This window comes from Neltuma alba, unplaced genomic scaffold (genome assembly GCF_004799145.2).
Source record: "Neltuma alba isolate B1F8T4 unplaced genomic scaffold, ASM479914v2 tig00000201_pilon, whole genome shotgun sequence".
Lineage (NCBI taxonomy): Eukaryota > Viridiplantae > Streptophyta > Magnoliopsida > Fabales > Fabaceae > Neltuma > Neltuma alba.
The window spans coordinates 357507-429595 of NW_021631957.1; the positions used below are offsets into that span (position 1 = coordinate 357507).

The 72089-nt window shown below is 33.3% G+C and overlaps 2 protein-coding genes across 6 annotated transcripts; one reads left to right on the plus strand and one right to left on the minus strand.

Moving 5' to 3' along the window:
- The first annotated feature begins 21618 nt into the window (after window positions 1-21618).
- Window positions 21619-24559, plus strand: LOC114757167 (GDSL esterase/lipase At1g71691-like). The gene is made up of 5 exons (XM_028946194.1): window positions 21619-21892; window positions 23335-23456; window positions 23574-23813; window positions 23890-24139; window positions 24235-24559. The coding sequence occupies exons 1-5, from the start codon at window positions 21619-21621 to the stop codon at window positions 24453-24455; spliced, it is 1107 nt and encodes a 368-aa protein (XP_028802027.1). The 3' UTR covers window positions 24456-24559.
- A 14140-nt stretch (window positions 24560-38699) lies between these two features.
- On the minus strand, window positions 38700-45262 carry LOC114757475 (splicing factor U2af large subunit B). 5 transcript variants are annotated; one of them, XM_028946574.1, is made up of 13 exons: window positions 45005-45262; window positions 43617-43921; window positions 43303-43428; window positions 42606-42676; window positions 41910-41980; window positions 41768-41821; window positions 41621-41680; window positions 40982-41042; window positions 40745-40857; window positions 40125-40571; window positions 39894-40029; window positions 39590-39657; window positions 38700-39058 (listed from the first exon to the last, which is right to left on the minus strand). In XM_028946574.1, the coding sequence occupies exons 1-13, from the start codon at window positions 45131-45133 to the stop codon at window positions 38921-38923; spliced, it is 1779 nt and encodes a 592-aa protein (XP_028802407.1). In that variant the 5' UTR covers window positions 45134-45262; the 3' UTR covers window positions 38700-38920. The 5 variants fall into 5 exon arrangements, with proteins under 5 accessions (XP_028802407.1, XP_028802584.1, XP_028802633.1 ...); XM_028946631.1 differs by having other exon boundaries at window positions 38921-39058; window positions 41768-41815; XM_028946691.1 differs by lacking the exons at window positions 38700-39058; window positions 39590-39657 and adding an exon at window positions 39664-39803.
- Between the last annotated feature and the right edge of the window lie 26827 nt (window positions 45263-72089).

Below are 72089 nucleotides of genomic sequence, written 5' to 3' on the forward strand. Positions count from 1 at the left end.
CTTAATAATCAAGTGGGATAAGCAAGATTAAGTGGTGTATGGATTGATTTTTGGAAGAAAGCCAAGTTAGGGTTTTGGTTCTTCATTTTCGTTTTGCACTGTTCATGCAGAAGCAATTTGAGTTTGCTTGATTTGATGATTCCAATGGCTTTAAAACATGTTTTTGTGTAGGGATTTAATGTTGGAAGATGTTTAAAATCATTGGAATCAAAAATTGAATTTTTAGAAGCATATAGCCCCCTATTCGGCCAAGTGAGGATCATGGGGAAGGAGTTTGAATTTTAAAAATCTGATTGCACCATTGGATTCCTCATGAAAAATTGTGTAGGACTGGGTCATGAGAAATTTGATCCTAAAGGAGGAATCATTTTGTTGGAAAATCAAAGAAAAAGGAGGGAATTGTTAAGTTAATGTTAAAGTGTTAGAATTAAGTTGTTTTGTGATTAATATGGCCTATGTTTATGCTTGGTTTAATAGGCATTAAGAGGAGGAATTAAGGAGAAGCATTGCTCCTTGGAGGAATTAAGTGGACAAGCTTTGCAAAGGTAGCTTTGAATTATAATTTGATTGTTTATCTTGCTTGTTTGTTGTGATTTGTTGTTGCTTGGATTTGGAGGAACTTTGTGGTGATCTTGACTGTTTGATTGACATTGGTTATGCTTTGGCCAAATGCTTTGTGGTATGTCAATGTGGATGATATGATGTTCCTCTCCTTGCCTAGTATTTGGCATGAATTCCTATGAGTTGGGAATGGTTTGGATTGTATGAACATGTCACAATTGAACTTGCATTGATTTACATGATAATTATAATTCATATGCTACTGGGATTTCTTTGAAATCTCATTCCTCCTATGTCATTCTATGCACTAATTAGGAAATGGACCAAGCATGGATCAAGGCAAGGAATTGGTATTGGAATAGTGGAGCAATATGTAATTAATGTTGTTATGTTATGTTGTGTAAGGTATCATTGAACTTTATGTAATGATGGTATCTAGTTATGGATGATGTTATGATGTGTATTATACTTTATTCTCATGCCCTAATGTTAGAGTTATGCATGGTACATTATGGAATGGATGTGGAAAAAGAGAAAGGGGTAATTAGGGGATAGAAATTCCCTAAAAAATGCCAAACTTGTGGCACATAAAATAATGAGCAATTGTGAGAATATGGGCATGAAATTTGGCAGTCTAATAGATCTCATTTTTAGCTTTAAATCAAGTGGTAATTCATCAAATTTGAAGTTGTGTGCTAAGAGTTATGCCCTTCTAAAGTTAGGCAAAAATACTGAAAATTCGAAAATTTACCAAATGAACAATATATTTTGACGAATTTCCTAGAATTATTTTGGATGGAATTAGGCCTAATGATTATGTTTTTCCTCTACAGAAATCTTAGCCAGCTTCGTGTGAAAATTGGAACCACTTCGTTTCGATTTTTCTAGATTTAGTTATGAATTTTCAAAGTTGGCCCATTTTTGGATGAACAGTGTACGGACAGGATGAACAGTAGAATTCTGGACTTTAAATTTTTCATCCGGAAATGCTGCGAAACACGTTATATTGGTTCCAATTGATATATAATGGGTTATAAAGAGAGGTGTGACATCCTTTTTGGTATCAGAGCAAAGGTTCTGGCTCTGTTTTTGTGCACTGTGTTTATTGTTATGTGTTGTGCACAATAATTGAATATTGTTGACTAATTGTTATTGTTAATTATGAAGTGTGATTATTGATTGAGCCTATATATGTATTGTTAGGCTATGGCACCTTGCTAGTCGACTAGAGGAGAAACCCATGGTCTTGTCTTGTACTCTATAGATTTTAGCCGATTTACATTACTTGATCAGTGAGCTTGTTGTTTTGAGTTACCAATTACATGGATGAGTACTAGCCTATGGATTCATTTAGAGAAAATTAGGTATGAGGAAATAAGGCATAATTAAAAATTGAAATGTCATATTTTGATATATGTTTAACCATATGACAAATGTGAATATTATGATTTGTGTAACTATTCCACTTAACACCTCACAAGTGGTTACTTGTATGCTTGATGAGTAGGATTGTTGGTTATTGAGGCTTTTGTCTCATCTTGTGGTTTAACAATTTCAAGCACCAAATCTAGGGCTAATCCATCAAAGAAGGCGCAGGAGACTTAGCCACCAAACTAATCTTATATAGCATCTTTTTGTTATGTGATGGATATTTGTATATTGCCACATATGGCTCATTTTGCATACACTAATTTATTTGAGATTAGTTGTATTTAGATGCAAATCTTTGATAAACTATTGATGGATTGCATGTTGGTAGAAGGCCAGAGACTTCTAGTGTTTGCATGTGCTGTGAATTGTTTATCCAAACTAATTTTTGGAAGTATTTGAATATTGTTGGCTTGAAAAGTTATGAAAGAATTTTATTAAGGAAACATTTTATTACATGCTTGTGCTTGAATGTAACATTTTAGGCTTTAAAATGCTCAAAGTCCAGTTAAAAGTTTAATTAAAGGCCAATTCCTCATTACGAATAATAAAATTTTATAAAATAATATTTTTTTCTATGAAATTATTAGGGAAGTAAATAACCTTAAATTTAAACCACTAATAACCTTGTAATCCAATAGGTTTTTTTAATAAGTCTTACGATAAGCCAAGCCTCTACATAAGCTAGACTTAGGTTGAAAAGTAAGCCTATAACATGTGGCAAGCTAAGCTCAAACCAACTTTTTACAAGATAGGCCTGGCCTGCTAAGGATGAAGCTTGATCTAGCCTGATTTGTTTCAACCCTTACCTAGAACCTTAGTAAATACCTTATATATCCTATGATCTTAGTATTAGACTATACACGCATGGTTGCTGAATTAAGCTTCGATTCTCAAACGAAGAGTAAGATTTTATTTCTACATTGGCCAACTTTCTTAATCACAGCAATAGAAATTAACCAAGACCACTCCCTATTTCTTTGATTAATCATGTTAATGAAGGAAGTAACAGTCTGTGATTTTTGCTATTAATTTTAACTAATGTTGAAAGATGCAACTGATATTGTCACATCCTATTAATCTTAAATCTAGAAATGGAAAATATAAAATAAACTAAGGGTCAAGCAGTGTAGTAGATAGATAAACGGAACAACTTTTGAATTGAAACCTAAGCAGGGACCAGACTGGCATTTTCAAAATATCTAGTTAAGATAGAACAGACTAGGAAATTATATTCAAAATTCCAAAACATTTCTAAAAGTTCATGAAAAATGGAATAAAAGGTCCGTGACAATATTTGAAGCCTAAAAGACGAAAATGGCATGAAAATAATTTATTTTGGAATTTTATGTAATTTCATAGAATTTTGGCTAATTAAGAAAAAAAATTGGTCAAATTGAATTATTTAAAATACATAGAGGTCTCAATAATTGATGGAAAAATGAGAAAATTACTTGAGAGGCTATTATGAATTTTAACATTGTTCTCAGCTTCTGCAGATACAAAGGTTAGCTTTAAAATATTTAAAACCAAGTGATATTAGTAAAAGGCTGATTTCAGAAAAATTTAATTAAAAGAATTATAGGGTAAAATAAAATCTAAAATGATTAGGAAAACTTCTCTTCATTAAAAGAAAGCTATTGGCATAAAAAAAATAAGTGTTTAGAAATAGTAGATTTAACATGATTTAAGAAAAATTCAACCAATATTGTAAGATTACACAGTGTAATAATCATAAGCTTGGTGGGACAAAATTTTCTCCCATTTTTCTAGTTGGATTGGCACCAAAAGAGGAGGGGGAGGGCCTAAGTGGAATAATATAATTTGTTAAACCTTAGGCTTGGGAGAATTTAGTTATGAATAAAAAAATGGTGATTTTTCTCACATGTATGCTAGGTGGCTCTTGAGATGTCCTATGAGGTGGCAACTTTATTTAATGAGAGGGACACCTAATGAGGATTATGTGGCAAGATCATAAGGGAAGTGAATGCAACATGGTGCCAAGTGTCTAGGGTTAAAAATGAATAGTAATCAAGGTTACTACATGGTAAAAAATTGAGTTAATTTCATATATACTCCTTCCTCTCTTAGCCAAATTTTTGGCCATCTTAGAGCAAGGAAGAGCTAAACACTTTGGTCAAGAGAGAAAGAAGAAGGAGGAGAAGAAGAACATGCTAAACCTAGGTAGAACCAAGCCCTAAATCAAGGTAAGAGCTTGGTTTTCCTTCTAGTCTATGATACTCTATAGGTTGATGGCTTTAAACATAATTTTTGATGGAGTTTGATGGCTGGAAACCATAGGTATAGATGCTGCCCAAATTGGTTATGAATGATTCAAAGTTTATATATGTATTAGAGGGTAGAAAATGGTTGATTGATGGTATTTAAACCTTGTTGTTTGAAAGATTTCAACTTGTGAAACCTAGGGCTATATTTCAGTCATATCCAATTCTCCATGTTAGGATTTGATTTTTGTTATTTTAATACTTCCAATGAGTTTAGAAGTTGAATTTGTGTAGGGTTATGTGAAGAACATTTGTTTGGATGCATTAAAATTGAAGATGGAATTTTGGACCCCTAAAAGATGCCTCTCGGCCAAAAGGAAAAATAAGGGGGGGAGTTGAATTTTGACAAATCTAAGTTTATAAATGGGTTCTGCATGAAAAATCATGTAGGAAAAGTATGTGAAAATTATGTTAAGAAGATGATACTAAAACCCTAAAATAAATGTTAAAAGGTTAGGTTTTTAGATTAAAATGTTTGATTGAATTATTTAAGCTGACTTGAAATGCCATTGTTATTTGCTTGATAGGCATTGTTATTGATCAAGAAAGGGCTTAAGAAAAAGGACAAGAAATCAAGAAATCATGTGTATCAAGAGGTAGCATAGAACCTACAATTTTAATATTAACTTACATGATTTGTTGCTATGTGTTGTTCCTTGTTTATATCCCATAATGTGTTAGAGCTAGATATGTGATGATATGCTTAACTCCTTGCATTTTATGCCTTGGCTATATGCATTTTTTGTTATAATGTTCCTTTTCTATGACATGAATGTTGATTGTTATCATGATAATAACATGTGACATATAGCTTGACATGCTTTGCTTGTTTAACATTTCAATTTTGGTTCTTTGCTGCTAAGATTTTCATAAAAATGCTTAAATCAACACTATTTAGGGGCTACAAGTGCACAAGGAAAAAGGCAAGAAAATGGCTTTAGCATGAAGAGTGATTATTATGTGCCATGTATGAACTTATGATCAAGGTGTTGCAATGATGTAATAACTATATCTTTTGGTGACTTGATGGCCACTCCATGATGTGTAATATGAACAAAGAATGATTCATAGGGTGTGCAGTATGGTAAAAGCATGTTATGGGTTGATATGATATAATTACATGAGAATGACACTAAAAAGGAATAGAAAAGACCTAAAGTGAGCTTATTTTGGAGCCTATGTGATTTCTGGCAAATGGAGGATTTTGACCAAGAAACTTAGTAGTTTAATAGATGTCATTTTTAGCTTTAAAATTAGTAGTGATTCATCAAAAATTAGAATTTTTTACAAAAAGTTATGCCTATCCAAAATTAGGTATAAATTCTGAAAAATTAGAAAATTGACCATATGAACAGTATATCTTTGTGTGAAAGCTAGATGCACATGTGATGGATTCACAACAAAAAATTTTTTTCCTTAAATATCTTTCAAAAATCTTCAAATAAAACTTAGAGCTACCTAATTTTTATTTTTATCTATTTAGTTATGATTTTTCAAAGTTAAGCCAGTTTTAGGGTTATAATGAATAGTAATCCGAGAATTAATTATTATTAAACTTGAATTTTTCCAACTTAAGGACTTAATGAGTGGTTTTAATTGCTTCTATTTGATATGGAAAAGGGGTATAAGCTAAGGTATTACGGATGGCTCACTTGCCATTGAATCATTTGAATGACTTAGATAGGAAGACTATCATTTCCCAAGGCAAATTTCTTGTTTATGAAATGCCATACATAGTACAAAGTCCAACACACATACGAAGACAGATGCAAATCACCATCCCATACCATATTACTCGCCTAAAGCTCCACTGAATCCATAACTTTGGTATCAATTTGGATCCTAATACCAAGCCAAATAGCTCTAGCCCAAGGACAATGAAAAAAATAAATGTATATAGCTTTCCTACTATGCATCGGAAACCAAATATTTTACATTTAGATTTAAATTATGAGTGTAACATCCCAAATTTTAGGTTTAGAAGTCCAAGAAAAGTCTAAGATTAGGTAATTTTGCAAAAGTCCCAAAAATTCCCTAGAATAATAGAAGTATTCTCAAGGGCTAAATTGCAATATGAAAAATTTCTAGGACCAAGGGGGTACATCAAGTATGAGAAATGAGATGATTATGGGCCAAAAAATCATCTTAGAGACCTCAATGACATGATTCTTGTGGTTAAACCCTAGTAGGGACCAAACAATAATTTTGAAAAATTTTAGACCGAAAATGGTAATGATGAAAAATATGCCAAAATTCCAGAAAAATTTCATAAAATAGGAAATGAGGTATTAAAGTCTATTTGAGGTTAAAAATAATAGAAATACTCCTAGAGTGAATTTTGAGGAATTTCTAGTATTTTGTCTAATTATGAGTTATTTATACAAATTTAATTATTTGAAATATGAGGAGGCCTCAAATAATCGGATAAAAATGGCAATTAATTAATTGAGGAATTATGTGAGTTTATAAAATTGGTTCTAACTCCAAAAGATAAGAAGGTTAGCTTTAAAAGAATTTGAAGCCTAATTATACTAATGAAGGGCACTACCGAAAAAATTTTCAAACAAGTACCCACAAAAGGAGTTTTGACTTAAGAAAAATTAGACAATTTTTCTACGATTAAAGAGAGTTTATGAAGCAAATAGAGAAATTTTTAGAATAAGGAAACAACCAAAAACATTTGCTGGGATTAAGGTATTACTTTGTGGCCAAGGAAGACAAATCCCATTTAACTTCCTCTATTTTTCATTAATGGCTCAATTAATACACCATTATTACACCATATGGAGGTTATTATGAGGAGAGGAGATATAATAGAATAAGACAAAGTTGAAGTGACAATTATTCTAGTATTTTAGGTAATTGAAGTGAGAAAATAAATCCGACAAAGTTGAAGTGACAATTATTCTAGTATAAAAAATTGTAATTTTGGATTGAAAATATGAATATTTTGTGATTTCTTACTTTTAGCTTGAAATTAATATTTTCTATTTCTTTGAAGTCAATTCTCATAATTTTAGAAAGTTGATTTTTAGAAAGCTTTTCAATTCTTTGCCTTATTTTTTGTGCATATATTATCTTTAATTCTGATATAGATTATAGGGAAAACTATATTGAAAGTACCTATACTTTTTTTCAATTTTCAATTTGGTACCTATGTGTTTTTTGTTCTTAACTAAATCTTTATTTTTCCTCTATTAACATCATTAATCCTTATGTAGAGACTAAAAATATCAATAGAACAAAGTTATAAGAGCTAATGTTGCTAAAAAGATAAAATTAAATGTTTAATTAAAGGGAAAAAAACACATAGGTACCAAATTAAAAATTGAAAGAAAGTATAGGTACCTTCAATATGGTTTTCCCTAGATTATATTATATTTGGGTATAATCTGTATTAATAGATCACTTAATTTCTGATAGATCAAGGAAGAGCAAAAAAGAAAATCCAATAGTGGAAAATTATTTCTTAAAATTCAAGCACAACGACTAAGTTCAAGTGGGTTAATTAATTACTAATAGATTTTAATTTTGGATTAAAAAAAATTCCTCTTCCCCTGTTAAAATAAACCTAGCCGCAGAACGAGAAGATCTCATGCTCTCTTTTGCGGTGAACACTGCCCCGCTATCCTTCCTGCTCCTCGCGCCGCCGCCTCATCCTTTCTTACCAACACCAATTCATATCCATTGCTTCCGTCACACGCCCAAGATTCAGAGAGCAATTCCATCCAGTCATCGTATACTTGTGCGTGTCACTCATCCCCCAGCCCTACGTCATCTCTCATCATCTGATCATTTATTGATTTATCATATAATCATCACAGCCGTGAGTCTCTCAAAGCTTGGGAGAAGGGCAACTTAGAAGAAGCATAAAGGAGGATAGAGTTTTACCACTGGCCATTTGGCCTAGTGGTATGGGTGTGTGTGGGGTGTGTGCGTGCGGGTTCGATCCCACCCCTTGTAACTAAAAAAAAAGAGGGGAGAATAGAGTTTTAGGTTAGCACTTGAAGACCATAAAAAAAAGTGATATTTTATTTATCTATTTAATTCAAAGACTTGAAATTATTTAGTTTTAAATAATTTTGAATTATATTTTTATGAAACAATTTAGTTTTAGATTATTATTTTTATTCTCAGATTGGACTGATATTTAAATTATATTTATGCTGAGATACTTTCTAGAATTTATGTTTATTAACCTTTGCATTGTTAATTAAATTTACAATTGAATTCTCATTATTGATTTAATTATCAATGTGGTTTGAATTGCAAATTTGGGTTTTTTTGCCTTTTAATTGTTTAATTGAGTTCATAAATTGTCTAACTATTTAATTAGACAATTTTAAAACATAATTTTCAGAATTAATTTGAATATATTGTTATCAATTTTAATGGTTAATTTATATACTATTATAAGTTCTCTAATGGTTTAAGTGCTTTTAAATTTCAGGGTTTCTTTTATTTCAAGTAAATAATTAAATTGATTAATCTCACTCTCTTGTCACTTTCTTTTGATCTAATTAATTGATTTGGGCTATGAAAATTAACTCTTTGCAAATCCTAAATTGTTTTTTCTACCGTACCTGAAGAAAAACCTCTCACTTGTATTTTATTAACTTCCTTTACTCTTTAGTTAATTGTCTTTATTTGTCATTTTAATTTTTCCTTCTAAAACTCCCCCAAAATTGCATTTACATTCATTTAGTTTAATTTAATTTTCATATAGATTTTAGGATATTTGCATATTGTATTTGGATATAGTATTTTGCATTTTAGTTTAGGTCCATTTTATTGAATTTTTCATTTCTTAAATTCTTACTTAAAGAAACTCATAATTTGCTCCTTCAAAATAATGACCTAAGTTGATTGTTGTAACATCTTAATTTTATTCCAAGGATTTAAATATTTGAAAAAAAAGGGTTCCAAACTTTTATTTTCTCCATTTTAAATAGAGTCTTTAACTTCAGTTCATCTTGAGTGTTTTCTTTTTATTGTCCCCTCGTCTTTTTCTTCTCTTCTCTCTCAACGCATTCATTCATTTGCAGCGTCGCTCTCTCTCTCACTTCTTTTGTCATCATTATATATCACTTTGATAAGTAAAACTACTCCTAATTACAAAACTTTCTTCACGAAAATTGTTTCACTCAGTTACATCTGTCTAATTATAGTAAATTTGTGGTACTTAGAGAAAATTTTTGGATTGAGAATTTGGGATAAGTGTTGAGTTTTGATGAGTGTTAACCACAGTATTGTAGATCTATTATAGTAGATCATTTCTATCAATTTAGATTTGTCCATTTGTTAGTTTTAGTATTTAAAAATTAATTTTTAATTGAAAAATATGTTATTTATAAGATCTATCATATTTGTACCGATCAAAATTCAGTTAAATAATTTATGTAGGTTGTTTGACATATTATTGATATTTTAATCTGTTTAGTTTTATTTATTGGATGACTGGACATTTTAAAATAATTATTTTAGCTAAAATTTTATTATTTGAGAAGAAAAAGAAATTTAATAGTTATACCATTAAAATTTTGATTAGATTATTTATTTATAAATATTTGAGGTACTACTAAATTTTTGATAGTTTGGTTTTGAGATTTAAACTTGAAATGAGATTTTTTAGAATTTAAAATATAATAATTTCATATTTGAAAATTTTAAAAAATTCTTTTTATTAAAGTAAATAATCCGAAGGATGTAAATGAATAATTTGGTTTGTTAGAAAATTTATAAGTTAGTTTTAAAATACTTAAATTTGGGTTATGAGGGTTGTGAGAATTTAGAATAAAAATTAAATTAAATTAGAAATTTAACTAATATATATAAGCTTAATTAATTAGCTTAAATACTAAGTGTGTAGATTAATTATTGAATTATTAGTTTGAGCACTGGGTTGACTTTGTGATAATAACCACTTTTTACTTGCTATATATGCTTGTATGATGTTTGTAAGTGATTTTGAATTATATGAGATTCTTGAAATGCCATTGGGATATGATTTGAGCAACTAAATGTACTATTGTTGAAATTGCCTTGAGATACTTTATGTTATTGAAAAATAATTATGAAATTATAAATTTATAAAGTTGTCATGTGGAACATGAATTTATTAAGAAATGGTTTTGAGGATTGATGTTGATTATTGAAATTTAAAAATCTCAATTTTGGTAAATGTGAAAGTTATTATGTCATTAGTAAATGATTATTTTATAAATCTTATAAGTATAAATACGAAAGGGGATGGTAAATGTTGATTCTTTGGCCCTTTTATGTGTTGTAGGGCATATGACACCCCGATAGTGGACTAAGGGGGAATCCATGGTCCAGTCTTGTGCTCTGTGGATTTTCGCATATTCACATCACTTGATCAGTGAGCTTATTATGTTGAGTTACTAGTCACATGGGTCAATACTAGCCTATGGGTTCAGTCAGAGGAAATAAGGTGTAAGGAAATAAGGTGGAATTGAGAGTGAGATATTGTATTTTGATACACTCACACACACAACCATGTGACAATTGTAAATGTTATGATTTTTATAACTGCTCCACTTGATACCTCCCAAGCACTTATTTGCATGCCTGATAAATAGGATTGTTGGTTATTGAAGCTTTTGTCTCACCTCCTAGTTTAACATTTTCAGGTAATAGCTTTAGGGTTGGTTTGTCAGGAAAGGCGACAGAGGCTTAGCTATCAAGTTTATTTTGTATAGTCTCCTTTTTGTCACGTGATGAGTACTTGTATGTTGTCACATAGAACTCTTTTTACATACTCTAATTTATCTAAGTCTGATTGGCTTAGTTACTTTTGTTGCTAGATTGCATGCTGGTAGAAGGCCAGTGGTCTCCAGGGGTTTGCTTGTGTTTATGTGTTGTGGATCCACAATGACTTTCAAAAATAGTTAATTACTGTTGGTTTGAAAGAACTTTATTCAAAAAATACTATGTTAAGGGCTTAGAGTTAAATGTGATGTTCTAGACTTTATAAAGCCTAAGACCCAATTATTGTGAAATATTATTAATTATGGTTTTCATATAATTTGTTTAGTAAAACTCTCATAATTATGATAGACATATCTAATGATTAGTTCAAGTCTTTTCTATCATGTTTAATATTTCTAGCAAATCAAATTTCTTTTTATAACTATAGTAGCCTTTTCAAAAATTATACTAAGATTATTTTCTACCATGATTAGTATTATTAAATTTTAAGTTTAAAAATGTTAGTAACAGGTTGGACGTAACTATTGTTACAATCCTAAACTAAACATTATTTAGGACCTAGTTTAATTGAATGCTTTAGTGACAGAGGCATTATCACCTTGTAATTTCTATCAACTCTAAGGGTAAAGTTGTGGAACTCAAGCTACTTTCCAATGGAATTAAGAGACAAGTGTTGAACAATGATCTCCTGAAAATTGGAGATTGCATATTTAATTCTACTTATAATTTCAGACTATTGGTGCCTATTTCCACTACAAAAAATATGACTTTCAGTGAAGACTTTTGACAGTGACTTTTAAAGTCGTTGCTGAAAATCAGACTTTTTGTCTGAAAGTTAGACTTTCTATAGTGCCTTTTTTTTTCGCCACAAAAAATTTTGAGGTTTTGCGGTATCTTTTTGTGTTACCACTAAAGATTTCCACTTTCAACAATGACAGTAGATATCATCACCCAAACTTACTAGTTTTAGTGGCGACAAAACAAAGTCGCCGTTGAAAGGCACTTTCAGCAGCAACAACTTGTCACTATTGAAAGAGACTTTTAGCGATGACTTTGTTTTGTCGCAACTGAAAGTCTTTTATTTTTTTCCAAAAAATAATTATGTTTTTGTTCATAAAAATTTTATTCATCAATGTAATATATTATTAATAAATAAAGCATTTTCACACATTGGTGTGTTTAGAGCGAGAGAGTTTGAGAAATAAAGTGATGTTGGTGCATTATTTTTGTTACAGAGATTATGTAAAATGAGTGAGAGTGAGAGAGGGAGCATGAGAGGGGGTGTGCATAGGAAATATATCATATTTATTCTACAATTTCTGATAAATTAATAGTTATTAAATAAAAATAAGAAAAGCTGAAAATATACGTAAAAATAATATATGATGTGTTATAAATTTTTTTTCACTTTGTTGAAAGTATCATTCAATGACGTCACCACTATAAGTGGAATTCAATGACGACATATAGGGTCACCGCTGAAGGCACCCTTTGTGGCAACAAATGTCGCAACTAAAAATACACTTTTAATGGTGACTTATTTTGTCACCGCCTATTAGTATCAACGACAGTTGCCATAGCAGCAACTTGGTGGTGACAAAAAGTCACTGTTGAAAACCTTTAGAGGTGACTTTTGTCGCCATCGACAGTCAAAATTTTTTGCAGTGTTCTATAATTAAAAAAAAAGCTTGTTCTTGTAAGATATGAAACATACTCAAGTGTTTGTTTTGGCAAATAGAGTTTATTTATGTCAAATGATATAAATCAGATTAAAAAAAACCTTAATTATATAAACGGCTAAATACCTATGTTAATAATTAATTAAATGATATATTGATGATAAGATTACATGGATATTACGTTAATTAAAAATAAAAGTTAGAAAAAGATCTTGTCGGGTGGGGAAAAATTCATATTATTTTCAAAATACATTGTGAGAGACATTAGAATGTAGGATAATGGAAGGAAATTTAGTGTTTTCAAATTTATATTTTGATATTTAATTCTCCTAATTTATTACCTCCAGTCTTTTTTTTTTTTTTAGGTGAAATATTACCTCCAGTCTTTAATATAATAGCTAGATAACTAATTCATGAATATTAAAAAAATTAGTTAAGTTAATTATTTATTATAAATATGTGCAGTCTTTTCTAAATTACCCTTATTAATCATATGCATTAGAACCATTTTTTGATAGAAATTCTTTAACATGTGCAATCATTATAGGGACTATTTTGGAGAAAAATAGATAAATCACTGCTACAATGAAGACATTTTACTTCTGCTTTAGATGACTTTTTACTTCTATTTTAGGAGGAAAATGAAAAGAAAGGACATAAAAAGTACTTTCTTTTTACGTCTATTGGTAACAGAAGTAAAAAAATCAATCATTTACTTCTGTTTTTTCCAAAACAGACATAAATATATATAACAGAAGCAAAAAAAAAGTGACGTTTTACTTCTATTTTACAAAACAGAAGTAAATAGTGTGACTTTGTACTTCTGTTTTATCATAACAGAAGTAAAAAGTTTTCCTATTTATTATTGTTTTCTTAAAACAAACGTGAATGTGCTCTTTTTTCTTAAAAAAAAATCACTTCCTGAATACCACTTGCCATACTACTAACATACCAAAAGAACAACTGTAACAGCTACTTTCCAACAAGTTGAAATAGTCTAACATTTAAACTAGTCAATATTTTCAGCAAACATATATGAAGATCATAATTTCATCAATACATTAACACATTAACTAACTAGTCAAAAGAACAAATTGCAAAAGTCAAAATTGATAACCTATTATCTCTTAACATAAACTTTATCAATCCCTAGACCACCATTCTTGAAACAGTTGCTGTGCCAAAAGGTCTCGGATAAAATCAATATCATCAATGGTGTATGAATAGTCATTATCAAAAATCTATAAATTGACAAATGAACAAATTTAAACATATGAAGAAAAAAAAAGTAACAATTCAATTTAAAAATCCAACAACTACTACAAAACCAAAATTATATTTACTTACCTCTTCAAATTTCTCAGTACATCCACTCTCAATAATCTCAAACATGTAACAGATAATGTAGTATCCGCACTCTGTTAACCCTTGTTGCTTATGGCACTACATATCATAAGGAAATGGTATAATGCAAATGCATATATGAAATAAGTGTCATCAATGAAAAGACTTCAGTTCAAACTACTTACATTGGGACATATCCAAGTTGTTAGGCCATTTTTGCCTATACATTTCCCACTCATTATATAATAAGTCTTTAAAGCCCTAAAAGCAAATTAAAAGCATAAGTTAAACAATTTATAGGGAAAACCAAATTATTGATCCACTTTAAAGTACTTGCGAGTTGAAGACGCCCTTCATCTCACTGCTTGGACCACAACCCAAAGAATCAAACTAGTAAATGATGTTGTCGATGGGGCAAGAAACACACAAACTCTAATGACAACTGCAACATAGAGTAGGATTTATACATTTTTGGATATCACAATAATCCTTAGCAATTTGAATATGTGTAAATAAATATAATTAAACTACTTGCCCTCCAATAATTGGTGCTAGATAACAAGGTAATTTGGTGTCTCCAATTGTATTGTCCACATATCTCATTCTCTTATCTAGTGGCTTTCCTCTAGACAGTTGCAGGGCATAAAAATCCATACGAGTGTCTTTTCTTCATTGATGACATGCATTTGTTATGGAACAAGCTATCATTGAATTGAAATAAGATAATAATTAGTAACTATGTGCAAAGTAAAAAATTAGAAGTTTAAGTCAAAAATGAAAAAATAAACTTACATGCTTGCTAATTGAACCCATACTATGTCCAACTCCTTCATAAATAGGAACTTCCTGATATCTTTGTAGTCAAGTCCAAAGGAATATGATTTTTCTTCACCCACAATCCCCATAGGTATCTTTTTGTTGACCTTGTTAATTGTTTTATAGTCCTCATATAATTGTGCCAAGCACGGATATCTACCAACAGCTCTAATGAAGCATAAAATAAAGATAAGTATTATAAGTATTATGTTAAAGAAAATTCACATATTATAATGAGACATTTTCTTACCATCGCAAGTATTATCTCCTCACCACCAAGATGTCTAAGCCAAAGAATGAAAGTTCCTATTGCCTGGCCTAATTTTACAACTTCAGCAGTCAGGAATGGCACATTCGCACTTGCCTTTCCCTCTCGAACATCCATAACAGTAACCCTCACTTTGTCCTCTTGAATTTGTTGGTGATGTATGGTGCTCCCTTGATTATAGAGGAGAGCATCAGCAACAACAAGCATCCTTGGAACCTCTAAACGAAGACAACACTGTCCAACATCCACCGTGGGACTACTAGGATCATGCATTCCTAATACCCCGGTGGATTACAACTGTCTTTGGTGCTTTGAAACCTGGGGAATCCTAAATGAGAGAAGTGCAAGTATTACATTAAAGACGAGAAAGTTGGGAAAACTCAATATTAATTTAAGTGAAATTAATTGCAAACCTGAGGTGTGGATTGTTGTTGAACTATCCCAATTTGTATGCTAGAGGCCATAGATTTTATCTCATCACGAAGCTCAGCCATAAGCTCTTGTTGAAGTGACTGACGTAGCTAGGCCTCAATCTTGACCTCAAGCTAGGATTGGAGCTCGTCACGAACTTGGTCTTAAAATTTAGCTATCATCTCATCAGTAGGTTACTTTGTAGAGAAGCTTGTGAAGTTTGTCCAAAATATTGGGTAAGACCAATTGTCCTCCCTTCTCCTCTAACATGTCTGGGTTGATTAGGCTTCCCAATCACTATTGTTAAAATGTTCATCCTTCCACTCTGACTAAATGAACCTTCGCCAAGTGCTTCCTACAACATTTTTAGTATGATAGAAAAAGACAAAGTATAAGGAATATTAGCATAACTTAAAGTTATTTGAACTTTACAACTTCCAATTTTTTAGCAATCTTAGCAACTGCTAGATTAATATATTGACCCTTCTTCATCCTTGCTTCCTTCCATTTTCTTTGATGTGGAGGAGGAGGTAGGGCCTGAATAACAATACTAGGATCTGATTTCACAGCTTCCTGCATCACCTTCAAATCATTCTGCATGATCCACTCCTCAAGCATCTTGTAACCTCCACGAGACAAATAGTGCTAATATAAATTTTTAGCTTGCCTTTCTTTATTCATAGCACTTAACTCCTATAGACAAAAAAAACAAAGTAAATTGAGTAAGTAAAGTAAATTAAATCAAAATTAAATATTTTATAAGGAAATGTACCTGGAATTTAGGATCATGTTGTGATGTCACAAACCTTCTACAATCATCTCGATCAAGGAAGAGTATTTTTTACAAGGATCGTCTTCCTTCTTGGCCCCTCGAACATACTAGCTCATGAGTATGTGCTTGGAATCTTTCTAGTGTTGACGAACTTACTACAACAAATGCTTTTTCATTCGCTCAGTAGGAGCGATGTCATACATTTGCTGCAATTAACAATATATATATTTAAGTTAAAGATATTAGTTATAACTATATTTACAAAAAAAAAAAATCAAATAAAAATAGAAAGTGATATACCAAAGTATCTTCCAAATCCTATCCTTTGTTTCCCTTGATATTGACTTCCAACTAGGCCACAAAATGTTAACTTTGCTTTGGGCAATGGAGCCTATATAGCTAATGAATCTGTCCTTCTCTGCACCAACTGGATTCATATTGACATCAAAATCCACATGTTTTTTTTGAATACGACCTTGACGTACTACTAACTCTGTTAGTCTTGTGCTACCTCTACCCATTCTTGGTGGCCCATTAACATGATTATTGTTAGAATCCTCCTCCATATTTCTATTAGAATCCTCCTCCATATTCCTATTAGAATCCTCCTCCATGTGCCTATTGAGAAACCAAAATTAGATGGATAAGTAAATTATAATGAAATGCGTAAAACATAAATAATAAAAAGTACATTGTAGTTAAATGAATGAAACAAAATAACACACAGTATATTGCAAAATTACATTACTTAGTCTAACTTCATACGTTGTTCCATATCCCTTCACAATGATCATCTCTCACAGCATATTCATCATTAGCTACCAATTCTACTTCACTTGGTCTAGGTGGATTTGAAGCAAAAGATGACGTCTCATCAAGATTCATAGTTGGATCATCGTCCTTCTGTTTTTTACTTTGAAGAACAATTGATAATTTTTTATTTGCTGGATCAATAACATAAAACACTTGTTCGTCTGGCTTGCTAAAATGAAGGGTTGATCTTTATACCTAACCCTATCAAGATCAACTAATGTAAATCTAAATTGTTGATCTATTTCAACACCATTATTGTTGACCATTTACATTTGAAGACACGAATCTTGAAATTGGTATAGTTTACCTCCCATATCTTTTCAATAACTCCATAACAAGTCATGAATGCCACTTTGGGGTTTTTATCTTTTGAACTAGAAAAATGCATCGCTTTAGCAACTACTATTACCCTACTATTTTGCATAGTACTTTGTTATCTTGAGCTTTTGTGTAGAAGGAATATCCGTTTATGTCGCACCCACTCCAAGTGATGACTTCAAAATGAGGACCCCAAGCTAACCATTTTATTGTATCAGACACATTGGGTTCTCTTAAAACCTTTTCATTGAACCATGCTATAAATGTTTTATTATGCTTATTAGCTCTCCACATATCATTTTTCTTTGGATACTTGTCTTTTAAACTTCTTTTGTGATCATCTAAATGCGACTGTACTTCTTCCATATTATTCAATATGTATAAATGTGCTTGTAGAACTTCTTCATGACTCATACTCTTCACTTTGAGCCCTCTTGTTCCTTTACTTATCCCCTTTTCATGCCGAGATGGTGCCTTAGCTATTGATAGATATGCTTTGCAAAATTCCATAGCCTCTTCCACTACATATCTTTCAATAATTGATGCTTCAGGTCGATAAGAATTCTTAGAGTAACCTTTTAAGACTTTTATGTATCTCTCAAATGGATACATCTATCTTGGAAAAACAAGGCCGCAGAGTCTTATCTTCCTCACTAAATGAATGGTCAAATGCGCCATGGTATCAAAAAATACTGGAGGAAAGTGCATTTCTAGCTAAGACAAAATAACATAACCCTCATTTTCCAATTCATCCAACTTTGCTATGTCAATAACTTTGTTACAAATAGCATTGAAGAAGATACATAATCTAGTTATAGTGCTCCTCACATCATCTTTCATTATGCCTCGAATAGCCACTGGTAATAGTTGTTGTATTAGTACATGGTAATCACGAGACTTTATTCTCACTAACTCCAAATCATCCATTGATACACGCCTTCTCACATTAGAAGAATACTCCTGGGGCACCTCGATGCCATGCAAACACTGACACAAACTTCTTTTATTGACTTTAGACAATATGTGGGCTGCTGGTTCCATATAAGTCTGCTTACCACCCTCTCTTAATTGTGGATGTAAACATTCTCGTATTCCCATTTTAGCTAGATCAAGTCTTGTATTAATTCCATCTTTAGTTTTCCCAGGTATGTGCAAAAGAGTACTGATGAAACTATCATACACATTTTTCTCCACATGTGCTAATATAGAAGATCAAGAAAAATAGACCTCTTTTTCCGTATGTTCTTCTCACTTACAACCTTTTTAATTCTTACCGAAGATGACACTGATTCTTTCTACTCACTGACAAACTTCCTCTCCAGTTAATACATTTGGAGCCATGCCATGCTCTAACGAGCCATTAAAAACCTTTTTTAGTCTTCGATCATAGGTGGAACCAATCAAGAAACCTCCTGTGACCGAGGTAAACTGTCTTTCTTCCATGCTTAAGTTGGTGGAAGTATGTGTCTGCTTCACATATAGGACATGCTTTATGCCCCTTCACACTATATCCTGATAGATTTTCATATACAGGAAAGTTATATATCGTTGTGAAGATCATTGCATGTAGCTCAAAGGACTCCTGCTTATATGTATCAAACGGATCCACGCCTTCTTCCCACAACATCTTCAATTCTTCAATTAAGGGTGCTAAGTAGATATCGATATTGTTCCCCGGTTGTTTTGGTCCTAAAATCATCATAGAAAGTATCATCTACTTGCACTTCATACATAACCAATTAAGGAGGTAGGTTGTGTAAATCACCAAGAGTACTGGCCATGCACTATGTGTGCTAGTAAGAGTACTGTAAGGGTTGATTCTATCTGTTCAAAGGCCAAGCGAAGGTTTCTTGGTTCAAGCCTAAATTCCGAAAACATTTTACCTATTTTCTGCCATTGAGGAGAATCAGTAGGGTGCTGAAGATATTTTCTATCTAATATTCTCTCATCAAAATGCCATCTTAACTTATTTGCTTTTGTTGCATTAGCAAATAAGTGCTTAAATCGTGGTATTATCAGAAAATACCACAACACCTTCAAAGGTTGCCCTTTATTTATCTCATCACCATCATAGTTACCAGCACAATCCATGTTCTTTTTCAATTTATATCGTGAAGTTTTACATTTTAGGTACTCGCGTAGACCAGCATGAGCCAATGGGAGGAAGAGACGATGCAAAAATCAAGATGGAAAATGAGGGAGTTGTTCGCGGGCTGCTAGACTTTAGCTTAGGCAAATTTTTAAAAAAAAATCAGGCCCCTTCCCGTCTATTTATTAATAACAAATGAGAACATCGATGTTTTTTGTTGTTCAGTTCGTTGAGACAGACAAGAATACTCACTTTTTTCCTCCTCAATTTTATAAACAGACATAAATAGAAGAGGTAAAAAGTATATTTCTCGTAGTGAATATGAAAGACAAGATGGATTAAGGTTTTATGTTTAAAACCAAATTAAATGTATAGGTAGTTCTTATATTAAAACCGGAGTTAGTGTTAACTAATTACAATTTTTATCATTTTCTCCAATAAATATTATTCTTTCTATGTCCTTTCTAATGTTCTCTTTATGTTATTTTGGGCGAATTTCAATATCCATTTACACGCTTCAGCACTGAAATTATGGAAATTCAGCATACAACTTTAGTATGTATTATGTCTGATTATTTGTAATAAATATATGCTAACTTCCGTGAACTATTTTATGTAATCATGTGCAATTTGAAATTACACCTTGATGGGAATCTATTATAATTAATAGGGATATTTTGAGAAAAATATCAGACAAACTGGATTGAGGTCTTGTATTTAGAATCAAATTTAATCTTCAATTAGCTCTTATATTGAAGACCTCATATGGTATTTACAAAGTCAATATAATAATAAATGATGATTAAAATCATACATTAATATAAAATATTTTTCTCGTATCCTATAAAATTAGAAAGTTGTTGAATTTTAAATAAGAATTAATGTAGTTTAAGGTTTTCATTGGTTGACCAGAACATAATTTATAGTTTAACATACATTAGCTCAACAGTAATGATGAATGATTAATGTGCGGGGCTTCGAGGGGTAATAAATTCGTTCCTTCACGCGTCCGGCCCCCGTGCCCATCACTTCTTCACCGCTAGTTGTAAAGCGTTGACTGTGTTGTTCATGTTGGTTAACCGTTGCAGTGTATTAATGGTCTAGTCAAACTTCATAATAAATAAACAGTCAATTTTTTAATTTTTTATTTTTCAACTTGAGGATTAAGTGAAAGGATCCAGGTGGTGCAGTACTAATTCCAGTGCTCATGGCCAAATCTATTTTCGACGCTGATTTTTCCAAAACCATTCCAGAGCTCATTCTTGCGCGTTCCATGTTCTTTCGTCGTAAACATCCTATCTGTGCCCATTTCAGAACCTTCACTATTTCAGGCTCACTTTGGCGCCTCAAACTGATTTGAAAATGTATATGTTCGGATCACAAAATATAGGTGTTGACTGCATGTAAATCAACATTTAAACCATTTTTTTAAAGTCGGACTTTGTGAATAGGATCCTCTTATCCATGGCCAAACCTATAATGAACTATTCCCCTGCTCATATTTATAGGACAGAAAGAGAATCAATTTTTTGATCCTATTTATAAGGCAAAGAAAGAAAATTTTCATATAAATGTAAAATTTTATCCTTCATTTAATATGGTGTTGATTTTGTTCTAATGAGTATTATATTAAATAAGAACAAAATTAGAAAGTTGTTAAATTTTAAATAAGAGTTAATAAAATTTAAAATTTTTTTTAATTTGTATAAAATACGTTGAAAATGACTTATAAATATGAGTAATTAATTTTGAACTTTAAATTTGAATCTAGTTTTTCACAGTAAACTTAGCTCCAAGAACGGAACACTCTTTGACCCAAAAAACAAAAAAAAGAAGAACGGAACGCCCTGATAAGGTGGAGAGAGAAAAGAGGTCAATATTAAAAATGGCATGCACGAATTTTGAGTGTTTCAGTAAGGATCATTACTACAGCAACGTAGCAAACCGATGAATGCATTCATTTCTATCAACTACCAACTCTTCTTACTCTTTTGATGGCCTCTTAAAACCTTTTCTTCTTTCTTCTCCCTCTTACCCTCATCGATCTCCGAAACCCCCCAACTTCTTCCCTGCAAAACCTGACTTTTTTTTCCTGTTCTCTTGAAATGGCTAGGTGTTTAACGTTGCAGCCTCCATTATCAATGCTTGCTGTGCTTTGCATGGCGCTGGTGCAATCAGTAAGAGGGCAGAACAATGGGTTTAACAACAGAAGAGAAATGGTGCCTGCCATGTTCATATTTGGTGACTCTCTCATCGATAATGGCAACAACAACAACCTTCCTTCATTTGCCAAGGCCAACTATTTTCCTTACGGCATCGACTTCAGTGCAGGCCCTACTGGTCGCTTCTCCAATGGCTATACCATGGTTGATGCAATAGGTGCGTGATTGATTAATTTATTTCGTCTCTTGTCCTGCCTCCTCCATTTTCTTGTTCTTCTTTGGCTTTTTCTATTTTGTATCAGAATCTGAATATTCAGATCAGATGCCTCGCTTTTCTCTTATTCCCTATAAAAGATTTTCACTATGTTAAATTATATACATATTAAAATAATTATTTTGAATAAATAGAAATTAAAAAAAATCAAATCTGGATCATCTAAATAAGATATAGACGATTCAGATTTGATAAGCTTACGGTGCTCATCAAAGTGATAAATATTGAAACTATTGAAACTGGTTCCGTTGAAGCTGTGCTAACATTTTATGGTTTTAAGTATGATGCGAATAGAATATATATGTGCACTTGGGATTAGACACTTGTATGACTTATTTCAGTGTTAGTTTGGTAATAGAAAAGGAACTTTAACCATAAGGGTTTGCTTTTTGAGAGGCAGATTTGAAGTATAGCTTCACTCTCTCTCTCTCTATATATACATGTGAGTGTGTGTGTGCATATATATATATATATATATATATAATAAGGAAAAATTTGCAGGTGATATATTAAATTCTCGCAAGTAGTACGATTGCTTACTAGCAAGACTCCATTTTTACGGTTGAAACTATTGTTATTAACAGATATCGTAGAGGAAGTAGAGTGAAATTTAATAGGACCCACTAATATATATTTAAAAGATGAAAAAAAGCTAGCCAAGTTATAAGTCAAAGCTAGAAGGACTACAGGTTTCCGGAAAAATAGAAGTATAATTGTATAAAGGAACACTCAAGCACACACTCAAGTTTCTGCTTACCCCCCGCTAAACCCTTCCTTCTTCTCTCTCTGTATCCGACTGCACACACTCCACATGATCTAGGCCAGGCCCAATAGATGAGAGCCCTTTAGCTACGGCTCCATCAAAATTTTCTCATCTTGTCCTTTTCCTATTATATCCTTATTTTGTTTTGCGGAGAAATATCTTTTTCATCTGCACTAAGATCATTCGGTTTTTCAAGAGACATAGGCGCCTTATATGTCATACTCACTTAGATAACCTTACCCCATTTACATAAATGGTCAAGTAAGGAGAAAGATACAGAGGTGGGGCCCATCTACCAGTGTGAGCCTCTCTCATAGTTCTCACAACTAGTTTTATCCCTTCTTTCTTGACCGATATAGAGTATTAATGTGATTGGTTCACATATTAAAACCAGATATGATAGATCTGTCGTCTCATGTGTCGTAGCACCATCTCAGAGTAAATGATACAGTAAACAATATATGGGCAATGGGCTCTTATTCGGCATTTTGGCTTCTGTCATTCTGAAATAAACCAAGCTGTATTGATTTATCCTTTGTGCGTATTATTTTTTCCCATAATTACATGCATATAATAATTAAATTTACATGTAAATTTGATGTGTGCATAAATAATGATGCAGCTGAACTGCTTGGACTTCCGTTAATTCCTCCCTACTCTCAAGCATCAGGAAATAAAGTGCTTCATGGAGTTAACTATGCTTCAGCAGCTGCTGGAATCCTTGACATCACCGGAAGAAACTTTGTATGCAACTAACATAGAATCCTTGACCCAAGTATTTTCCATTTAATTATGGATCCCAAACTTTATTGGTTTTAATTGTTGCTGTTCAATTAAGGGAATTTCATGCGTCTTGAGCAGGTGGGGCGCATACCATTCAATGAGCAGATAAGGAACTTCGAGAACACATTGAATCAAATAACTGCAAATCTTGGGGCAGATGAAGCAGCAACAAGCATTGGGAAATGCATATTCTTTGTAGGAATGGGAAGCAATGACTACCTAAACAACTACCTTATGCCTAATTACCCCACTCGCAATCAGTATAACGCTCAGCAGTATGCTGATATCTTGGCTCACACCTATACTCAGCAGCTCACAGTAAGATTATATTGTATCGACCCTTTCAATATTTTCCAGGAAGATCCCTGAAAAATTAACCAGAAATTTATGACAGAGGCTTTACAATCTCGGAGCGAGGAAATTTGCGGTTGCAGGGCTGGGCTTAATGGGATGTATTCCCAGCATTTTGGCTCAGAGTATGAGCGGAAGCTGCTCAGAAGAAGTGAACTTGCTGGTCAACCCGTTTAATGAAAATGTGAAAGCCACTTTGAGGAATTTGAATGCCAATCTTCCAGGTGCCACCTTCATATTTGTGGATGTGGCCACCATGTTCCAGGAAATTCTTGCCAATGCAAGATCTTATGGTTAGTCTAATTTAAAAAAACAAAGAAAAAACTATTTCAGTATTCTAATTCTAACATGGTTAGTCTCAAATGATGGTTTTGTGATGGACGAGCAGGGTTTAGTGTAGTGAACAGAGGGTGCTGTGGGATAGGGAGGAACAGAGGCCAAATCACGTGCCTTCCATTCCAAACGCCATGTCCCAACAGAAGGCAGTACGTGTTTTGGGATGCGTTCCATCCAACAGAAGCAGTCAACATTCTGATGGCAACCATGGCTTTCAATGGCCACTCATCCTTTGTCTATCCTCTCAACCTCAACCAGCTTGCCCAACTCTAACTCACTTATTCATTTCTACCAGATCACACATCTATTATATGGTGGCAGAGTCCCCCCACCCCCTCCTTTTTTTGCGTTATTTGCTGTTATTTCCTCACAAGTTATAAAGAAACTTTCGTCTAAAAGAAATTGGATTTCCATGCCTGAAGTCGAAGTCAATACTCCCAATTTTAAATGTATGAGCTAATTGGGAGATCGATTTTCTTTGGTTTTAATTTTTTTAATTTAAAATGTAGGATTTAAATTCATTTTATCTCTTAAGTTTATAATTTTTCCTAAATGTGAGAATTTGGTATATCTGGAATGTAGATCAGTATTTCCGGTATCCACATGGAACAATCCAATCACGTTGGCAAAGTCGGATTTTTCTTATACAACAAATATATCTTTGAAGAAAGCATGAGAGAATAGGGAGAGAGGAGAGTTGCAGAGGGAAGAACTTATAAGTCTCTGAAGAGTGTTTCACACTCACATATACATCATGCTTTATTAAGTTTTTGAACGCAAAACCGTTTCCTCTAAAAGATAAAAGGGTTTTTTACAAGTAGTAATATTTAGTCTTTAGTTTATTATATCTTAGACCCCAAACCTTATGGGCTTGGGCCTGATCCACCCCAACAGAAAACAAATCATGTTCATGACACATGTAAAAGGAATTTTTATGAATGAGTTCTGAATGCAAATTATTAAATGGGTTATTTGAAGAAAACCAATATAGTTTATTTATAAATAATTAATTTAACTAATTTTCATAATGTATCCAAATTAATTATCAAAGTGTTTGGTTTTGATATCTCAACTATTACTTAGCCTTTATTCCCAAGATGAAGCATGAACAAAAAAAATGACAAAAGCATTAACTATACCGTCTTCAACACATTGAGACATCCCTCTTGGAATCCTCGGTGTCTTGAGAGAAGCATGAAGATTGACTAAAGAAATGAGTAGTTGGTGATAGCATGCCAAGAAATGTCCAATATGGAGGTCTTGAAACCCAAGAAATACTTATCCAGTTAGAGGCCCAACCAGCCCTCCAACGTGTTCAAAGGATTTATAGTTTCATAATGCTTACATGGAGGATGATATGGATCATTGCTTGGATAATGACATGGACACATGCGGAGCTTGACGTGACATATAGAAGGCCACCCCGAAAGCCACCATGGCATGTGAGTCATCAGAATGTAAACACTTGGACCTTAAGAAAAAACAAAAATGCGTTCTAAGAGCCCAAAAGGAGATTTAAAGCCAATTCCTATGTAATTAAAGGCCCAACACAATTATATGTGCCTGGAGGAGTCCATTAGAGTTATAATCTTTTAAATTGAGGTCCAAATGCATTGTGTGATGGATCATAGGAGTTCCAGAACGTGATTCAACCATATGCAAGCCCAAATGGGTGTCTAAAAGGCCCATACATGCTTATGGACGTGAATAGCAGTTATGAAGACCTATTTGGAAAGTCCAAGAAGATTCAAGAAGCATCAAGAGTGATCTTATATGATTTTATTTGTTTTAATTAGTTTCCTATTTTACAGTTTCCTATTTTGTATTGATTGCTTCTTGAAGGCAAAGATTTACTTATTTTGTATTGCATTAATGAGTAGAGAGTCAAATAATATCCTTCTCATTAATGAAGGGATCCTGCTAGGTAGTGTGTGATCTAGATTATTCTATCTTGATTAGCAAGTTAGAGTATTCTAGAAAGTCTTTTGATTTTCCTAATTTTGTTGTATTTTCGCATCTATTTTTGATGCATTTTATTTACTTAGCGTTTTAGGCTCTAAAAACTTATATTGGGCTTTTAGGGCTTAGGTTATCAATTAGGGTTTTCATTTTAGGGTTTTCAAGAGTCTTAGTCTATAAATAATTTAGTATATACTCTTTTCAGAGGAGATGATTTTGAATAATTAATAAAATGAGAATTTTATTTCTCTTTGTGTGAGCCTTGCTTGCATTCTCGTATTCTCGTGAGAATACTCGACAGTATCAAGGGAGTGATCAACCTTGTGGTGTCTTCATGGTTAGGGTTGTAAGAGACAGGTTCTCTTAAGGTCCTATCTAGATCAACCGTCTGTTCGTTACTTGATTCTAGCCGGTCCATTCATTCCTCTCATATCAGTTGGAAACCACTTAAAAGTGTGTGTGTAAGTATGGCACAAGTACAGAACCAAATAACCCAATTTTGATGGAATGTGAAGATGCTGATCGCACGAAGAATGACCATAATTCGACCATATGGAACTAAAATTTGACAGACGTGTCTGTCCCTTGGACAAACGAAATATTGAGATGGCGAGAAGCTATATGGTGAGAGACGGAGTACAAGTCAACGGATAAAAGGAAACATTCAGACTCATCCCCCCCCCGGGGGGGATGAAAACATTCAGGTAATGAGAAGCTACGGCTTTTACAAGTCACAGTTTCCCACCTTTTCAACTGTCGTCGGAAGAGAATGAAAGATGCATATCGCTAAACAGTGGCTTCTTGACCCAACAGGTATTTCAGAAATGAGGGGGGAAACACAAAAGCAATCCTATAAGTACAGCCTTTATCAACAGAAGAAGGCAACAACAGGGTTTCCTATTAAAGAACAAAAAAAAAAAAAACCAGATGCCGGCTCCTCTTGCAGTCAACCGACCCTATCCTCTCTTTTGGAGTAACTCGATCCACCAAAAAAATAAATAAATAAACTCTCAGCGGCGACATTAAGGATCGCTGCTAAAAATCTTACTTTTGCTAAAAGTACTTTTTAAAGTTACTACTGAAAGTTAATTTTTAAAAGTCAGACTTTCAATGAATGTCACCACTTCTTTTAACGGCAATTCAACATGACTTTCAACGGCGACACTAAATATCAGCGCAAAAAGTCTATTTTAACTTTTTATTATTATTTTAAGTTTTTATTAAAAAAAATCATATTTAGATAATAATTTTATTTATTAATATGATTTGTTATGACAAAATAAAGTATTTTTACATATTGTGTTAGAGAGAGAGAAAGAGAGGGTTAAAGAAGTAATATAGTGTATGTGAGGGTAAAAGAAAGGGAAGGAGGAAGGAACGAGTGTGTATGAAAGTGAGATATTATAATTGTGTGCACGTGAGAGTTAAATTTTCATAATTAAATTTCATTATTTTTTATATACTATTTTCATATTTCATAATTATAAATATAAATATTAAAATAAATAGTATAATAGCTTAAATAATTAGAAATAAAAAAATATAACAAATAATATTGTATGAATTATTTTTTTTAGAGAATAGATATTTTAATCAAATAAGAAAATTAAATATAAATATTTAATAATAGTATTATTATTTAACAATATTTAATACAATAGCCGTCGAAGGAAAGTTTTAGCGACGACATTTTTTGTCGTCCCTGAAAATCTATTTCAATATTTTATTACTATTATATATATTTGGTTTTACAAAAATTATCACTAAATTCATTCTAACTCAATAGCAAGAAGAAGGGATGTAGAAGGAAGAGGTTAGGAGTTCGAACCATAGAAAGGCCATATTTATAGTAATAATATCCAGTTCATGACGTGGCGTGTCAAGGTGTAGACACGTGGCATGGTGAGGTGTGCGAGTGACTTGGCAACACCTGGCAAGTGATGATGTGGCAGCAGTTAATGACAAGCTTACGATGCTGTGGTAGCGATCGACGGTGGTCTTTTCTCTGACGACACTTTTAGCAGCGACTTTTCGCTAAAACCATACTTTTAACGGAGACTCTTTTGTTGCAGCTGATAAGTTCCAATAACAGTCGCTACCCCCTAAAAACTTTCAACAACAGTCTTTATTGCCCCTAAAAGTCAACTATTTTGTAATATTCAGCCTTAGGCAAGTCTATTTTTTTCAACTTTAATAATTGCTAGAAAGGATCTTGACTCAACCCAAACCTCCCCCTCCCCCCAAAAAAAAAAACAGACAGATATATATGGACAGTAACATATCAAGAATGCTTTCTGCATTGATGGAAACCTTTAGTTCATATCTTCCTAACAAAAGAAAAAAAAAACAAAGGAAAGAAAAACAACAGCTGAAGCATATCTTTGGTAAAGGGTCACATCTGCCAGTGGGCTCGACCAATTCACAGTCTGCTTTTGCGGCGACGACGGAGAAAGAAAACTTCCTCGGCCCAACCCCTCATGACCCATCTTCTACCATGCCGAGTTCATCCTAGAGAATCAGAAGAAGCGAAATGAGCAAAGAGAATTATCGACTTTAATTATTGGGAAAATGAGTGAAAAAGAACTTAGAAATTATAAAATCTCGGAATAGTGCACTAAAATTGCATGATCCCATTTAAATGTGGATTTTAAAATTCAGCCAAAAAAACATAAATGCCCTTTATTTTAAAGGCAGCTAGGAATTTATCGTGTAAAGGCGAATGTATAAATGTGGAATTTGATCCTACAAGCACTCACTAAAAATATAAGTGATCATTGAGCCACTTAACATCCTTAATATAATAATGTAAAACAATACTACTTCCAATCCTTAATATAAGAGCTAGTTGACTAATTTGATTAAATTAAAAAAATTTGTTAAGTTAGTTATTTGTAATAAATAAATATTGTCTTTATTAAAATATCCTTGCTAACCAAGTATATTAGTTAGAACTATCATTATTACAAAGACGACTCAGAAAAAAATAGATAAATATGAGAGATAAAGAGAATTTGGGTCTTATATTTAGATTCAAAATAAAAGTCAAACAAACTTTTATATTAAATGTATAAGATGGTATGTAAGTTAACCGTTAACTTTTGACTATAAATTATTAATAATTTTTGTTTAACCATTCACTGCACCTTATTAACTATTTATCATAAAATTTTTAGTAATTAATAAAGCTCCTCACTCAGATTATTTATAAATTTTTTTTTAGTTATTCACTACATTATATTAGCTATTTACTATAATATTCTAGTAATTAACAAATCATGTTTTCTAAATTTCAAAATTGTTAAAATAAATAAATGAAGCCCTTTCACTACAAGTTATTCACAACTTTTGATTATCTAGTAACAATTAACAAAAGTTTCACAATTAGCTATTATTATAATAATTACAGTAAATAGATAATGAAGTACGGTGAATATTTAATCAAAAGTAAGTAACTTATAGTTAAAGGGCTTAATTAATTTATTTTAGGAAAAATGACAAAAAAAAAAGAAGTCAAAAATTATTAAATCCTAAATCAGGCACTTTATTTAGTATTGACAATAATAAATTTACAAATAACAACAGATTATTATTGATATTCTTTATTTAGCATTCAGTAATTTTTAACTTCTTTTTGTCATTTTTTTATTTTACTAGGTTTGAAATTCAGAAAACATAATTTTTAATCGTTAACCTGTTATAGCTTATAAAATATTTTGCATCGCTAAACAAAAGTTATATAATATAACTTGTTAATTGTTAAATTTTTACAGTGAGTAGTAAATGAGGTGCAGTGAATGGCTAAATAAAAAATTGCAAATAACTTAGGGACAAATGGCCTCATTTATTTATTTTAACAAGTTTGAAATTTAGATATTGCTAATTACTAAATAATTATAGTAAACAACTAATGAAATGTAGTGAATACCTAAACAAAGGTTATAGATAACCTAAAAAACACTACTGCAAGGAAGACTTTTTACTTCTGTTTTGCATGACTTTTTACTTCTGTTTTGCATAACTTTTTACTTCTGTTTTGCATGATTTTTTACTTCTGTTTTGCGGGGGATATGAAAATAAGGGACATAAAAAGTACCCCATTTTTACTTCTGTTCTGAACAGAAGCGAATAACGGTATTATTTACGTCTGTTTTAAACAGAAGTAAAAATCACTTTTTTACTTCTGTTTGTGCAAAAACAGACATAAATTCACGTCTGGTTTTGGTGAAACAGACGTGAATTTATGTCTGTTTTGTTAGAACAAAGGTAAATTGACGTTTGTTTTGGTGTAAAAATAGACGTGAATGTGCTCGTTTTTTTTTTAAAAAAAATTCACTTCGTATGTACCACTTCCCCTACAGCCACAATAGCTATAATAGCCACTTTCCAGCACGTTGAAATAGAATGAACCAGTCAATATTTTCAGCCAAGACATATCAACATCACAACTTCATCAATATATTGACACATTAACTAACTAGTCAAAAAAGAAGAACAAATTGCAAAAGTCAAAATTGATAACATATTATCTCTATAAATATAAACTTGATCAATCCCTAGACCACCATTCTTGAAGCAGTTGCTGTGCCAAAAGGTCTCGGATGAAGTTAATATCATCAACAGTATATGAGCAGTCATTATCAAAAATCTGTAAATTGACAAATGAACAAATTTAAACATATGAAGAAAATAAAATAAATAACAATTCAAGTTAAAAATTCAAAAACTATTACAAAACTAAAATTATATTTACTTACCTCATCAAATTTTGTAGTACATCCACTCTCAATAATTTCAAACATATAACGGATAATGTAATATCTGCACTCTGTTGACCCTTGTTGCTTAGCACATTGCAAATCACAAGGAAATGATAATCTAAATTCATATATAAAATAACTCATCAATGAAAGAACTTCAATTCAAAGTACTCACGTTGGGATAGATCCAAGTTGTTGGGCCATTTTTGCCAGAACGCTTCCCACCGGTTATATAATAAGTCTTTAAAGCCCTATAAGCAAATGAAAACACAAGTTAAATAATTTATAGTAAAAACAAAATTATTGATCTACATTAAGGTACTTACGTGTTAAAAACGCCCCTCATCTTAGTGGTTGGACGATGACCCAAGGGATCAAACCAGTAGATGACATTGTCGATAGGACAAGAAACACACAAACTCCAATGATGACTGCATCATAGAATAAGACTTATACATTATTGGATATCACAATAATTCTTAGCAATTTAAGTATGTCTACAAAAATATAATTAAGCTACTTGCCCTTCAATAATTGGTGCCAAATAACAAGGTAATTTAGTGTCTCTAATCGTATTGCCCACATATTTGATTCTCCTATCTAGTGGGTTGTACTTCTTCTGGACACTTGCAGGGCATAAATATCCATACAAAATTCTCTTCTCCATTGATGACATGCATTTGTTATGGAAAAAGCTATCATTGAATTGAAATAAGGTAATTATTAGCATGTGCAAAGAAATTAGAAGTTTAAGTTAGAAATGAAAAAATAAACTTACATGATTGCTAATTGAAGCCATGCTATGTCCAACTCCTTCAAAGATAAGAATTCCCTGATATCGTTGTTGTCAAGTCCAAAGAAATATGCTTAAGTTGGTGGAAGTATGTGTCTGCTTCACATATAGGACATGCTTTATGCCCCTTCACACTGTATCCTGATAGATTTCTATATGCAGGAAAGTCATTTATCGTTGTAAAGATCATGGCACGCAACTTAAAGGACTCCTGCTTGTATGCATCAAACACATCCACGCCTTCTTCCCACAACATCTTCAAATCTTCAATTAAAGGTGCCAAGTAGATATCGATATTGTTTCCTGGTTGTTTCGGTCCTAAAATCATCACAGAAAGCATCATGTACTTGCGCTTCATACATAACCAGGGAGGTAGGTTGTAAATCACCAACAGTACCGGCCATGCACTATGTGTGCTATTAAGAATACCGTAAGGGTTGATTCCATCTGTACAAAGCCCAAGGCGAATATTTCTTGGTTCAAGACCAAATTCCGGAAACATTTCATCTATTTTCTGCCATTGAGGAGAATCAGCAAGGTGCCGAAGATATCTTCCATCTAATATTCTCTCATCAAAATGCCATCTTAACTTCTTCGCTTCTGTTGCATTAGCAAATAAGCGTTTAAATTGTGGTATTATCGGAAGATACCATAACACCTTCAAAGGTTTCCCTTTACTTGTCTCATCACCATCATAGTTACCAGCACAGTCCATGTTCTTTTTCACCTTATATCGTGAAGTTTTACATTTTGGGCACTCACATAGACCAGGATACTCTTTTCTATATAATACACAGTCATTAGGACAAGCGTGTATCTTTTCATAGCCCATACCCATCTGAAACAAGATTTTCTTTGCCTCATACACACGATTTGAAAGAACGTTATCAATTGGAAGCATATCACTAATCAATTGAAGCAACTCTGTGGAACTTTTGTCAGTCCACCCATTATTTGCTTTTAAACTGAACAATTTCAATACAGTAGTTGTCAATCATGTATACTTAGAACACCCAGGGTACAAAGGCATCTCTGCATCACTCTTCAAGTTATCATTTGCATGTGATCGCACAAAGAACTCTGTCCTTACATCACGAATCATATCGCTCATTCTATCATTTACATCATCCATAACTTCCTCTTCTTCAATTATTGAACTTGTTCCTACTTCACCATGTCATATCCATCTTGTATATCGAAGATTTATACCATCACAAAGCAGGTAATCCCTAATATCATCAACACTTAGTCGCCTCTCAGTTAAACACTTGACACAGGGGCAAAAATACATTCCGTTATTGCTATGAGCATTCTGTTTAGCAAATTCAATAAAACGTTCTACTCCGTTCTCATATTCATCACTTGTTCTCAAAGCATTCATCCAACTATTACTACCTAAGGAATTTTAAACAATTTAATTCCATTCAGCACAGTCCCAATAAACATTAACCAAATTCAAAACTAATGATATCAATTGAATCCGATTCATTCCAATTACAACATAAAACAATAACTATATCATCATGCCAATTCCTAAAATTTAAAAAGACATAAAAATTACTTTTACAAGTAGTGGAGATTTTACATATTACATAACAAAAATCCAAACATTATGAGAACAAAGCTTTCCATTGAAAACTAATTAATGCATAACAATCTTTTTAATCTTCAAATCCATTATCCAATTAATAAACATCCAATTTTTAAAACTTCCTCTTGAATGTAATCAACATCTAATTCAATACATATAGGAAAATTTTCTTTTAGACATTTTGACAAACACTTTTTATATATTAATTTTCAAACAAGTTAGTTAATAAGGATTTCAAACTTCAAATCCATTACCCAATCAATGTAAACAAATTTTAACCTATCTAAATGCAATTTTTTCATTAATAATTTAATGTACACCCAATCCTTAATCTAAATTCAATACATATAGGAAACTATCTAAATGCAATCCCTCTTAGGCATTTTGACAAACACCTTGTATGCATTATTTTTCTAAGAAGTATTAACAAGGCTTGAAATCTTTAAATTTTCTACCCAATCAATATATACAAATTTAAAACTATCTAAACACAATTCTTCAATAAAAATTTAAACAGCAACATCAGAAACCAATTCAAAATTCCTCAAGCTACTCAAACCCACGTACAACATACTAAACCCATAATGCAACGGCTGAATGAACTTACCTTCACTGTTCTGGCGTGCCTTCGAATCAAAGACTATCACGGCCTGGAGAGAGGACGAGGACGGTGAGCTGCTATGCGTGTGAACTTCACGGCTTCAGCCTTGGTAATCGGCGACGAGCTGCTGCAATACGAAAAATCAAGCTGATGCAGAACATGCGATGACAATGGAGGGAGGGCTACGGCCTTGAGAGAGCTGAAATAAGAAGGAGAGACCAAAAAATTTTTGAGTAGCTCACGGCTGCTACACGTAAAAGACGAAAATGAGAGGGAGAGATCGAAAAATCAGAGTTGCAGCGCGAGATAGCTGCGGGCTGGAGGTTCGCGGTACTAATCTGATATGCTAGCTGCGGGCAAATTTTATTTTAAAAATCAAGTCACTTCATATTTGTTTACTCAAAAACAGACGTGAAGTAACATCTGTTATGAAACAACAGACGTTAGTTCACGTTTGTTTTATGTGACCAGACGTGAATTCACGTCTATTTTGTGTGAACAGACATGAATTCACGTCTGGTTGATGTAAACAGACATGAATTAACATCTGTTTTCTTTAAAACAGACATGAAGTCTCTTCTGTTTTTTAAAACAGACATAAATGAGGGAGGTAAATAACACATTTTGTTGTAGTGAAAAATAAACCTTGTTAATTGCTAAACTTTTATAGCAAATAGCTAATGAGGTCCAATAAATAATTAAGCAAAAGTTGCGAATAACTTATAATCAGAGGTTAATGGTTAACATATATATTATTTTGCAATATTATAAATGTTGGTTGGGTTTTAATGGTCAATTGAGTTTTTATGCACCATTCAAGGATTTTATAATTTTTAAAGGGAAAAAGACCTAAAAATACCCTAAAAACTGCTAGAAAACAAATTATGATGGGTAAATTTCAAAATTCTAAATCAAACTTATTATAATATTTTGAAATTTTTAAATGCTACAAAATAATGTCATTGCCATGTACTCTTAGTGATTAATTTTATTTAGCTGTTGAGTAGTCTAGTTTTGCTATTAACTGCTTTTATTGTTAGTGTTTGGATAACTACTTTTGTGTAGCTCTTGACTACACAAAAGTATTAGATAGCTAAAAAAAGTAATCACTATATTTCCGACAACACCAAATACATTTTTAAAATTTTTAAAATAAAAGTAGGAAATGATGGAATTAGAGTAGTTAATAATACCTTTGTCGCTAAAGTACTGAATTAAACTAAGACCAACTACAAATACAATATAGTGGCAACCTAGGTCATTCTTTTAAGTAGCAATTTAGGGGTTTTCTTTAAATATGAGTTGAGGTGGTGAAAAATGCAATGCAAAACCCCAAAATCTAGATGAAAGTCAAATTAAACTAAATAAATACAAATGTAATTTTGGGAGAGATTTTTAGAAGAAAAATTAAAATGCTAAATAAAGAAAATTAATAAAAAAGAAAAGAAAATTAAAAAAAAAACAAAAAACAAGATATTCTCTTCAGGTACGATTAAGAGAACAATTTAGGATTCCTATAGAGTTAACTTTCATAGCTCAAATCAATTAATTGGACCAAAGGAAAGTGACAAGAAAGAGAAATTAATAAGTTTAATTACCTACTTGAAACATGAAAAACCCTCAAGTTCAAAAACCTTTAAACCATTAGAGAACTCATAATGATATAAGATTAGTTAATTAAACTCATTAAAACTAATGACAAATGATTTAAATTAATTCTGAAAATTATGCTTAGAATTATCCAATTAAATAATTAGATAATTTACCAACTCAATTGAACCATCAAGAGACAAAAGAACCTAGTTCGCAATTTAACCCACATTGATAATCAAATATATAATGAGAACTCAATTATAAACTTAATTAACAATGCAAAGGTTCATAAACATAAATTTCAGCAAATATCTCAGCATAAAAATGATCCAAATATCAATTCAATCTAAGAATAAAAACAGTGACAATCTAGAACTAAATTGTCTCATGGAAATATAATTCAAAATTATTTAAAACTAAGTAGTCTCAAGCTCTTGAACTAATACAATAAATGGAATTACTCTCTTATAATCTTAAGTGTTAGCCCAAGACTCTAGTTTCCTCCATACTCCTCCCAAACAAGCTCAAGCCACCATGTATGGCATGAAATTGATGGAATAATGAAGAATAAATGATAAGTGAGAATAAATGGAATGGAAATTGATAAGTGGAGGGAGGTGGCTGCCCCTTCTCATGAGAGAATGCTTCTTTTTATAGGAGCAAGAAGGGGCTTTTACGTATAAGAATTAAACCCATTTAAACTTAGTCATTGAATTGTGCTTAGATCTAAGAAATAATTTTACACCATTGGATTTCCTCTTTTGCTCTTTCTTGACTTATGAGAATTTAAGTGCATCTATCAACGTAGATCATATTAAAATATAATATAATCTATATCAAAATTAAAGATTAGATATGTACCAAAAATAAGACAAGGAGTTGAAAAACTTTCTAAAAATCAAATTTCAAAAAATATGAGAGTTGACTTCAAAGAAATATGGAATATTAATTTCAAGCCAAAAACAAGAGATCACAAACTATTTATATTTTCAATCCAAAATCTCAATTTTCATGAAAAATCCTAAAATCAATCAATTAATCTAATAATACACAAAACATCCATTTAAGCTTAAGATATCAATTAAATCGATTAATGTGGGATAAAATATATATAAAAATTGAGCTTTATTAGTAGTCAATAACTAAACAAGAGTAGTCACCAAATTTTTAAAAATAAAAGTAGTCAATCACGAAATTATAGCAGTCAATAGCTAAACAAAAATAATCATTAAAGTATTGGAAACAAATGTAGTCATAACTAAACAAGAGTAGTCAATATTTAAAGAAGAATAGTCATTGGAAGTGTAAAAGTAAAAATAATCAATAGTTAAGTAAGAGTAGTTAATATTTAAAGAAAAGTAGTCACTATAATTCTAAAAGTAAAAGTAGTCAATAACCAAACAACAAAAATGGCATCCGTAAAAAATGGGAAAAAAAAGGTGAAGGGCATTTGTATCATTTTGCAAGATTTAAAAATTTTTAAAATACTACAAAGAATCCAATTGGGAATTTGAAATTTACCCATTTTAATGTATCATCTAGCAATTTTCTCTCGGTTTTTCCCTTGCATAAATTTTATATTAAGAAGATGAGGAAGTGATATAGAAATTCGCAAGACGCAGTTGGTCAATTTCTATTTATATTGGAGAAAAAGGTCCTCAAAGAGACAGAGAGGTCAAGGTTGTACAACTACCCTGACTAAATCCTTTTTTTTCCCCCAAAGCATAGGTATTCTCTTATTGGAGGCAATCCTATTCGAAGCATTGTCAGGCACTAAATGTGGATATCTCTCCTAGTGAAAATTTGAACTTTAGTTCGTCACGTTGTGAGGGACTAGCTCCTTCCGTTAGACCCAACCCTTGTTGGTTACTAGACTGACTAAATATTTGAACAGAAAAATGAAGACGTTGTGGACTTGTACCAAAAAAAAAAGGAGGACGTTATGGCCTGTGGACTGTTTTTCCACAACTGTGACATCTTGGGAATTGTTTTTTTCTTCACCTATGAATTATGATGTTCAATAATCAAAACACGAAACAAGATTATCCTCAGCTTTATGCATAAGCTTTAGCCCTTAACAAAATAATAATAACAACAACAAAATCTTACCTCAAGTGGTGTCAGCTATATTAATTACATGATGTCATTAATGTCAAATCTCTAAATGTATTATTAATCAAAGGATTTTGTTCAATAATTTCATTGAAGGTTCTTTGCGACCTTCCTCTATCTTTTTTAATGGTATTCCATAGTATTTGATTCACCCTCCTCATCAACCCATCCAAATATCTTTTCTAAACGTGATCAAACCATCTCAAATGATTTTCTATAATTTTCTCTTTAATAAAAATCACTCTAACTTTTTCACTTATATATTCATTATGAATCTTATCTTTTTTTCATAAGACTATACATTCACCTCAACATTTCTACTCAACTAGCCCCACGTTGTGCTCATGTTATTCCTTTGTGGATTTACGCCATGAAAAGATGCTACAGTTTTACGTTGACGGTCAAAGGCTTAACACAAACCTTCTCTTGAGACGGACTATGCAGCATAGGCAGAGTTGGCCATGAAAACCCAAAAGCAAACATGATCGATGAAAATAAATTAATTTAAACAATATTAATCCAAACAAACCCAAAGAAGATATAACGGACAAGGAAAATTATTAACAGCACTTTGGTCCTCTCATCTACAAGGAAATAAATTCCGTGATATCTTGCTGAAACTTAGAATTAAAAGTTGAGATAAACGTTCCTACATAAAAGCCGACAACTATAGGCAAACAAGCTAGATCCACATCGGAGCTGGGAGATGGGGACCATGATTTATTCTACACATTGATTGATTGAGAGGCTCCAAACCGCTTGACCAGCCTACGAGTCCAGATTGTTTAATGATGCAGAAAATAAATGTTAGGTTCTTGTACGTAGAAAACATGGAACTCACGGTAGTCAATACGTGGAGATGTCGGATGAGTTCTCATTATTGCTGTTACCCTTCTCCGCCGAGAATAATTTAAAAGTTATTCGAAAACACTCGTCTTTTTAACACTTAAAATGCCAAAAATTAGTAGATAAATAATTTGGTTACAAACAATTCAACGAACTCGGAATATAATGCAAATCCCCAAACAGCAATGAAAATAAAATTATGGTAAAGCACTCATCCACAATACCATTGAGAATTCGACCTTAATTATCGCGTGCGTTGATCATATAAGCCCAAATCACACTTAAATCACACTCAACTGGAAATCAATGGATCCAACAAAGTGACAATGGAATATAATCTATGAACCAGTAATTCAACAGTACATCTCCAGCAGGTCTCACATAAGATTATATCCAATATTCTACAGCACAACTGAGCTTACGCATTATACACTAAAATCCTTGACAAAAATGCAAAGATTCAATCCATGTGACATTAAGAAACAACTAGCCTTCATAATCTCCCTGAGCAAATTTATTCTCCGGATAAAATACAGCCACTACTTGATTACCACCGAATTTCCGTCCATTCAAGCCAGCTCGTGCTTTTGTTGCACCATCAACATCAGCATACTCCAAAAACACCTAGAGGTACATAGGCCCTTAATAATTTACATAAAGATAAGCACCAAAAACAAAAATATCTCTCTCAACCAGAGTTTCTCCCATGCCAATCAGTAAAGCACGTTTTAGTGCTTGGTTGTATTTAAAAAACTTCAACTTAATGTTTGCACCAATCTATCTAGAGACAAGCTTTTCCATTGAGGCCTATTCTAGGAATTCATAACCACCGTCAAAACAAACAGCCTTAGCTGTTTATGCAACATAGACGAGGTTTCTATAAGTCAGTACTTAAACATTTGCATGCATGTGTAATATTTACATTTTGATACTAGGCAAAATTATACATTTGGACCTTTGTACAAGGGAAATTTAAATACTAGTAATCATTATCAGCACTAGGAATGCCATTTATTTATTAAAAAAAAAAATCCACTTCAACTCGTAATTGACTAGAAAATGGAAAAGCAACTTAGAAAAAGAATCAAGAAAAAACAAAGAAGCAGGCGATGGGGTACTGAATGAAGAACAAGTACATTAGATAAGAACCGATACCTTTCCAACTCCAGGTGCTGGCTCCCCATTTGGTTGGGGGCGAGGTATCACAACATTAACCAAGGTACCTGCAGCGGATTAAAAATAAGTGACAAATCACAGAAAAAAGAACTATTAAAAATATTCAGTGAAACCAAGTAAAATTGAACATAGACGGAAGGTTATGGAGGCTTCTGTCTTTATGTTAGGCCTGATAATGTGTGAATACAAATAGCTGTAAAACAAATAAATAACAAAAAAAAAATATTAAAATTAATGTCTAACAGGTCGCAGAAGAAGACAAGCGAAATAAACCAGTCATTACCAAATTTAGAGCACTCTGTTCTCATGTCATCAACAATCTCTTCATAGTCCTCATCATCTTTGAGCTCATCAGCTGATATAGCCTGACTTAAACAAACAACTTTCGTTGCCACTAATGCTGGCTGAAGCATGAGTTTCTAATGAATTTAACAAACTTCAATTAGCTTGTAAATAACACAAAATCAGAAGATATCTAATCATGTATCATTCAGAACAGTGAATATCATCAAACCTGTATAGCAATTTGCTGCTGTGCATGCATTAATATGCTTTCTTGCTCAGGTTTTGGCTGGTTTGCACCTTGATTGGCTCGTCTGACTGTGAGAGTCTTGTCTCCCATTTTTATTCCATTCAGAGCTGCACATGCAATATCTGTAACTGCAAGATCTTGATAAACACAGAATGCATAACCCTTTGAGTTTCCTGTTTCCCTATCTTTCACCAAATCAAAGCCCCGAAGGGGACCAAAAGTCTCTAAAAGCTCCCGGATCTGTGTTTCTGTAAAGTAATAAGGAAGACCACCCACAAATATACGATCAGGACCATCAAGTCCACCAGCTGAGCCAGGTGTTAGGCCCACAGCAGCCAGATTCAGGTTAGGATTAGGCTGGCTAGGGCCAAGGGTTGCAGCTAGAGAAGGGTTATAATCGGTAGGCCTCCTTACTTTGACAGGCGCCCCCTTGCAACAGAGAAAAGGGAAATAAATACAAATTTGATAATTTTAATGCTCTCATTCACAGAAATAATCAACCACATGCATCACTTAACTCATTAAGCCACTCACGAAAGAAAAGATCCCACAGTAGATCCCACAACTGTGGGTGACAGACGATAAAAATAGGCATTCGATACCTCAAAAATAATCCCATCTAGAGCCATTGCATTGCTAGCTTCTTCTACTGATCTCATTTCAACAAAAGCAAACTTCTTGTCATGGTTGATATAAACATTAACAACAGCATCACCTGCATGTGCAAGGCAAAGGAATAGATTGAAGAGGTAGTAAAACTGATCAATCGCCTTAAAAAAAAAAAAAAAACGCAATGAATCACAAAAAGACAGGATTGTGCCATTCCATATGTTTATTACCTGGACCAGCAGTATTTCCTCCAATCTTAGCCATGACCTGACTGAAGAAAGTTGCAACAGACTGCAATATAACGGGCATCATAATGATTAGGAAATCAGAAATTGTCACCAAGGCCAGCACATTAAACTTCTAGGACTCACTATTTAGCTATTTAGCTATAATGTCCATAACCGCATGGTGTAGTAAGAAAAAATTAATTGATTCCCAGGATAATAATATAAGCTTCAAAACAAAGGAGAAGGTGAAGGGTACATTACCAAAAAAGAATCAATAAAACAAAGAAATTTTTTAAAGGAAAAAAAGTAATTTAGCTGACAACCAAAATCTCAATTCCAAATTTCATCAAAATATTAGAACAAACTGAAAGTTCAGGCATATGCTGAATATATTTTAAGGGAAAAAAAGGACAAAGATCTGTGAATAAAATGCCATATTTTTCAAAGCCATGCCCACAAGAAATAAATAGAAGATACAGGTTAGATATACCCACTTCCCCGGTAAGATTCATTAAAAGCCACTACTTTCATGCAAAAACAATAAATAACCAAAGACTACACAAATGGGAATGCGAAAATTCAGGCAATAGTTAATTTGGTTAAAGATTATTCCTCAACTAGCTAACTGCCAATATTCAATACCTGCTCATTGGCTGTAGGAGGGAGCCCTCCCACATAAACCCGCCTGGCATGTCGAGTAGCCTGCATAGTAAGTACAAACACCAAATAAAGCCAATATTGGAAAGAGAACTGCTGAGGGGGGGAGGGGAAGAAGAAACCCTTAAATACCTGCTGGGTCATAGCCTGGACTGGCATGACAGGGAGGGCACTGAATGGCTGCATCTTCAAGAAGAATAAACCAAGATAGCGAAATTAGATACGCCTCAACACTGAAAACACACCATAAATGAAAGGTAATTAGGAGAGATACCTGATTGGTAGCCATTGGAAACATATTTTGAAACATTCCAGGAATTGCAGGATTCGCCCCAGGGATCTGACCTGCAAAGAGAGAAATTTATTTCAGCCCAAATTCAATATTTAACCCCCGACTCTATTAAATGAGCCCAAAAGACTCCTACTGCTTCACTTTGCCAGAGCATAATCATATTTTAACCTCATTCCATGATATATGAACTGATATTAAAGGAACATTGGAAACAAACTCTAGAGATAAACTCATAAGACTACCAAAGTAGGCAATAGTTTCCAGTTGAAGACGAACAAGACCCACCAAAAACCGGTGCATTGATTCCTCCGTGGACATAAAAGCTACAGATGTCGGCTCACGCCCATTGTCAGCACAGTGGGGCTAGTAGCCCAACATTGCCTTCTTAGAACATAAGACAAGACATAGAAACAAAACAAACAAACACCAAACACAAGACAAAAAACCAAAGCATCTTTTAGTTCCAGAATTATATGGCCAATTAAAAGAAAAAAGAAAGACAAAATTACACACCATTGGAGACCAGTCTTTGAAGAGCTATACACTCAGATTAAAACAGAATATAGCTTACCAAGGTAAGACCATGCAATTTGATATGAACTTTCCATACTAAAACCAACAAAGAAAGAAGGCAGTTAAGATAACAAACATTTTTTGAATTTACGTGAGTAGATCTACCTGCAACAGCAGCACTGCCGGCTAACATTGCTGACGCAGGAGGAGCCATATCAAAACCACTTATCCTTTTGCTGTAAGCACACAGAGTGAGTATTCAGATTATAAATGCTGCCTTTTATATCAATTGAAATTTCACTGTAAGTGAATGTCGTAAACCAGTGTCATCAATGGCAGAGATAGAGGCAAGCACAGAAACCACCATGACACAATGGCAGATAGTGCGGAAGCCCCTTTATAAATATATAACACCCTTTAAAAGAACAAATACTGGAAAAAACAATTTATAGAAACATAAATGAAAATAGGAGAAAATAGTTTAGAAAACGGTCATAAAAAGGAATTTTCCAAGCTGGTAATGCCATCACCTAAAAACAAAGAAAACAAGCAAGAAAAAAAACTCAGCCCCATAAAGCCCATAGCTATTAATTAAATAGAAAACATTATTTCCTACTTTTGATTTCTATATTCTTCCATGGCAGACAATCCAAGGGATAATGCAAAAACTAATGCAACGAAGCAGAGAATAGCAGTGTTCTGCAAAGGTGGCAGCCCTGAAAGCCCAACGGTATTTTTCTTCAAATTTCATCATGCCACAACAGATGCAATTGATAACACTGAATTGCCAGCTCATTCATCGTTTATAATGTGTGCAAGAACATGCAATAAACTGAATGTTAATTCTCTCTCTATGACATACCTCTTTGAGCGAGAACGAGACCGTGACCGTGACCTCGATCTATGCTCAGATCTACCCCTTGAACGAGAATGAGAAGGAGATCGAGACCTACGCCTATGCTTGTCTTCTCTATCATAATCCCTTCGTCTGCATTTTGAAGCATGTAAACACAAGTTTGAAAAACGAAGTTGAAAATAGAAATGCTCATTTTCCAATATATAAGATCTTAAATTCACATGAAAAACAGGTTGTGCATTGAACTGGTAAAAATAAATGCCAAGGAAACTCAAAATCACATAGATGCATTAAGATCCCAAATCAAATGGATTTTTCACCTGTCATAGTCTCGGCTTCTATAGTAATCATCATCATCTCTATCCCTGCCCTTTTCCTTTCTCTCACTGCGATCCCTGTGTCGATCTCTATGATGGCGATCCCTGTCCCTGTCCCTATCTCGATCCCTTTCCTTCTCCACATCACGATCTCTTTCCCGGTCTTTGCTTCTATCTCTATCTCTATCCCTGTCCTTGCTTCTCTCCCCATCCCTGTCCTTGTCCCTTTTCCTTTCCTTATCCCGCCCCTTCTCACGTTCCTTTTCTCTGCTTCTGGAAGATTCTCTATCATAGTCACGTGATCCATGCTGCCAGATAATACCATTAGCACAAAGTAACCAACACAAAAAGTTATCAAACAAATTAATATGACCAGAGACTTGGATGGCTTTCAGCAACATCAAACCAACAACTAAACAGTGAAAAGTCAAATGCAACTGTAAAATTATTAAATGGTCTAGGTGGCAAGCATGTGAAGAATGTTTTGCACAGTATCTTTCAATATAAAAGAGCTTTCACACGGTGTCTTCACAAAACACCAGCAACTGGCCCACTATCACCAGTTGAACCCCATCTAGAACATCCAATCATTTCATCCTCAAATAGAAGGATGCACACAGATTCCCAAAAGATATTCAAAGTTAACAAAAGACGAGAAGATACATCCTATAAAATCAATACCTCATTCTTACCCCAAAAGCAACTGCCTCACCGGTCATAAAAACGTTGTAAAATATGTCTATACACATGTTGAGTACTTCGACTTCCAACTGCTTTTATTTTAATTGGAACACAACCATAGTACGTTATGTAGACATTAGCAGGAAAGAAACAGGAAAGAGAAGAGAATACAACATGATAGTAAGTATAAGTCTACTGGTGAATCAATCAATATCAATAAACAGAGGATACGTCAGTACGATTCGCATAAGTATACATAGCAAAAGGGTACAGGGAGAGAATACGATTCTCAACCAAAACCCTAGTTCGATATCATTGTCACGAGAAGCCCCATCAAGGTTACATAAACATAGGCCAAAAGAAAAGCCTATTCATGCTAAGAAAAGGGGGAAATTATAATTTCTACAAACGATGTCGGCTCATAACGATAAATGTCTTTATTTGCCCCGCCAACGTCCAAAAAAAGATGAAACTCGGAAAAAGAACAATACCCACATCCCGATTCCATGTGGCAGAATATCAGAGTGCAAAAATAAGGAAGCAATTCATCTGAAACCCTAGCCATGGTCCAAATCAGAGCTTCTAATTAAAAACACCATCTTCTCTCTAAAAAGAATTGGGAGCAAGAAGATTTAAATAGATCAAGTAGACTAGAGACATCTGATGCGGGTTCCAACAGAAACGCAGACATGCAGAGAGGGAGAACATACGTGAGACTTGGAGTCGCTGTGATCGTCAGGACCTCCATGGCTACATTCACGCGGCTGAGGAGAGGAGCCACCGTCGTAGGTATCGACTTCCTCTCCGTTGCCCTCGTATCTCTCTTCGTACTCCGGCATCTCGGTCTTCTCAGTTCTCTTCCTCGCTTGCTCGAAGCTGTGCTTCGCGATGTCTAGATGCCAGAGTCGGATACAGAGTTACAGGCTAACCCTCGCACGGGTGAGACGAGACTGGACAGCGTCTTTCACGCTTTATAAGCCCAGCTGTCTTCGCACAATAAAAGCCCAAACTTAATTTATCTAGATGTTAGCACACATATAATAAAGGAAAAAAGGCAATAAAATACCTTTTGAATTTCAAAATGATAAATAAAGCATCCGAATAAACAAAATGACAAATAAGACATTAGGTATCAATTTGGAATTTTGATTTTTAGTCTCAAAACATGTTGCAAAACCCATTGATAAAGTAGTAACTCTTACTATGAAAGTTGTAAATCACACTATGTGTTTTGTAAAATTTAACGTGTAATTGTATTGTTTTTTTACAGAAAAGTTGCTCGATCCCTCAAAACAGGTTGTAAAACCCATTGACCAAGTAATAAATCTCACTATAAAAGTTGTAAATCCCACTATGTGTTTATAAAATTCGGCAAAACTTGTCCAGCCCTTCAAAACAGGTTACAAAACCCATTGACGAAGTCGTAACTCTCATTATGAAAGTTGTAAATCCCACTATGTGTTTTGTAAAATTCAAAATCAAAATCCCAGATTGGTACCTGATGCATTCTTTATCATTGTGTTTATTCGGATGCCTTATTTGTCATTTTGAAATTTAGAAGGTATTTTATTGTCATTTTCCCTATAATAAACATATATTACTCGGGTTCTATTTATCATATAGGAAAAAACATATTTTTTTATTCTATTTATAGAGTATTAAGAAAATTTTTTTGTATAAATATATAATTTTACCTTTTATTTATTATTACGTTGACTTTATTTACACGAGGTATAATGTATATTAAATAAGGATAAAGTTAAAAAGTTGTTAAAGTTTAAATGAGAGTTAATAGAATTTATAATTTTTTTTTGTTTGCATAAAACATGTTAGAAATGACATATAAATAGGAATAAAGAAGTATTACCCATTTACCAAAAAAAGATAGGGACAATTGCAAATAAAAACCCTTAAAATTATAAAATTATGAAATGAGTGCTTAAATTAATAAAATTACTGTCAGGGCCAGGTTCAAAATATAAATTATGAAATGTTGGGAAAAAAAAGATAAAAACGCCCTCCATTTTTTCTTCCTCTCATCCTCTCTTCTTTCCTTCTTCTCTTCCGACTTCCAGTCCCTTTATTCTTTCTTCTCTTTCCTCTTTCTTCTCCCCTTCCTCTTTCTTCTCCTTCTCCCCCCACCCTGTATAAAATTATTGATTTTGATGCATTAAAAGATGAGGACGGCGATAAAGATGAAGATGGTATTGAAATCAGGATATAAACTCTCCGACTTTTTAATGTAAAGACATCTTGAACTCCTCCCCTACCTGACCCTGAGGAGCCGACCAATGTGGTTGAAGTAATTGCATCATGGGGTTTGGATTATGTGGTTATAACCAATGTTGATCGTGATGATTTACCTGATCGAGGGAGTCATCATTTTGCTGAAACAGTGCATTGAAGCCCAGCATGCTCATCAAAGCTTTAGGTATGCACTCCAAATTTTCGTGGGCTGTGAAAAAGGATTGCTGAAGTCATGTTCATTAATTTTCAGCCATTTTTCTGGTACCCCATGTAGCTCATCAACATAAAACTGATAAGGATTTTTAAGGAGTCTTTTTATCAAATGTAGCTTTGGTAAAATTTTTATCAAATGGTCGCCATTGGTTTTAGGTAGTAAGTTGAATTAGGTTCTACCTAGGATGCCGCTGTCCATTTTGTTAACTAACTTGTTTATAATTGAAAATAACTAGTTAGTTAAAATAACAAATTTTTGCTTGAAAATAACAAATTCAGTATGTTGATTTAACAAGTTTGTAATTAGAAATAACAAGTTAACTTAATTGAAAAATAATTGATGTCATAGCCATACTAGTTTTTTGTCATTGGCCATAAGATTAATGTTATTATTTCCAATGTAAGACTTGTTTTTGTAGCTTAGCTAAGTTGTTATAATTGAGTTGATGGAATAAAATTATATTGAATCTAGTATATTGATTAAAGATAAATTCTTGTTGCAAGTTACTATGAAAAATGAATTGCAATAGTAGATCAAGCTTTGGAAGTTCATTTAGATATAGGACAACTAAATATTGCAAAAGAAGGTTGCTTTCAAATGCTAACTGATTTTTTTTGTTATTAATGGACAATAACATTGTTGTAATTTGTCATTGTCGTGTTGTAATTACAGACCTGTAACTATAATGGCAATAACATTACATGGTAATCTGAAAATGTTGGTATTTTGTTGATGAGCATGGCAATGTCCTCATTGTGCATTCATTAGTTGTCAATGATAACAATATAGATATGCTACATTTTCTTAAATGCATGAAAAAGTTGTTGCATTTCTACGGCCTAATTTTTGCTAAAACTTAAATTATTATGAATAGCTTTTCAACACTTTTTATTTTCCATATTAGATTTGTTATTGGCAGCTAAATTGTGGAAATGTGTCAATTTCTGCCAAAACTTAAGTTATTGTAAATAACTTTTCAATATTTGTTATTTCCTATATTAGGCTTATCATTGGCAATTAAATTATAAAATAATGCCATTTTTTGCTAAAACTTAAGTTATTGTGAATAGCTTTTCTCATACTAGACTTGTCACTGGCAACTAAAGTGTGGAAATAATATCAATTTCATCTAAAACTTAAGTTACTGTGAATAGTTTTTTTCCTCACTAGACTTGTCATTAACAACTAAACTGGTAAAATAAACGAATTTCACGCTCTTGCTAATGATTGATTATAGTTTACAGAATAAGGTACCGTTTGGATGTTTGCCCAAACCATGGTTTGGGTAAAAAACTGCCCAAACAGTCATCCCAAAAACCAAACCATGGTTTTGGGCCAAAACCATGGTTTTGACTCCAAAACCATGGTTTTGGAAAAAAGCAAAAAAATTTTGCTTTTGGAGAAAAAAGGGAGAATATGAGAGCCTATAGGATATGTATCTTGTTATTTTTTTTATAAACATATTTTTTTATAAACATATTTAATCTTATATTTTATAAATATATATACATATTAATTATTTATTAATTATATTATCTTATGTATTATTAATTATGTTGGTAAAAAATATATTATTAACAATTTTATTCCTTCAAATTAAAATATATCATAAAATCTATTTTTCTGTAATTATCATATTAACTTATGTCTTTTTTTTTAGTAATTTGTGTATATAAAAAGTGTTTCTGATAACAACTATTCAAACACTCTCACTTCTCAAAATCACTCCAGAATCTATTCTTCACAGAATTTATTTTCCAGAATCACTTTTCCAAACCACGGTTTAGTTTCATCCAAACACACCCTAAGAATAGGCCTTCTCTTAAGGAACAATCCTATCTTTCTTTCTTATTTTTTGCTTTGTTTTATAAAAATATGATCTTCTCAAGTTTTTATGAATGTCTTTTAATATAATTCTCGATTGCAATCCATTTGTTACACACTTAATACATCTCAATCGCCATTGCATGGAAAAAACAGATTTGGTGCTTTTCCCGTCAGAGACGAGATGTTAGGAAAATAAAAAATGAACATGAATATTGTATTGGATATTAGATGATTTAATGCCCATCATCAAAATGATATTTTGAAATGAGCTATTAATATTAACTTAGGTTTTAACAGAAATTGACATTATTTTTATAATTTAGTTGCCAATGACAAGTCCCAGGCTGGTATTTATAATTATCAGTCTAAAAAGAGCAAAACGGAGAATTTTGAGAAAAATTCTAGAAAATTCCCAAAAAAATGGTAAAAGTATAAGTTAGAGGTCTTGAAACCTTGGTTGAGGCCTGAAAGGTAGAATTATTATGAAAATAAATTATTATAGAATTTCTCATATACGGAGGTTTTGGGAGAATATATTGAGAAATCCGAGGAAAATAACTATTTTAATTATTTAGAGGCCTCAGTAATTTTGGAAAAAATATGAAAAAATCACCTAAATATTTGTTTGAATTTATAAAATTAGTTTTAGGCCTTGGAAGATCAGAAATTAATTTTAGGGAATTTATTTTCTCGCAGTAATGCCGATAGAGGCCTAATCAGAGGAAATTCAAAATAATACCTAGATGTGGTGAAAAATTCTGAAAATTTTCAAATCATATTCTTATATTAAAAGGTGAATTATCATAGAGAGAACTAAATTTTTGGATGTCTGAAAAAATTATGGAATGTTACTAGTAAATAGTAACCGATAAAGTGTTAGAATGGTTTGGGATTTTGATTTGGTTTGTGGGTCATCTTTTTTGACCATCCTAGACCATTTGTGGGGCCCACATTAGGCCCAATTCATGCAGCTTCTGGACAGCACTATTTTTAATTAAATAAAATGCAAAATTGAGGGATAAAGCTTGGAAAAATCTAGAGTTCGGACACTTGGTTAAATCTAAAGTTATGATGCACTTGATGGCTGCCAACCACCTCATTTTCTGCCATTTTGTGCGTCCAAAATCAGGGGAGAAGGGCTGGTTATTTTGTCTATAAATACCCCTCCCTAAAATGTAAGAAAATATTGGAAAATTGGAAAAAGAGATGGAGGTGCTGCCACTTTGTGTCCAGATCTAAGGAGACCGAATTTGAGGAGGTTTTGAGCAAGAAATCATTTAGTTTATATCAAGGAAACATCAAGGTATGCTTAAGCCTTCTTATCCCTAAGTTTCAAGCTAGTTAGTTAGGGTTTTTGGCTTGAAAAATTAAAGGAAAATGCTGCACAAATTCGGTTGACATGCTTAGCTATTAGGGAAGGATAGAAACCTTAAATATGATATGGAAGAAGCTTGTTTAAGTGGTGTATGAAGTGGTTTTTGGAAGAAAATTAACCTAGGCTCCATGCTTTTCAATTCAGCCAAGCACTGTACATGTGACAACAGTTTGTTTTGCATCAATTTGATGATTCCAATGGGTTTAAAATGTGTTTTTGTATAGGGATATACTATTGGGAAGTGTTTAAAATCATTGGAATCAAAAATAGAATTTTTAGAAGTTGTATACCCCTATTCGGCTAACATGATTTTATGGAGAAGGAGTTTGATTTTTGAAAAACTTATTGGATATTTGAATTCCTCATGAAAAATTATGTAGGATTGAGCCAAGAGATCATTGATTCTAAAGGAGGAACTATTTTGTTAAAAATTAAAGAAAAAGGGGGGAAAATTGTTAAGTAAAGTTAAAGTGTTGTGTTTAAGTTATTTAGTTATTAATATAGCTTGTATTTATGCTTCATTTAATAGGTTTGGTGAAGAGGAATCAAGAAGATACATAACCCCTTGAGGAGACTAAAATTTCTAAGTGATAAAAGGTAACATTGAATTATAGTTTGATTATTTATCTTGCTTGATAATGTGATTATGTTGTTTGCTTAGATTGGAGAACTTGTGTTGTGGTTATTGTTGATTGGATGACCTTGGTTTGTGCTTTGGCCAAATGCATGGAATTATATTAATGTGAAAGTCTTGATATTCCTCTCCTAGTGTGTTGTTGAGTATGGTTTTATGTGATTTGGAGATGTCTTGAAGTTTTATAACATATATGTCACATTTTATCCTACTTGATTTACATCATAATTATAGTTCAATTGCTATTAAGATTTCTATGAAATCTCATTCTTCATATGTTAAATTATGCCTCAAACCACTTGAAGCTACCATGATTTAAAGTGTTCTAACTATGTTTATCTGCAAAACTTCCCTCCATTCTTTATATTCATTTTGGCCAGCATCCAAGGAAAGGATAAACAAAATTTTCCAACCATCAAACTCAAGAGAATCAAGCAAAGAACAATATAAAATCAACTACTAACCTTAACTCCAAGCTTACTTGATCCAAGATAGTTGTTTTCTCTTTGATTGCACTTCAAGATCACTCTTTTCCTTTTCTGTAATTACAGTATTCTGGCCTCTGTAATTATTTTCTGTCAGATTTATAAATTATTCTTCTCATTTTTTTCTTCCCAAAATGCCCTCTGTGTCAAAATCAATTTCTCAATAATTAAATAAAAAAGAAAACTAATTTCTTCCTCTTTAGTGATTTTTTCACTTTTCTGAATAATCAGGAAAAATCTTGGATAATTAAGGGTCTCCTTTTAATTTTATAATCTCTTATAATTCCTTGGGACATCATAAGAATTTTTTTGGGTTTTTATTCTCCTTCCAAATATTTATTTGAAAATTTTCAAATAAAAGGTCTTAAATTAGGCTAAATCAACCTTAAATTCCTTTGTAATTTGTCTAGGGGAAATTTGGTTATAAAACCAATTATATAACGTCATATAATTCTCAAGGAACATTGTCCTTATTTTTTCTTAATTTTCTGAGTCTTGAAAATATTTTTTCATAATTATTCTTGACCAATTTTCCTTACTTAGTCAAACTTTTCATAATTGACTTAGAAAATCATAATAATTATTTTCCATCATAAATCTTCTATTTCTCCTTATCCTTCTTGGCCCTTAAATGCTTAGGAGCATCTTTATTCCTAATTGCCATATTACTGGATGTGACATTTCTCTCCTCTAAATAAATTTTGTCCTCGAAATTTAAAGCGTATCTTAATGGAAATGCTCGGGACACTTTCCTTTCATTTCAGTCTTCGTCTCCCATGTGACTTCTCCCCAGACTACTTTGACTAGTGGAATTTTCTTGTTCCTCAGTTGTTTGACCTTCTGATCAATGATTTGCTTTGATTTGACCTTAAAAGACAGATTGTCTTGGAGCACAATGTCACAGTAGCTTATGACATGTGTCAGGTCTGAGCGATACTTCTTTAACTCGGAGGTATGGAAGACATCATGAATTTGACTTAAATTCAAGGGAAGAGTCAACTTTAACCCACTAGTCCAGCCTTGGACAAAATTTGAAACAATCCAACATACTTCGGACTCAATTTCTTAATCTTTAGGGATCGACCAACTTTTGTCATTGGTGACACTTTGAGGGAAAACATGGTCCCCAATCTCAACCACCACCATTTAATGAGATGCCATGTGTCATTTGCCTAATTAATCTTGTAACCTCTCTCTTAATTAAATAAACCCAAACATAATTAATTTTCAAAACTTAAGATCCTTTCTAATCAAGGCTTGACAAGTGGCAACTTGTGGGCTAAGTAAAGTGCAAAACTCTAATTTACACTTTATCAGTGCACTTTTACTCTGGGTTTAATTTCTTTCATTGAGCTCTGCCCAGCACAAGGGAGATCTATACTTCCATCCCATAGAGTACTTTGTATGACGCCATTCGAATACTTGAATGGAAACTATTATCTTATTCAATTTCAGCTAACGGTAAGTGCGTATTCTATTTACTGTCGAAATCAAGCACATATGCGTGTAGCATATCTCCTAATGTCTGTATCATTCTCTTTGCCTGTCCATCCATCTGTGGATTGTGGGCTATACTGAATCTAAGAGTAGTGTCAATTTCTTTCTGTAAGGACCTCTACAACGTCAAAGTAAAACTCGGGTCTTGGTTCGAAACAATACTACTTGGGACACTATATAGGCTAACAATTTTCTTAACTTTATCTTCCATTTCTGCTGGACTTAGTACATTCTTTCCAAAATGGCTAACATTTCTGGCCTTTGCACCCTTTTACATTACTTCCCAGGGTCACCCTTCCTTGGGCTACTCTTGCCTGAGCACGCTTAACTGAACAGTATTAACGAAAATCTGAGGCACTGATACTAATAGGCTCAACCCTGGAACTTTGCTGTCTTAGACCCTTCTTATTTTATCTTCAGTCGGGTCTTTTCATCTTACATTCTTGACTCTAGTCTCATTTTAAGGATCTGCCCGTCAATACTCAGTCTGTCTCTATATCATAAGGGGTTCTTCTTGTATCTAGAGCTAGCCTAAATGTCTCTTTTCAGGTCTTATGGCTCTAATTCTTCTAACCTTGGTTTTCCTCTGTTAATTAGAAGGAAATTGAACCCAGCCTAGTTAATGATAAGGTTGTTTTGAAGGGAGTCATGGGTACTCTCTCAGTATTGGTTTACAACCGAAGGAGGTTTCTGTATCTCCAATTCATCCTTGGTCTTCATCTTCCCAAAGAGTTACCATACTCTTAAGATCTCTGGGAGACTTTTGACCATAGGACTAAGTAACGTCACCTCATCTCAGTTGGTCACCTAACTGGTAATTTTCCAAAACTGTTCCAAGAACTAATACCATTCTTTTAGGCCTCATGTCAATTCCCCAGGCCACCTATTTGTCTTTTTAGATGACTAAGCCAGTCTGTCTTAAGAGTTCTCTTATTCCTCCACCCGCTCTTACCGTCTCTTACTATCTTAGAATGATATGGAGAGAGGACTTATGCAACTTGTCTGTCTTCTGCTTTACTTTTCAGTATAGCATACTCTAATATGCATAATGCCTGACATTTCAATACAAGGAATGCAAGTTCTTACTGGTTGCCATGTCTGTAGCATGCCATCCAGACATCTTATCCCTATAAAACGGAGCCTCTCTTTCTATTCACAGCTGTTTCTAGAAGTCATAGGGAAAGGACCTATGAGGTTCTTCTTTTTTCTGCTTGCTTTAGTAGTCTGATAAGCTCAGGTACATCCAAACCTAGCTTTGTTTTTGACTAGTCATACTTCCATTGGATAAGGTTAACTCCGCTTGCCTTGCCTCGGCTGCTTCCCTTTCCTACTTGAATAGGGTATCTTACTCTATCTTAAGCAACATCAATTCTAATTTGGAGGACCAATTCTCACTTTTTCTAGGAAGATTTCTAGCCAAGACCTTATCTCTTGACAAAAGGGCCTCTTAACCTAAACCTCAAGTGACTGAGTATCTCTTAACATCAATGGGAACATGCCAACCTCTTAAGCTAGTTCCCTGCACAGCTATCTATCTCTTTCTCTTCTTCTTGATCCTTAAGAAATTTCACTTGGGCTATCCATCTTGACTTCACTATCCCCAAGTTCCTATTTGTCTATTCCAGGACTTAAGATAGCTACTCTATCATAGTGCCCCAATCCTAACGAGGCTGTAAGAGTTTGTCTAGCTTAGGTAGCCATTACACCTTCTTAGTGGTGTATAGACTCAACCCCTAACCATCTTATTCAACTCCTCGTCATTAATCTTCCTCTTGAGGGGGAATTTAATAACCCTAAATAGTGGCTACCTCTCTCTTTCTGACCTTTACTAATCTTACTTCTTGCGACTTCTGAGAGTTGTTGTGTCTCATTGAGTTACCATCTCAACATTTGAGAGTTATTGTGTTTGTTTATTGTAATTAGAATCCTTGTTTGCAGCGATGAAAGTTACCACCTCCTCTGGTAATCATTTATGTATTCATTCATTGCCATCAATTCCCTTGGCTCATCATGATGAAACACACTTTTCTCTTAACCTCTGCTAGCCTTACTTAGCTTCATTCATCGTACCATTACCTATCTGGGCTTCAGTTGTGAAGTTCAATTTAACTTCCAGATTTAACTCTATTTCTCTTAAAGGTAGGATCAGGGTTTTGTCCTTGTCATTATGGGATGACAGCCAATTCAATCCAATTACCACATCAATTTTATGGAAGGCATACATATCAAATCTAAAGCAGTGCACTCGTTCTCGTATCAAATGTACTATCCCAAAGTGTATTGGTGTGGACACATGTATGTCATAAGGCAACGTGTTCACAACCAAGCCAAGTCTTTTAGAATAAACATGCCAGATAAGAAAATGACTAGTACCCAAATTAAACATTGCAATCACTGGGGGTTATTAATAATGATCGTACCTTGGATCATCTCCGATGACTTCTGGTTTCTTCCCCTGTGATGGCAAATAATCGTCCTTTGATGCGTGGCCTTGCCTTCTCTGTATTCTGTGGGCATTCTCTCGAGAAGTATTTGAGCTTATCGCAGGTATAGGAAACATTTTGTTCGGCCATACACGGTCTGTTATTGTGATTCTTGTCGCAATTGGGCATTCCTTGCTATTTGGGGGCTTACCTTTCTTCTTACTCTTTCGGTTACCCCATGGCCTCTTCCTCTTCCTCTTCCTGTTGGCATTAGAAGAGGTGCCACCCTGATTTTTCTTCTCTGACTTGGGAGTAGACTTGACCATCAGATGATGGTTTAAGCTGTTCTCTGTATTTCGGTAGACTTCAACTACCTGATTGAAGTGCTCAAACTACCTAGGAGCAATCATCTCCCTTAAGGATTGCTTCAATCCTCTAACTATTTTCTTACTTGTCTACCTCTCATCCTCTCGGTAACGAAGGTAACTGGAGTAGTAAGAGAGACGGATAAACTTAACTAGGTACTCATCAAATGGCTCGTTATCCTTTTGCTTCAAGGTTAGGAATTCTGCTTCCCTTTCATCCCTGATTAACCTCAGGAAGCACTTCTTGTAAAACTACTCCAGGAATACTTCCCATGTCACTCTTGTGTTCCGAGCATTAAGAATGAGTTCAGTGTTCTTCCATGGTGCCCTTTTCTAGCTTGTAGATTGCCATTTGGGCTTTCTACTCAGTTGGACAGTCCAAAACTTTGAAAATCTTTTCGAAGCAGTTAATCCAGTCCTCTGCTACTTAGACGTCAAACTCTCCATCAGACGATGGTGGATTGTGTTTGCAAAAATAGGTCATCCACTGCTAGATGCTGTCAAGGTCTACCGTCGACGTTGCTGGTCTAAGCAACGGTTCTGATGATTGAGCTGCGAAAATTTCTTCTTCTAGCTGCCTCTTATCGAGGTTAGCCGTTGCCTCTGCTACCGCTGTTGCTATTGCAGTGTCTCTTTTTTGTTCCTGGTGAGCTTATGTCGCCCTTACCTCTTTAATAATCCTTTGTTACTGTTCTAAGCGATCCAAAATTAACTGTAGCAGATAGGGAGGGACCCTTGCATCGTGTTCTGAGGGTCTCTCCGGCGAAGTGTTTCATCGGGTTCTAACTATTACACTAACTAAATAGATAGCATATCCGAGAAACAAGAAATAAACAACATGCTTAGATTTTATTTAACAACATATGCATTCATAATACATTATTCAAGCATCAATCAGCAGTCACAGCAATATAGTTCAAACATACATAGCTATCTTAGAAACATACATAACAATCAAACATGCCAGACTAACCCACTATGGTTAGCTGTACCAAAACAAGTCCTACGTCAGTGTTACAAAGGTTCAACTGACTACCTAAAGAGGGAAATGGCGAAGCCCTCAAGGCTCTGGATCTACTCCTCCATATCGGATCCTAATATCTGATCTAAGTGATAGAACTCATTCTACCATAAGGGTGTGAACGAGATCTTGTTTGTCATTGTCAGGATCCAGTCTTCCGCATCTTAACTTCAAGGAAAAGTATTCCTTAGAAAGATCCCGAGGGTATCTATGAGATCATTGAAGCTAGCACTATCCATACGATTACAAATGTCTCTCACACTATTTTTCCAAAGCAGGGTCCTAGGGAGTACTCTAAGCAATGCTAATATCCAGTCCACCATCTCTAGGGTAGCATCTTCCCTAGTCACATAATGGTAGAGCTTTCAGATGTCCTCTAGATATCTCAGGTACATATAGACATTCTGATTCTCATCGGGCTTAATGTATCAACCCCTCTCCCTAAAGTCCTCAGCATGGGTCTTCTATGGTGTGAAATTTCTTTATGATTGGAAGTAGTTTGACCTCACTTGGTCCAGCTCCATTATCATTCTTTAAAGGTTTACCCCTGTAGGGTGTCTCTCCTTGGCTCACTGAACCCTCTAAGTCACTATTGTAGCCACAACAAGCCATTCTACTTTGCCTTACATTGTAATAACCAAACCATCCCATAATTGAACAGTAATATTCTCCTGCAACAATATATCAATTTTCCTTTTAGCTGACATATTATCTAAGCAGAGCATTCTATCCTATGTCAGAACCTCCGTTCTGATACCAAATATGTTATACCTTGCTTTTAGTATGGTTTAGAATGTATTTTGAGGCATTTTAGACCACATCGGATGGTCTCAGGCTCAAAAATATACAAAAAACGTTGATTCTCGAATTTTTACTGTTCATGTGGTAAAACTTCAGTTTTCTGGTCTAACTTCGAAAAATCATAACTTAATCCAGAAAATTCAAAATAGAGTGGTTCAAAATTATGGGAAAATCCCTTTGAATGCCCTTTCAAGAAAAAATAATATTGGAAAATAATTCCTTATGAGAATGTACCAGATTTTTGTGAAAACCACCTCTGTCCTTTTAGTAAAAACCCTTTTTCCAGATTCTAGACTTTAATTTTGAAAAATCATTAAAAATCATATAGTTAGCCATTTTTAACATGTTGCCTATCAAATTGAAGCTTATGATGTGAACTTCAAGCATACGAAATTTAGTATAGAAATTCGTTCAGGAACTTAGTCAAAACGTGGCTCTAAGTTAGCATCCTGCTTAGGGTCATAGCATCCCATCATCATACATTTACATGACCAAAATATAATTATTTCCTCATGGGTCACCACCACGATTACCCTTGAATTTGCAACTTCCCTTTTTGTGATTCAGCCCTAAAATGTTAGATTACATATGGGGGATGAGATTTTAATGAAATCCCAGTAGCAAGATCAATCAACCAAAACATCAACATGCATCATTATAAAGCATTTCACATTAGCTATCATAGGAGAACTAATCTTCTTATAAATAGGCAACCTCAACATGCAAGGTCATGGCAACAAATACAAGGAGCAACCATATCACAATCATCATATTTCGACCATACAATAGCAACCATTCATGCCATAAATAACAATACAAAGTTAACATTAGTGGTTAATTAAATCCCACTACTTTAATCTAATGCTCTCATCTAATGCTCTTTGATTCTTTGACCTTTTTCCTCTGTTCCACAATTAACAAACCCTAATATGATAAATCACAAAAAAGGCAGCAAGTTTACCAACCATTTCACATAAAAATTTCACAACATAGCTCAAGTAACTCTTAACCCCTTAAAGCTTCTATCTTTGTTCTTTAAATTTTTAGAGTTTGTTTTCTTAACCCTAAAAATTCCTTCTTGGCTCATCCCTACATGATTTTTTATGTAGAATCCAAATATACCCTTGGATTTAAGAAAATAAATCTCCTTCCTCAAGATTCAGTTTGGCCGAAACACGAGGGCTTGTTTTTCAAAAATCACAACTTTGATTCTAATGCTTCCAACACTTGTTCTTTAGGTTTATCCCATACCTTTTTTCATTTTGAACACAATGGAAGCATCAAAACATTGTAAAATATATCCTATTTTATAGCTTTCATTTTGATCGAATAGTCCCTCTTGAAAACCAACTAAGAGATCTTTCAAAAACAACACCAAACCACTTGAAGTTACCATGATTTAAAGTGTTCTAACTATGTCTATCAACCAAAACTTCCCTCCATTCTTTATATTCATTTTGGCCAGCACCCAAGGAAAGGATAAATAGAATTTTTTGACCATCAAACTCAAGAGAATCAAGTAAAGAACAACATAAAATCAACTACTAACCTTAACTCCAAGCTTACTTGATCCAAGATGATTGTTTTCTCTTTGGTTGCACTTCAAGATCACTCTTTTCCTTTTCTATAAGTATAGTGCTCTAGCTTCTGTAATTATTTTCTATCAGATCCATAAAATATTCTCCTCATTTTTCTCTTCCCAAAATGCCCTTTTTGTCTCAAAATCAATTTCTCAATAATTAAATAAAAAGGAAAACTAATTTCCTCCTCTTTACTGATTTTTTCACTTTTCTGAATAATTAGGAAAAATCCTGAATAATTAAGGGTCACCTTTTAATTTTATAATCTCTTATAATTTCTTGGAGCATCATAGAAATTTTCTTGGGATTTTATTCTCCTTCCAAATATTTATTTGAAATTTTCCAAATAAAAGGCCTTAAATTAGGCTAAATCAACCGTAAATTCCTTTGTAATTTCTCTAAGGGTAATTTGGTCTCAAAACCAATTATTTAACCTCATATAAGTCTCAAGGAACATTGTCCTTATTTTTTCTTAATTTTCTGAGGCTTGAAAATATTTTTCTATAGTAATTCTTGACCTATTTTTCTTACTTAGTCAAACTTTTTCATAATTGACTTGAAAAATCATAATAATTATTTTCCACCATAATCTTCTATTTTTCCTTATCCTTTCTGGCCCTTAAATGTTTAGAAATATCCTTATTCTTAATTGTCATATTACTGGATGTGACACATATGATTGAGTATAATGCTGTATGGAATTACTTCATGGGTTTTTGGAGAGGTTGCATGCATGCAAAGAATTAATTATGAATTGTTAATGCAAGTGAGGGGGATAAATTATCACTAAATAAGTCATAAATTTATGACAAACTGAAAGTGAAGCAAATGGACGAATCTTCCTATGAAATTTAGTGAGAATCTAAAGCACATCTTAAGCTTTAAAACAAAGGGTATATTACTTAAATTGGATGTATGTGCTAAAAGTTATGACCGCTCAAAGCTAGGGTAGAGGATTTGGAAATTTAGTGGAAAATTTTGAAACACCTCAGTACAATTTTTTTATAATTAGTTATGAATTTTTAAAACTGGACAAAAAATCTAGAATTTACTAGTGAATAGTAACCTGAGAAACAAATTTTAAATTTTCAATCTATAGGCTTGTTCTGTGAACCGCTTAAACCATAACACTTTTAAATACATACTAAAAGGGATTCAAGGAAGGATGTTTCAAGAGTAATATGTCCTCCCACATAGAGAACTAACAGTAGTCAAGAAAAAGCATGCGGAGTTAACCTTACCTTACCCAAATGAGATTGGAACTAGCCAAAAGTAATGCAAGGGTAAGATGTCCCTTGAGTGTAACAGGGTACTGAAGGAAAGCAGAGGGAAAGAGAAAGCAATGATATAAATCCTCTCCCTATATGATCTTGCACCATTGAGGGACAACGAGAACAATGAGATGAATAAAAGAAACCTCGTGAAAGATGAAAATTAGATAAAAATAATTTATTTTATAATTTTTTGTATTTTCTTGGAATTTTGGCTAATTAAAGAAAAATTGGCCAAATTGAATTATTTAAAATCAGCCCTTTACCAATAAAATTTAAAATTGTTTCCAACTTCTAGAGATGTAGAGGTTAGCTTTAAATTATTTAAAGCTAAAAAATTTATTAGTAAAAGGTTGATTTCAGAGAAAATTTAATTAGAGGAGCTATAGGCCAAACTAAAACCTGAGAAAATTTGGAGAATCATTTCAAATTAAGAGGAAAATATTGGTGTAAGGAAATATTTGGAGACAGTGAATTTAACGGGATCCGAGAAAAATTTAATCGATTACGTGAAATTTCACACTGTGTTGACCTTGAGCTTGGTGGGGTCAAAATTTTCCCCTATTTTTTTGACTTCAGTGGCACTATTTATAAGGGTTGAGGACCTAGGTAGAATAATACAAATTGTCAAAGGATATAGTTGGATGAATGGATTTTTGAATAAAATACGTGGAATTTTTACATGTGGATGATTAGGTATCCTATGAAGTGGCATTTTGCATTAAATGTGCAGGACACCTCAGCTCACGTGTGGCACCAAATCAAGGGAGGATGAAGGAGATGTGTACATGTGTTATGTGATAAAAATCAAGGGCTAAGATTGTAACACATGGTAGCTTGATTCAAGGTCCATATATACCACTTCCTCTCTATTCTTTCCACATTTCTTTCAGCCATTTTGGAGCTTTAGATGTAACATCCCAAATTTTGGGCCTAGAAATACTAGAATTAGCCTGAAATGGGTAGTCTACTTGTCACACCTCCTTTATTACCCCATTATATAACAATTAGAACCATTCTGAACCATTATTCAAGACTTAAGCGTGAGAAAGTTTCAAAATTTTCACTTTGGTTTCGAGTTACTATTCACTGAAATTCTTGCCAATTTTAAAAATTCATAACTAATTGTAGAAAAATCAAAATGAAGTGGTTCTAAGTTCTATGGAAGGCTCTTGACATTCTTTTTAAGAGAAAAATACTCATTGGTATCCAGATCTTATGCATCAATCCCAGATTTTGTTCAAAGTGGTACTGTTCATTTGATCATTTTTTAATTTTTTAGGATTTATGTCTAACTTTGGAATGGCATAATTTTCTATACAAAACTCCAAATTGATTGAATTACCTAAAAATGAGATCTATAAGCATGTCAAATTTCAGATCTAGATTCATCCAATTGCTCAAAATCTCATTGGTCAAATTTTACTCCTAAAAAATCAATTTTTATCCCTTTTTCATACTATTTTTGCTTTTTCTTTTCCATTTCCTTTCATCTAGCTTTTCCAATCATATGGCACATACTTAACCATGATTCCTCAATCAATCATTCACATATAGGGCATCCTTATCACTGATACAACAAATCAATATAAATTCATACATATACATAACAATGTACACAATTACAAAATATTATTTCAACAACATTAAGTTTAATCCCCTTTAGATATGCCTTCCTATCCTTTCGCCATCTCCTTGGTGATACTACCTGAGATTCCTATTATTGTTTATACATTAAGGAGAGTGAGATTTCATAGAAATCTCAATAGTAATGAATCATAATTATCATGTTTATCATGTCTTACCAAATGTGACATGTCGCAATGCACAATAATCAATTCCAATTACATGAATAGCACACTATTCCATTAAGGAATTGAGTACATATTCACATTTCATATCAATGTGCATTTGGTCAAAGCATATCAAATATCAAAGAGCATTTCACACCATAGTATAATCAATCAATTCATAGAAAAATAGAGCAAGCAACACATACACATTAAGCAAGCAAGAAAAACAATCAAATTAGGTTGAAAGCTACCTCTAAGTACTTGATATAATTTGGCCACTTCAAGGGGTTAACGTTCTCCTTGTTTCTTCTCCACAAAACCTATCAATATATGCATAAACACATTCCAATTCATCAATAATTCAAGTATAAACACCAATGCTTGTCATTAAGCTTAATTAAACCCCTTTTTTTTCTTGATTTTTGACATAATTATTTCCTCTTTGTTTTCATCAATCTCTTGATCCATTCCTACATAATTTTTTATGTAGAATCCAAATATCTAATCATATTTATAAAAATCAAACTCCTTCCCTCTCAAGTAGCCTTGGCTGAATAGGGGAAGTATAAGTTTCAAAAATTCTATTTTTGATTCCAATGATTTCAAACACTTTCTCTTAATGTTTCCCTACACAAAAGCATCTTTTGAACTTATTGAAATAATCAAAACATATCAAAACAAACTCCTACCCCAAGAACAAGTCATGGCCGAATTGAACCTTTAAGGACCCTATCTTGGTTTTCTTCTAAAAGTCAATTCAAAAACCATTTAAACATGCTTATTCCATATCATATTTAAGGTTTCTATCCTTTCCTAAAGCATAAGCATGTTGGACAAAAATTACAGCATCTCCCTCTTGGAATTTCAATTCAAAAACCTAACCAAACAAGCTTTAATCTCAACCATAGTAAAGCTTAGCCATACCTTGGTGAATCCTCGACTAAAGCTTATGATTTCTTGTCCGAAAGCACTTATCAAATTCAGTCTCCAGCTTAAGAAATGAAGTAGGCAGCACCTCCCCTTGTTTTACCAATTTTCTACCCATTTTTTGGTATTTTGAAGGGGTATTTATAAAAAAATAAATCTGCCGCTCTCCCCCTTGTTTGGACATGATTTTCTATCACTTGGGAGGCCATTTAGCTACCATCCAACCCTCTAATTTTTAGAATATTCCTACTAATATTTTGTGTGAAATTGGACTTTATTTCCATTTAATAGAAGGGTCTGGAATCTGCATAAAATTGGTCTTCTTTGGGCTCAATGTGGAGCCAACAAATGGTTTAGGATGGCCTAAAAAGATGGCCCACAAACCAAATCACAATCCCAAACCATTTTTAAACTTTATCGGTTACTATTCACTAGTAACATTCTATAATTTTTCTAGGCCTCCAAAAATTCATTCCTCTCTTTACAAAATCCTATTTTAATATAAGGACATGATCTAGAAATTTTTAGAATTTTTCTCCACCTCTAACTATTTATTTTGAATTTTCTCTGATTAGGCCTCTATTGGTGTAACTGCGAGAAAATAAATTTCTTAAAATTAATTCTTGAGCTTCCAAGGCCTGAAGCCAATTTTATAAATTCTCAAAAATATTTATATAATTAATCCATATTTTTTTCAAAAATTATTGAGGCCTCTAGCTATTTAAGAAAATTATTTTGCTTTAATTTTTCACTATTTTCTCGAAAAACCTCCGTATTCGGGAAATTCTGTAATAATTCATTTTCATGCCAATTTCACTTCTAGGGCCTCCATTGAGGTTTCAAAACCTCTCATTCACCAAATTTCTATTTTTAGGTAATTTTCTAGAATTTTTCTCAAATTTTCTCATTTTGCCCTTCCTAAGCCGATAAATCTAAAAATGTCAGTCCGAACCCTTTTTAGGTTTCACACCATGACTAGCTTTCTTAACCAACCTTTTAGTAGAATTCCTAGGGTTCTCTAGAAGGACAAAGGGATTCTTAGAGACTAAATCGCAAAGAGAAAGTTTTTTGGGACTGAGAAAAGAGGAAGATAGAGACTCCAGTGTGGTCTCGAGAGCCAGGAATGAGAAATGGAGATGAATGTAGGCCAAAGGTTATATTTGAAGCCTCAATAAGAAGAATTATGGGGTTAAGCCGAACCAGGGGTAAAATCATAATTTTGTAAAATTTCAGGCGAAAAGGGCAAAAATAGAAATTATACTAAAAATCTCAGAAAATAAAAAATGGCATGCTAAGCCTGTATATGAAGTTTCAGAATCCAGTATAAAGAGTTGAGGTAATTAAGGGCTAAAAGTTGTGCTAGAAATCTCAGTAATAGGATTTCTGAGTCTAAACCCGAACAGGGACCTAAAACGCAAATTTTGCAGACTTTCGGGCCAGAAAGGGGCAGTGATGGAAAATAGACCTGAATACTTTAAAAAAATTCTAAAAAATAGGAATGAGATCTAGAGACCCGTATAAGGCTAAAAGTGACAAAAATGCCCCTGGAAGAAATCTGTGGAATTCCCAAGGTTTTGGCTAATTTTGAATATTAATGGAAATTGAATTATTTAAAATATAGAGAGGCATCAGATAATTGGACAAAAATAAGGAAAAATGCTTGATGAATTATCACAGGTTTTAAAAATAATTTCATCCCTAAAAAGCGAGCAGGTTGGCTTTAATAGAATTCTAAAGCCTATTTATACACTAACTGAGGAAAGTCAAAATAAACCTTTTGACTTAAGAAAAATTAGAGAAATTTCATGTGATGAATAAATAGTATTAGTACCTAGAGACAAATTCTCAGAGTGGTGGACTAGTAGAAAAAATTCGGTCAAGTTTACTCCGAAATAAATATTATCAATTGGTTTAATGAAAGAACAAGGGAAGAACATCACTTACTATTTAAGCATATCATATAATGCTATGTGGACTTATTTGAGGTGAGAAAATGGTGCCAGCACATGTCTAGTGGTCCCAGGTAAGTCAGGTCCCTAAAAAGTAACCGATATGGTGCATAATAGCAAGATAGGTGGAGGAATGCCTAGGTACTATACTTTGCACGAATTTCTTATTAATTTCTTCCCTACTTTAATGCCAAAATGATGAAGGGACATGGAAGAGACAAGTGTACAGTTAGCTAAAAGACACATGTATGGCTGGATGCAAGACACGTGTATGGTCAGATTCAAGACATGTGGTTTGATGATGCAAGTATGATGTCATAAGGACACATGTCATCACAAGACATAGAGGGAAAATGAGCAGTCAAGATTAAGCCACCTATTTACACGATCAAGGGCCAAGATTCAATCTTGTTTTCTATAAATACCCTTCCCCTCCCTTCTCCTTATTTTGTCCTAAGCTCAAGAAGACCATGGGAAAACTCTTGCAAAATGAATTCTAAAGAGAGAAAGAAGAAGAGAAGAGAAAGACCAAGTGATCCTATGCAAGATCAAGCTCTAAAACAAGGTATGCTCATAGTTTTTGATATAGGTTTCACTACCCTTGTTGTTGATGAGCTTGGTTATGGACTTTAATAGTTTTTGGGAGCTTGAAACCCTAAAAGGGTATGTTGCACGAAATTGTTAAGCATAGGGAAAGATGAAATTGATGTTAGAATAATGTTTAAAGGCTTGATGTAATATCCTATTATTTTAAAAAAAAGGAAAAAAAATATAAAAGTCAACTTTCCACCAACATTCAGGGGAAAGTTGAAACTTGAGGGTGAAAAATTTGGGAGAGAGTGGAAAATGGGCAAACGTGTGGGGAAAAAAAATGGCATGAAGGAAGACTTTGTGGGAGAGAAGGAAGACTTTGGGGAGGGAGAGTTAATGCACGGAGGAAAAATGGTGAAGGGTGGTTGGAATTTGCAGCATAAAAGAGAGAGAGCATAGACTAGAAGATGAGGGTGCGGGAAAGAAAGAGAGAGAACAAGAAAGAATCAGAGAAAGAGAGAACGAGAGAGGAGCAGAGAAGGTTTAGCATTCTGAAGGGTAATGCAAGCTTTGGGAATCATCTAGGTACACAAATATAGTTCTTTTTATCAAACTTTCTTTATGAATATTTCCTGTATATTTCGAGCTTCCTATTTATATTTTTACTATAGTAATTGGAGAAAATTTTGAGACTTATATATGATATAAGTATTGAGTTTTGACAAAAGATGACTATATAAATTGAGAAGTAAATAAGTTGTTAATTCTAATCGGTTTAGATTTCTCTATTTGTTAGTTTTAGTATTTAAATTAATTTATTTAGTTGAAAATCTGTTATTTATGGGATATACCATAATTTTACCGATTAAATTTAAGTTAAATAATTTATTTGGATTGTTTGATATATTATTGAGATTTTAATAGGTTTAGTTTTATTTATTAGGTGACTGGACGTTTTAAAATAATTTTTGTAGCTAAAAAGTTTATTATTTATGGAAATATATATATATATGGTAGTTATACCATTAAAGTTTTGATTTGATACTTTGATTTTGAGATTTAGACTTAAAATGAGATTTTGAAAATTTAGAACATAATAATTTTATATTTAGAAATTGTGGAAAAATTCTTTTTACTAAGGTAAATAATTTGGATTGTTAGAAATTTTAAGTTGTTTTTAAAATACTTAATAATTTTTGGGTTATGAGAATTGCGGGAATTTAGAATAAAAAATTTAATTAAATTAGAAATTAAAATAATATAGAGAATTTTCATTAATTAATTAATTAGTTTATATTAATATGTGGTTATATTAATTGTGTAGATTAATTATTGGTTGAGCAAATGATTGACCTTGTGGCAATCCTTAGTATTGCTTTGGCGAGAGATAACCACTTTCCACTTGTTATATGTGCTAATATGTTGTTTGTGAGTATTTTCCTATTTTTGAATAATATTTGTTATTTGGAATTCGAGTAGATATATTATATCTGTTGAGCTATGAAAATTGTCTTGTAGGATTTTTGGAATTGTGATTGAGAAGTTTGGAAAAGATATATGATTTATATCTTATGGATTGTACTGAGAAAAGATTGAGACATTTTTCGTTATATTGTGAATGATTGGTTGTTATTTGGATTTTGGATTGAGCACTATCCTACCACGTGGTAAGGCCGCCATTGGTGCACATTGGTTGGCTTCTTCCTTCGTCCCCCATAGTGAGGGATAGGCCTTTATGGCTTTTTATTCGTCCCCCAGAGTGAGGGATAGGCCTGTATGTTTGATTAATCCCCCATAGTGAGGGATAGACTATGTGGCTTGTGTGTTAGCCCCATAGTAAGGGTTTGGATGATTGTAATTATATATCTATGTTTTCGAGAATTAATAACTGTCCCACTTGACACCTCACGAGCACGTGTTAGTGTGTATGATGAGTTGGAAAGTTGGTTACTGAGGCGTTTGTCTCACCTCGTGGTTTTTACTATCTTCAGGTGATAGTTCAGGTGGTGGCCCATCAGGGAAGGCTCCGGAAGCATAGTGTGTTGTTATAGCTTGTATAGCCTCCCTACTTTTGTTTTATGTGTGGATGTGTTATATATTGCCACATAGGGCCCATATACTTTAATGCTGTAAACTAATACTTTTAATTACTACTATATGATATGGGGATCGTTGGAAGGCCAGAGATATTAAGACTTTGCGTATTACACTCTCTTGATAGTGTTGACTTTTAACTAATGGGCTCCATGACTTATATTAAAATAATTTATCAGTTCGTATATTTGAAAGTATAAGTTTGGTTTGGGCTAATGGTTGAATGATATTTCTGGACTTTGAAAGTCCAAGGCCCAAGTTAACGATCGATGTTGCTCGTAATATAAGTTTATTTCTTTTAACCATGATAGCGATTTTAAAATTTTAAGGTTTCTTCTTTTCTATCATGGTTAATCATTTGAATAAATTGTTGGATTTAATTTAAAATGGTTTTGAAAGGACGGTTGTCACAATTTGGTATCAGAGCTAAAGATTCTGTGAATTGGGTTGCATTATATTGCATTTAGTGGCAATATATAATAATTTCACATAACCCTTCCCTGTTACTTTGTGTCTGTGCTTGACCTTACTTTGTGTTTCTTTTGGTGGGTTCCATCCTTAGGTGGGGAGGATACGGATGTGATCCCGATAAACTAGTCAGGGTGGGGACAAATCTAGAAGCCTGCCTGATTAACCACTGAATCCTCTGCAATTTAACCAAGAGATTTTGCTACAACAACTAAAAGAAGTAGTAGTTACAGTGTTAGATGAGAGAGTAAGAAAGATGAAGAAAGACTTGAGAAGTAAGAAAGTTGTGGAAAAGTTTGAAGAGAGTAAGCTTCCTAAGCCGTTTGTGGGTAATTTTGGAACCCGCAACGTTTCTGTTGAAGGAACTAGAGGAGATAGTAGCTCATGAGGACAACACGGAAAGAGGAAACTGTGAAACTTAAGAGTATATGAAAGGACATAGAGCATTATCACCTAAAGACTTTTTATGAGAGTATGGATCCTAATAAAGCTAATGCACGAGGAGGAGTTTATTACCAAGTATATGGACCTCTCCAAGCATGTTAGCTACCTGGAGTAAAAAGATAACCAAAGTGGATGGCCCTACAATAGATGGAATAGGCAAGGTCAAAGTTGAAGTAACAAATGGCTTTATATAAGTTTAAGAGTTGCAAGGATACCTGCATGAAACTCAGGATAGTAGCCCGCAGGGCTTGAAAGGTAGAGAAGAGCCAGCTTCGGATAGTTAGGGCAGGTTCTCTAGTTTTGTGAGGTTAATGGGAAGAATTAATAAGAAGAACCATAGTGGGGGAAACTAGAACCCCTATCATTATTTTTATGTCCCAATTTAGTATTAATGAACCCTATCAGAAATATGAAGATGTGCATTTAGAACAATGCTGGGAGTGTTATCAGTGCCACAAGCTAAGGTATATCATCCATAATTGCCTAGAGGCTAGGCAGATTCCTCAGAGCAGTCATTTCACTATTTCAAGACATGTTCTTAGGATGACCTAAAAGGAGGTTAGGATATCCCTTGATCTGATTAGAAGTACAATTCACATTAAGGACATGATATCTTCATCTTGTTGAGTCGGGTGCTATATATTCCTTTTTATGTGTTGAGGGTACTAAAAGTTTAATTCACGTATGATTGATTTGTTCTGTTTGCTGCTTAAAGACATCGATGTGATTATGGACATGGATTAGTTATTAGCTAGTGATGCTATAAGAGGCTTGTGACTTCTTCCCTTTGTACTGTGTTTATTGAGGTCATTATAGATTCCACACTATGGTTGCCTACTCAAATGAATAAGTATAAGTGCATTTAAGAAAGTGGCCAATGTGTATGGCATTCTTCTCTGTTAGTAGGGACAAGGAGATCATTATTAAAAAGATTGAGGTGAAAATATTTATTTAATTGAGAGTTACATTACAGGGTTCACTAGTGCTGTTAGTAAAAAATGAGGACTGCAACATATGATTGTGTATTACCAGCCACAATTTGAAAAGTGACCAAATGGATATTTTGAATGGATTTATGGATGTAATTTTAGATGAAATGCTAAGTGTACTTCTAGGACATGGAGTCCTCTTTTGAGTTGGAATAAGGAATAGAGCATATCTCAAAGGTCTTCTATGTGAAATATTACCAGCTAAGTTGGAAATGTTAAAAGGGGAGAGTGAGAATCTACCAGTTTATTATGCCTAGTGTTTTTCCTTCTGGTTCTTAGGTGTTGTTGTGAAGAAAAAAGATAATAGCTTGAGGTTGTGTATTGATTACTATAGTATCCTAATTTGTTTAATTATAAGGTATATAGTGGTGCTTCAAATTTTAGATTCATGTGAAAATTAAGAGATATTATTCTTGATGAAGGTTAATTGAGGATTAGCGATATTACGAATAATGATTTGAAGTTGTATCTTTCAACATTTCGAGCAGTCTTGGAGTATGAAAATTTTGATGGATTTAAGTTAGTTACTTGGCTTATATAAAATGCTTAGTCAATTTAGTTTTGTTATGATTTAGGTTTTTGATGATTTGGAGTTATAGTTTGTTGTTAGAAGAAAAGCTTTATGGAGATTGGTTATATGATATTTTGAAATAAGGTTTAAGGATTGGTTTATATTTGTTTGACCGAATATTTTGGGATTTGGTATGCTTGAGGTTAATAGTTCTAAATGTAAATTGGGGATTGTTATGAATGATTATTATTAAGGTGGACTAATGGATTTAATGGGCTATTTAAGTAGACGAAATAATTATTATATCTTTTGATTTAGGAATTGAAATTGGATTGACAGTTAAATATTTGGAGTTATCGTGGATTGTGAGATATGAGGGTTGATCTTGTATTAATAGTGTTTTTCTTAAAGATCTAGAGATGTTATCCTTCGGGTACTTAATTTTTGTTCTTTAGTGATAATGAAAGTCTAAAATATCAAGTAGACTAGAAAAGTCGGATGACAACAGTATAGATAGATGAAAATCCTTAAAGACTATGACTTTGAACTTAAAGTGTCACTCAAGTAAAGCTATTGTGGTTGCTGATGCATTGAGTAGGAAGACAGTGTATGTGTTTCATATGAGATTAGAGGAGTTCTATTATTCGGTAGGGTTGAGAGATCTGTAAATGGTGCCGAGACATTAGATACTTTGCAGTCGAATATGAATTCTTTAAGGATTTGAAGGTAGCACAAATGGAAGATGAATGATTATTGAGTATTTGAGACGTATCGAGAAATGGGGATGTGCCAGACAATGATACTAGAGAAAAAGGAATCTTAAAAAAAAGAAAGAAGAAAAAAGAGAATTTGCATTCCTAATGATAATGGGATTAAGAAGACCATTTAAAAAAAAAGTTTTATCAGAGTAACTATTCGATGAATCCAGGAATAACAAAGATGTATAATGATTTAAAAAGAAACTATTGGTTGCCGAAATTGAAAAGAAATATGACAAAATTCGTAATGTAATGTTTGACTTGTTAGAAAGTCAAGATAAAGTACCAAAAGCCTCTAGGACTACCCTAAAACTTAGATATTCCTCAAAAGAAGTGGGATAACATTTTTTATAGATTTTATTACTAGTTTGTTAAGGACACCAGCTAGATATAACGTAATATGTGTGATTGTTGACAGATTGATTAAGTTGGCATGCTTCTTACCCTTAAAGCCAATTACTCTTTGGAGCGGTTAACATAATTGTATACTGATGAAATAGTTCAACTTTATGGAATACCGGAATCCATCATATCTGATCGAGGTCTAAGATTTACGTTGAACTTTTAGAGGTTTTTACATGGAGCCATGGATACTAAGTTAAAATACAAGTACTGCCTACCACCTTAGATAGATGGACAAAACGAGAGGATGATTTAAACCCTTGAAGACATGTTAAGAGCTTTTGCTATTGAGTGGAAGGATAGTTGGGACAGTCACCTATTGTTAGCAGAATTTGCTTATAACAATAGCTGCTATGCTAGCATTTAGATGGCATCGTATGAGGCATTATATAGGAAAAAGTGTAGATCTCCACTTTGTTGGATTGAATTAAGTGAAAGAAGAATTATTTGCCCAGATTTAGTAAACATTATAACTAGAAAGAGTGAGCTCATTAAGTAGAAGTTGTTGATAGTCCAAGGTCGATAGAAGAGTAATGCAGATCGTTGGAGGATACCTTTAGAAATTGAATTGGATGATCATATATTTCTGGAAGTTTCACCTATTAGAGGTGTTGACAGATCCATTAAGGTTAAGAAGCTTACATCCCAATTCATAGGTCCTTATGAGATTTTAGGATGGATTGGACCTATTGCGTGAAATCCCACATCGGCTAGAGAGGAGAACGAAGTATGCCTTATAAGAATGTGAATACCTCTTCCTCGTAGATGCGTTTTCTGGGTAGCTACGGCTGTACCCAGGGAAACAAAACGGTGAGGTGGCTACGGCTGGACCAAAACAGAAAATATTTACGAGAGACACCCTAGGGTGGCTATGGCTGCACTCCAGGACCTGTGAATGTTACATATTGTATATCGGATTGTGCTGCCCCCATATCTTTCTAGGTTACACGACGTGTTCCATGTATTGTAATTGAAGAAGTATTATCTGGATTCATCTCATGTTATTGAGCTGAAATGGTTGAGTTATGAGAAAATTGATCTATAAAGCAGAACTAGAATAGATTTTAGATGTTAAGGATAAATAATTGAGGAACAAGACCATCCGCCATGTTAAGGTCATTTGGAAGGGCATGAGTCCCATTAATGCTACTTGGGAGACTGAAAAGCGGATGCGTCACAGTACCCTTAC

What these genes read in the sequence shown, in the direction of transcription:
- LOC114757167 (XM_028946194.1), top strand. Translation starts at nt 21,619, where the DNA reads ATGGCTAGGTGTTTAACGTTGCAGCCTCCATTATCAATGCTTGCTGTG. An exon ending in TACCATGGTTGATGCAATAG is followed by an intron (nt 21,893 to 23,334) that starts GTGCGTGATTGA and finishes ATAATGATGCAG; the next exon opens with CTGAACTGCTTGGACTTCCG. An exon ending in TGCCAATGCAAGATCTTATG is followed by an intron (nt 24,140 to 24,234) that starts GTTAGTCTAATT and finishes ATGGACGAGCAG; the next exon opens with GGTTTAGTGTAGTGAACAGA.
- LOC114757475 (XM_028946574.1), bottom strand. Translation starts at nt 45,133, where the DNA reads ATGCCGGAGTACGAAGAGAGATACGAGGGCAACGGAGAGGAAGTCGAT. An exon ending in AGAAGCCGAGACTATGACAG is followed by an intron (nt 43,429 to 43,616) that starts GTGAAAAATCCA and finishes TTCAAAATGCAG; the next exon opens with ACGAAGGGATTATGATAGAG. An exon ending in AACAGAGTGCTCTAAATTTG is followed by an intron (nt 39,658 to 39,893) that starts GTAATGACTGGT and finishes AATCCGCTGCAG; the next exon opens with GTACCTTGGTTAATGTTGTG.